Below are 60948 nucleotides of genomic sequence, written 5' to 3' on the forward strand. Positions count from 1 at the left end.
TATTATTTTTAAGATGTTGAGATGTTCTTTCGATGATGTAAGAATGATGTGAGATTTTATATTCGTATTTGAGTTTGAGTATTTGAATAATTCGAGATAATTATTTGAATGAGAACGGTGAACTCGGAAGTGAGATCTGAGTCCGTTAAGACGTTTTTGAAAAGTTTGACTTTTTGACGATGAATAGTAAAATACTGCTATTTCGTCTTTTTGTCGACTTTCAAAATCTTACGTGCACGTCGTCGAGAAATATTCTTAGTTTTTCGATACGAGTCCAATAATGAAAGTTTTTATTTTTGGACGACGAGTGAATAGTGAACTAGATTTTCTCGATAAACGAACCGAGCTCGTTTATCAGAATTTCGAGAACGAGCTTGTGTTTTCTATATTTATATAGAATTACGAGTGCAATGAAAGTGAGTAGAGGTTGAGAGGGCGAGTAACGAAGAGTATGGGTAGTTAGTCGTTAAAACGAGACGAAACGAGATATTTAACGACTAACGGGTTAATATCCTAAATATCTAACCTACCCTACCCCTAACCACCCCCCCAACTGCCCACTATCCCTCTATCTCACCTAACTCACGCTGCACACACAACACACACACTAAAACACATTAGAAACACACACACACTTCACGTTAACACCATTTCTTTGGTGTTCAAGCTTTTGACTTCCGATTTGAGCACCGAGACGAGCGCCGATCATCTTTCCGATCACGTATCTAAGTAGGTAAGATCTCTACCTACGTTTTGATGGTTTTCTTTTCGATTTTCGTCGACGTCGAAAAACGTCGATTCTCGACTTTATTTTGAAACGACGTCGGATCGTCGTGAAATTTTAGTATGTTGTTCTTGGGTAGATGTTGAGCATGTTTAATGAAGGGAGTAAGAACGGAACGGACCGTAGCTATGAAACCCATGAGGGCAGCCCCGTTTTTCACATATTAGCTTGTCTTTCGATTTTTGTTTGATCGTTTTGACTTGATATTTGTGCTTAGGGGTATGCTAGAATCGATATATATTAAATTCGTATTTTTCCAAGCACGAAAATTGTATAAATTTTTAGAGTATGATTATTTAAATTCGTGAAGTTTGAGACGTTGCATAATGAATATTATTGTGTATATGTGTTCTACGATATCACATGAGCATGCTAATTGATTTACAATTTATGGATGATAATTGTTGAACGAAATTAAAACTGGAATTCTGTCAAAATTTTACAGCAGTTTCAAGCTTATGTTTCGATGAGTTTTCATTGCTTGATGGCTCTGAAATTTTAGTATGTTTATCTATGATATGTGTATTTCGTTGCTGCAAAATTTCATATCTTTTGGATGATGTTTGCTATTTTAAAGATATTTTGAAAAATCCTTGACAGAATCTGTCAACTATTGGTAGACTTCACAAAAACGTTTATATCTATTAATCCATGAAGGATTTTGCATCACCGTTTTTTTTTAAACGAAACTAGACTTCAATACTTTTCTAAAAACATAAGATTTCGATTTTTATGACCTCTGAAACAGAGCAGTTTATTATTTCAAAAATGCCCTGTTCTGCTGTCATATTTGTCCAACAGTAAAAGTGTATGAGTTTCATTGTTTATTTGGCAGATCATATGAACGTTTTCTCTTGTGAAATTTTAACCAAATCTTCAAGGATACCTTTAGTTTTGGATGATTAAATTTGATGGAATTTTATTAAGGTTTGCCTTGGTTTCTAATGGCCTAAACAAAATTGGCAGAAACTGTCAATCTTTGACAGCCTGCACTAAAAGAGCAATATCTCCAAAAACCTTTAACCTTTTTGGTTAACTACTATTTTTAGAGTGAACTACACTTCATGAAGTTTTGAGATCAATTGGTATGAGAGTTTATGATGATTGAGTTGGTTGTTATGAATTTTTAAAGATGACACAAAAACAGCAAAACTTTCTAGAAAACAACTTGATTATATTTGTTTTGATGGATGATACGATATGACTAAATGGTGTGAGTTGTGAGAGTTATGATTAACGCACATAAATGTTGGTATCTGACACTCGAACAATTGGTGTCGAGTATAAATGATAGTTTACTGATAAAGAGTTTTGATGATTTTGAATTGTTTGGTTTGCGTTGAAAAGAAGTCAAGATGCTAAGTTTTGAGTCGAGAGACGAGTTCACGTAGTGAGATTCACGCGTTGAAATCTCGTGGCTGACATTATATATGAATAGGTCATGCCGAAATTTTTAGTGAAATTAGAATTTGAGCATAGTCAATTCTTGTTGACCCGTGACTCAAATACATGCCTAATGGAAAGTTTAACTTTCTAATCGGTTAATTAGACGAGATGAGAGCGAATAGATCTGCTAAGAAAGTGGACTTTTCGATGTGTTAAATATTTCTTTTAATTGAAGCGCTGCTAATTATAACATAAGGATGTTATAATTAATGAGTAATGACGAGAGATAATAATTGTTATATTGATTAACAATCAAGAGAGATGAACATTAGAGATACTAATGTTTCATAAAAGAGATTAGATTATTAATCGAGGTTTCTTTTATAACTTCTCACCAATTCTTCATAACGATGAAGGTCCTTTTGGGAAGTAACGACTTGAGGGAGAGAGTGACGTTACTCATTGATACAGAGACACAACGAGGTGGGCATTACTTTTACTATACGTATATAGAGATCCCCTGCTTGTCGTAGGCCTCTTATACGAATGAATGCATGAGATGATTTAACTGTTAATTTCAGTTTTATATATCTATCAAACGAGTTTAATGCTACCTTTGAGCAAGTTATTTCATGACAAAATCTTTGAGTTAAAGTTATTTCAAGTATTGTCTTGCCATAAAATGTTTAAATTTTAGTATGATATCTATCTGCTTTGGCTTTGCCAATGATGCAATCGAATTCGGGTCCTGAGCAGTTGATAGCTATCCTGCCAGGACTAGTGTACACCAGTGACCGTGAGTCATCTAGCGGGTTGGCCGGTCAAGTGACCGTGAGAGGTGGCCACCTCTCCGGCACACAGTTTCAGATATGATAGATTACAAAAGAACTTAGTCTGATCAGACGAACTTTAAGAATCACAAATGAACTTAGTAAGCTTGGGCCTTTTTAGCGAAAAACTCCCTTGCTGTACTGATTATGATGGCATGACAATTTATAGTTTTGAAGCATGTATTTTTATACCTAGGCATACGTGCCCACTGAGTGCTTTTGTACTCAGCCCTGCATATGTTTTCTAAATGTGCAGGTTGAGCTGATGTGATGATGGTGCTGCAATGAGCGGAGTCTCCAGGGTTGTTAATAAATAGTTAACCTGTCTAGAATATGTCTTCATACATATGTCTAGCTACTTTCCGCTGCAAGATGTTGTTGATGTTATAGTATGTTATGTCATACTTTGAGTCTTAAGAGAATGGTTGCATATGATGTATAACTTGATTAATGATATTAATTAACTTTTATGCAGTCTTTCATAGACTGTTTTCAATTGAGTATTAATGAATAAAAATGACGAGTTTTATTAAGATGAGTAAGTTTTACGGCTATAAATGACGCCCCTTTTCTTCCCCTTCTTCTTTAACCCCATCCCTAGTCGTGGATCACTCGGCCTAACTATCCCTAGTTAGGGCGGGCTGTGACAGAGTGGTATCAGAGCGAAGGAAAGCTCTGAATTAGAAGTCTTGAGTTTAGTCTAGAATGAGTCACTAGACTAATAGTTATTAACAACCGTGAGCTCAGCGCACCATCACACCAGGCTCAACGAGGTATGTAAAATTTCAAAGTTTATTTGACGTTAAATTTTGAAGAGCATGATGTTGAGGTTATATGATGAGTTATGATGTTACACTTTGAAGGTGCATAGTTTGAGTTTTAGGATGACAACATGATTAATAATGAGTTATTATGTTGTAAGAGCATATGTTGATGTTACATGATGAATCATGAGAGCGTTTATATCATATGATGTTATATGATTGAGGATGCATAATTATGAGTTATGATGTGATGTATTTGAGATGTTTTGTGATGAGAATTGTTTGAGCAGTTGTGATAAGTCACGATGATTTAGATGAAGGAATCTAATGTCATTGTTAAGAGAGATTTTTTTTACTAAGTAGAAGGATGAAATGAGAACTTAGAGCTAAAAGCTTGAGAGAATTAGCAATTGCTTTAAGTACTTGTTGGTTTGAGTTATGAGTTTGAGTTATGAGCTTGAGTATAATAGCATGATTAATGATGAGTTATTAGCATGCTGCAATGAGATATTGTACGATATGTTGAGTTATTTTGTGATGCGAGTTTTGCTCACGCAACCTTAATGGTACTTGAGGAGGTATCATGAGCCATAGTCTTTGGAGATGGCTTTGAGAGAGAATTGTTGAGTTGTCTTACTGATATGATTTAGATTAAGGGATCTAATATCATTGTTTAGAGAGATTCCCTACTAAGTAAAGACGGGACGAGATGAGAATTTAGATGTTTTGAGCTTGAGTTTTAAGATAACAGTACTACTTAATAGGAGTTTTGCTAAGTTATGTTTTGTTTATTTCTGTTGCTGGAGCCAAGTAGAGTTAGTTCCTAGAGTCACCTTTAAGTTCTCCTTATAGGTTGGCCAGGACTGTTGGCACTGCACAAAAGTGGACTGTTGTGAGATCGAACTCAGGAAAGATCGGATACGAGGACGAGGCGTACAGTATGTGGTACAGAGATACCCTAGCAGATTTTCAAACACATGTTCATAGACTATGAAAGGATGAAAGCCTTATGGTTGTTACTAGACTGGATGGCATCGTGCACCTAGTCCCCGTGCTACCAATCGAGTGGTAGGATTGAGCAAGAAAGAAAGCCACTCAATATGATGGGACATGTCGTCTTGAGCATTGGACCCACAAGAGATGGGATTTGTTACAGATACCCAGATTTTCTATGCGGATCTACTGACCAGATGCTTGTTTTCTACCAGGGACTCTAGAAGAGTGTAGTAGATATCGAGTTGATCCTTGAGTATCAGTTACCAAAGATGATAAAATGATAAACGATAATGAGGATGAGAAGTAGCCGAGGAGGGCTAGAGTTGATGAGGATGAGAAGAGAAGTCGATGTAGGCTAGAGCTAAGGATGATCTTGAGAGTATGCGCGGTACACCCTCGTTTTTGATTAGTTGCAATTACATTGCGATGTATATAACTTACTTAGGAGATACTGGTACTTGAGATTTTGACATGATGATAGATAAGCATGCGAATTTAGTACCCTACTGATGTTAAATAGATGGATGTTCCTAGTGTGCTAAAGTAGCAACTAGATGAGTTAACTGGTAGCAATTACCGTAGGAGGTCCAGACCGAGACATAGTACTATTAATGGTGTCGATTTAGAAGGGACATTACGATAGATACTATGGTTTTTGTAGGGTTTAAATAACCCCTTTATGTAAGCCCTCTAAAAAGAGGCATTCTACTGATGGATATATTAGGTTGACCAGAGTGGTCTTTTTGTTAGCATTTCGTGAGTGCTTATTGCCTTACAGATGAATGTTAAGGTGACCGTGAGGGTTTCCTTAAAGTTGAGTTAGTAAATTGAACTTGAGTTTTGAGGATGCTTAGAGCGTTGGTTGAGTTGAGTTTTCCTTTTGTGATTTCAAAAATGCCTCAAAGATGTCATCAAGAGTGTGATGTGAAGGATAGGCGGGATAATACTCCGCCACCACCACCGCAACATGAGAGGAGAGTCGAAAAATATTGAACTTTCGAAACAAGAGTCTAGAACATAGGACCCTGAGTTTAAGCTTTTAGCTTGCTGGTGTGAACTTAAGTTTTGTTATGTATAGTATGTTGAGGGTTTAGAAGACACAGAATTTCCAAGTTCGGGATAGTATATCCCATGTGACTGGGGAGTGATTATGTTGGACCTGGCCAGTCCGCATGATCCAAATCTCAGTAGACGTGTTTTGGGTTTATAAACCCATGTGTTTCAACTTTCGGTTGAAAAGCCAGATGGGTTCTTACTCTAGGTCATTTTTGTTCGACCTGGTAGTTACTTCATTCTACCCTCTGGTCATCCATTTGAGTCTCTTGAATAATTTGTTTTGATGTCATTCTAGGGTTGAACCCTTACAACTTTTGAGTTATCCTAGTAGATTCTTTTGATGTATAAGACTAGTGAGAGGCACGTCAGAAGACTTTAACACCCGAGCAACTGGTAAACTACACCTGAGAACAATTCAAGGCTACTCTTGAGAAATATGTACCAAGGAGTACAGTAAGCAGCAAGAGGCTGACTATCGAAGTTTGATGCAAGGAAAGAAATCGGTTGTAGAGTATAACCGAGAATTCTGTGAGCTATCACGATTTGCTCATCAGAAGATGGATACTGATGAAGAGATGTCTGAGTTTTAAGTGCCGGTTTAAGGCAGGACTTTAAGGTAGTATGGGCAAGTTATTGGATGCACCAGTTAGAATCCTGTTTAATACAGGAGCCTCGCATTCTTTAATTGGTTGAAGCATGTTACCTTCAAACTCGAACCAAAAACAAGCTAGTCCCGAGTTGAGAGTAATCACTCCTGTAGGAAGAGCTACTACAGTTTCTCACATGATTTCTAACTTAGAGCTTGAGTTAGGATCACTAAAGATGAAAGCAAGAACCTTGCACTTAATGCCTATGTGGAACGTAGACATTATTCTAAGGATGGAATGGTTAGCAGAGAACTTTGGCCCGATTGATTGTAAGAAGAGACAGATAACTTTCCAACCACCTGGGAAGGAACAGACATGTTTTCACGACATTGATAGAAAGAAGAGAATTTCAATCATTTCGGCACTTCAGGCATCGAAATTGGTAAAGAAGAAAGGAGCACAAGCTTACCTAGTTTACTTGAATGATGAAGGAGAATCAAGTAAAAAACTTTAAGGATGTAGCAGTGGTAAGGGAATATAGAGATGTATTTCCCGAGGTCTTACCAGGATTGCCACCAACAAGATAGTTGGAGTTCACTATCGACCTAGAACCTGGATCAGCACTAGTGTCGAAGGCTCCCTATAGAATGGCGCCTAAGGAGCTACAAGAGCTGAAGATTCAGCTACAAGAATTGCTCGAGTTAGGTTTTATTAGACGTAGTGTATCCCCGTGGGGAGCACCAGTCTTTTTGTCAAAAGAAGGATGACACGTTGGGAATGTGCATAGATTATCGAGAGCTGAATAAATTGACACTCAAGAACAAATATCCTTTGCCGAGGATAGATGACTTGTTTGATCAATTACGAGGAGCGAGCTTTTTCTTGAAAGTTGACTTGAGATCAGATTACCACCAGTTGAAATTTTGACAAAATGATATACCTAAGACAGCTTTTCAAATGAGGTATGAGCACTATGAGTTCATAGTTATGCCATTCGGTTTGACGAAGGCACCAGTAGTTTTCATGGATCACATGAATCGAGTGTTCCATCAATAACTGGATAAATTTATCCTAGTTTTCATAGATGATATTCTCATCTATTCGAAGAATGAGCAGCAGCGCCAAAACATTTGAGAACGATGTTGGAAACGCTAAGAGTTGAGAAGTTTTTGCCAAATTCACCAAGTGCGAGTTTTGGTTGAACGAAGTAACTTTTCTAGGACATATTATTTCATCCGAATGAATTAAAGTTGACCCTGCCAAGGTACAAGCTGTACATGAGTGGAGATCACCAACTACGCCTAACGAGATTTGCAGCTTTTTAGGCTTAGCAGGATACTATCAGAGGTTTATTGAAGGATTTTCCACGATAACAAGACCGATGACACAATTACTTAGAAAAGAAGCTAAGTACAATTGGAAAAAGGAGTGTGAAGAGAGTTTTTAAGAGCTTAAAGGAAATTGACTACAGCACCAGTGCCGCTAGTCCCGGAAATGGATAAAGAGTATACCATCTACACAGATGCGTTAGAGAATGGGCTAGGATGTGTTTTGATGCAAGAAGGAAGAGTTACAGTCTATGCATAACGATAACTTAGACCCCACGAGATAAATTATCCAACGCATGATTTAGAGCTTGCAGCCGTTGTGCATGCCCTGAAAATTTGGAGACATCATCTCTACGGAGTTAGATGTGAGATTTTCACGAACCACAAAAGTTTGAAATACTTTTTCGAGCAGAAGGATATTAACATGAGGCAAATGAGATGGCTCGAATTAGTAAATGATGTTGACTGCAACATTAATTATCACCCTGGCAAGGCCAATGTAGTAGCCGATACATTGAGCCGGAAGGTCTCGTCAAAGTTAGGATGTCTTCTCACGAGAGAGAATGAGCTTATAAAGGACTTTGACAAGATGAGGATAGAAATGATAAAACCACCAGGGACGATAGCGAGTATTGTTGCGACGATGCCTAGTTTGAGGAAAATGATGATTGAAGCACAAGGAAAGATGAGACAATGAACAAGTTACGAGAAAGGATAACAGCAGGAGATCTCAAGAGTTACCAAAAAGCATCAGACAATGCTATCTTATTTGAGGGGAGAATATGCATTCCCCGCGATGATGAACTTAAGAATACGATCATGAGTGAGACTCATGATACGCCTTACACCGCCCACCCAGGAGGCACAAAGATTTATTAGGTTGTGAAAAAGAGATTTTTGTGGGACGGAATGAAACGAGACATAGCTTCGTTTGTAGAGCGATGCTTAGTTTGTCAGCAAGTGAAAGCATTACACCAACGACCCTATGGGAAGTTAAAACTGTTGGAGATTCCCGAGTGAAAATGAGATCACATAGCGATGGAATTTGTGATAGCTTTACTGAAAAGTCAAATAGGAAATACAGCAATTTGGGTGATTGTAGATCGACTAACAAAATCTGCACATTTCATACTGATCCTAATCGCGTATGGACCAGATAAGTTAGCACAATTGTACGTTCGTGAGATTATAAGATTGCTTTGAGTACCGATGTAAGATCACCTCAGAAAGAGATCAATAAAAAAAAATTTACATCACGTTTTTGGATGAGTTACAGAAAGAGTTGGGTACAAGGATGAATTTTAGCATAGCAGACGATAGAAGATATGATAAGAACTACTATCCTTGATAGAGGAGTACATCGGGAGAATGTATTGCCACTAATTGAGTTTGCCTATAAGATGTGAGACAAAGTTTCGAGGTAGGAGACAAAGTTTTCTTGAAGGTTTCACCCTCAAAGGGGATGAATAGGTTTGGAGTTAAAGGACAGCTTAGACCCAGAGTTATAAGTCCTTATGAGATTTTGCAAAAGATAGGTCCAATAGCATATAGGTTGGCTTTGCCACCTAGCTTTGGAAATGTGCATAACGTGTTTCACGTGTCACAACTGAGAGGATATAATTTTCGACCCAAACCATGTGGGTTACTAAGAAGAAATGATCTTAGAACCAGACTTGAGTTATGAAGAGAGACCTCAGATGATGCTAAATCATAAGAATCGACTATCGAGTAATAAGTCGATTGCATTGGATAAGGTCCAATGGAGATATGATACTTAGAAAGAAGTGGAAAGAGAGCTTGAGGATAAGATGTGAGAGAAGTACCCGAAACATTTACAAGAGGTACAAATTTCGGGACGAAATTTATTTTAAGGGGGAAGGTATGTAATACCCGTGCTTTTGATGACGTGTTTAATTGCTTGAGTTTGAGTAATTAGGGTTTAGATCCCTTGTTTGATTTACTTTGTAAACAGATGAGGAGTTATATGAAGTTTTCTTATTATTTTTAAGATGTTGAGATGTTCTTTCGATGATGTAAGAATGATGTGAGATTTTATATTCGTATTTGAGTTTGAGTATTTGAATAATTCGAGATAATTATTTGAATGAGAACGGTGAACTCGGAAGTGAGATCTGAGTCCGTTAAGACGTTTTTGAAAATTTTGACTTTTTGACGATGAATAGTAAAATACTGCTATTTCGTCTTTTTGTCGACTTTCAAAATCTTACGTGCACGTCGTCGAGAAATATTCTTAGTTTTTCGATACGAGTCCAATAATGAAAGTTTTTATTTTTGGACGACGAGTGAATAGTGAACTAGATTTTCTCGATAAACGAACCGAGCTCGTTTATCAGAATTTCGAGAACGAGCTTGTGTTTTCTATATTTATATAGAATTACGAGTGCAATGAAAGTGAGTAGAGGTTGAGAGGGCGAGTAACGAAGAGTATGGGTAGTTAGTCGTTAAAACGAGACGAAACGAGATATTTAACGACTAACGGGTTAATATCCTAAATATCTAACCTACCCTACCCCTAACCACCCCCCCAACTGCCCACTATCCCTCTATCTCACCTAACTCACGCTGCACACACAACACACACACTAAAACACATTAGAAACACACACACACTTCACGTTAACACCATTTCTTTGGTGTTCAAGCTTTTGACTTCCGATTTGAGCACCGAGACGAGCGCCGATCATCTTTCCGATCACGTATCTAAGTAGGTAAGATCTCTACCTACGTTTTGATGGTTTTCTTTTCGATTTTCGTCGACGTCGAAAAACGTCGATTCTCGACTTTATTTTGAAACGACGTCGGATCGTCGTGAAATTTTAGTATGTTGTTCTTGGGTAGATGTTGAGCATGTTTAATGAAGGGAGTAAGAACGGAACGGACCGTAGCTATGAAACCCATGAGGGCAGCCCCGTTTTTCACATATTAGCTTGTCTTTCGATTTTTGTTTGATCGTTTTGACTTGATATTTGTGCTTAGGGGTATGCTAGAATCGATATATATTAAATTCGTATTTTTCCAAGCACGAAAATTGTATAAATTTTTAGAGTATGATTATTTAAATTCGTGAAGTTTGAGACGTTGCATAATGAATATTATTGTGTATATGTGTTCTACGATATCACATGAGCATGCTAATTGATTTACAATTTATGGATGATAATTGTTGAACGAAATTAAAACTGGAATTCTGTCAAAATTTTACAGCAGTTTCAAGCTTATGTTTCGATGAGTTTTCATTGCTTGATGGCTCTGAAATTTTAGTATGTTTATCTATGATATGTGTATTTCGTTGCTGCAAAATTTCATGTCTTTTGGATGATGTTTGCTATTTTAAAGATATTTTGAAAAATCCTTGACAGAATCTGTCAACTATTGGTAGACTTCACAAAAACGTTTATATCTATTAATCCATGAAGGATTTTGCATCACCGTTTTTTTTTAAACGAAACTAGACTTCAATACTTTTCTAAAAACATAAGATTTCGATTTTTATGACCTCTGAAACAGAGCAGTTTATTATTTCAAAAATGCCCTGTTCTGCTGTCATATTTGTCCAACAGTAAAAGTGTATGAGTTTCATTGTTTATTTGGCAGATCATATGAACGTTTTCTCTTGTGAAATTTTAACCAAATCTTCAAGGATACCTTTAGTTTTGGATGATTAAATTTGATGGAATTTTATTAAGGTTTGCCTTGGTTTCTAATGGCCTAAACAAAATTGGCAGAAACTGTCAATCTTTGACAGCCTGCACTAAAAGAGCAATATCTCCAAAAACCTTTAACCTTTTTGGTTAACTACTATTTTTAGAGTGAACTACACTTCATGAAGTTTTGAGATCAATTGGTATGAGAGTTTATGATGATTGAGTTGGTTGTTATGAATTTTTAAAGATGACACAAAAACAGCAAAACTTTCTAGAAAACAACTTGATTATATTTGTTTTGATGGATGATACGATATGACTAAATGGTGTGAGTTGTGAGAGTTATGATTAACGCACATAAATGTTGGTATCTGACACTCGAACAATTGGTGTCGAGTATAAATGATAGTTTACTGATAAAGAGTTTTGATGATTTTGAATTGTTTGGTTTGCGTTGAAAAGAAGTCAAGATGCTAAGTTTTGAGTCGAGAGACGAGTTCACGTAGTGAGATTCACGCGTTGAAATCTCGTGGCTGACATTATATATGAATAGGTCATGCCGAAATTTTTAGTGAAATTAGAATTTGAGCATAGTCAATTCTTGTTGACCCGTGACTCAAATACATGCCTAATGGAAAGTTTAACTTTCTAATCGGTTAATTAGACGAGATGAGAGCGAATAGATCTGCTAAGAAAGTGGACTTTTCGATGTGTTAAATATTTCTTTTAATTGAAGCGCTGCTAATTATAACATAAGGATGTTATAATTAATGAGTAATGACGAGAGATAATAATTGTTATATTGATTAACAATCAAGAGAGATGAACATTAGAGATACTAATGTTTCATAAAAGAGATTAGATTATTAATCGAGGTTTCTTTTATAACTTCTCACCAATTCTTCATAACGATGAAGGTCCTTTTGGGAAGTAACGACTTGAGGGAGAGAGTGACGTTACTCATTGATACAGAGACACAACGAGGTGGGCATTACTTTTACTATACGTATATAGAGATCCCCTGCTTGTCGTAGGCCTCTTATACGAATGAATGCATGAGATGATTTAACTGTTAATTTCAGTTTTATATATCTATCAAACGAGTTTAATGCTACCTTTGAGCAAGTTATTTCATGACAAAATCTTTGAGTTAAAGTTATTTCAAGTATTGTCTTGCCATAAAATGTTTAAATTTTAGTATGATATCTATCTGCTTTGGCTTTGCCAATGATGCAATCGAATTCGGGTCCTGAGCAGTTGATAGCTATCCTGCCAGGACTAGTGTACACCAGTGACCGTGAGTCATCTAGCGGGTTGGCCGGTCAAGTGACCGTGAGAGGTGGCCACCTCTCCGGCACACAGTTTCAGATATGATAGATTACAAAAGAACTTAGTCTGATCAGACGAACTTTAAGAATCACAAATGAACTTAGTAAGCTTGGGCCTTTTTAGCGAAAAACTCCCTTGCTGTACTGATTATGATGGCATGACAATTTATAGTTTTGAAGCATGTATTTTTATACCTAGGCATACGTGCCCACTGAGTGCTTTTGTACTCAGCCCTGCATATGTTTTCTAAATGTGCAGGTTGAGCTGATGTGATGATGGTGCTGCAATGAGCGGAGTCTCCAGGGTTGTTAATAAATAGTTAACCTGTCTAGAATATGTCTTCATACATATGTCTAGCTACTTTCCGCTGCAAGATGTTGTTGATGTTATAGTATGTTATGTCATACTTTGAGTCTTAAGAGAATGGTTGCATATGATGTATAACTTGATTAATGATATTAATTAACTTTTATGCAGTCTTTCATAGACTGTTTTCAATTGAGTATTAATGAATAAAAATGACGAGTTTTATTAAGATGAGTAAGTTTTACGGCTATAAATGACGCCCCTTTTCTTCCCCTTCTTCTTTAACCCCATCCCTAGTCGTGGATCACTCGGCCTAACTATCCCTAGTTAGGGCGGGCTGTGACATTATACCACATATTAAGAGTTATGTTGCATTTAGTGTTGTATATTTGCATCAATTGCGTGTCATCTAAATATTGTGTTATAGTTTAGTGACACATATGCGACACTCATTTTAATGTCTCAAAATTGCGACAATTTATTTGCGACACTTTAATAAAATATCGTAATTATACCACATATTAAGAGTTATGTTGCATTTAATGTTGTATATTTGCATCAATTGCGCGTCATCTAAATAATGTGTTATAGTTTAGTGACACATATGCGACATTCATTTCAAACTCTCAAAATTGAGACAATTTATTTGCGACACCTCAATAAAATGTCATAATTACATCACATATCTAGAATGGTATTGCATTCAATGTCTTATATTTGTGTCACTTGTGTGTCATGTAAGTATTATGTCACAATTATATGGCGCTGATGTGACGCTTATTTTAATATCTCAAAATTGCGACATTTTATTGGCGACACTTTAATAAAATATCATAATTATATAGCACATTTAAAATAGTGTTGTACAATTATGATATAATTTACAATATTTTATATTTATGACATAAATTTACGGCATAAACTTTCCGACATCAGTTATAACAACACCATTTTGAACTTGTAAAGCTATATTTCATTCTGAAATAAGTTATACAACATCATTTTGCATTAATTTATAAAGCTATATTTCATGCTTAAACCTTCATAGTTGAATTTTAATAAATGCAATAAAATTAATTAAGTTTTAGCAGCACGAAAATAAATTAAATAAAAAAATATTTATTTTGAAAATTGGAAATTAATTTTAAAATTGATTTCAAATGAAAAAATATCTTTTGATATATTGTAGATGTCTATATTAGTTACATTACATATACAATGAATGTAGATCGCGAGAATTACGTTACTATACTTGAAATATAATCACATATGCATAAATATATATGACCGAATGTTTGACACTTTTGAACTTTGTTTGCTAGGAAACACAAGTATCAGAATATAATCTGTAGATTATAATTTATTTCATGAATCTGTCAGATTAATTTTCAATAAGACAGACTCTTCAACAAAAATTAAATTTATTTAAAACTTAGTAATATAAAAGTTGAGGAATGTTATGCTACATATCTTAGGTGAGCACCTTATGTTAGCATTATCTTTTTTGTTTTAGACATTTATTTTTATGCTCATACTTCATAAATTGTTATTAGGATCATTAATTTTAATAACATGAAAATCAAAGTCCGATTTGTTCATATTCCCTTTAACTTCAAATAATTAATAAAAAGAACAAATTAGACTTTGATTTTTATGTTATTTATAAAATTAATGATCCTAATAACAATTTATAAAGTATTAGAATAAAAATAAATGTCTAAAACAAAAAAGATAATGCTAACGAGGGCTAAACGTGAGTGGTGCTCACATAAGGTATGTAGCATAACATTCCTCTATAAAAGTTTGCATGACTCGCAAGTCACGAAAATAAATATTTTATAGACCTAAAAAAAACCTCATAAGGAAATGAAAACGAATCAAAATCTTCATTACAAAATAAGACCAAATATTAATCAAAACTAGTACGTCCTCTCATACGATGCACAAGCCACCAAATATTTATTTATTTTTAAAATTTTAAATTATGTAAAAATATCATAATGTCATTTTTATAAATTAAATTAATTGGTAACAAAAAATTAAATTAATTTCAATATTAGTATTTAATTTAAAATAGTGCATAATATTATCAACTTAATTAGATTATATAATAATAATAATAATAATAATAATAATAATAATAATAATAATAATAATAATAATAATAATAATAATAATAATAATAATAATAATAATAATAATAATAAAATTAAAAAGGAGAAGAGAGAGAAAAAAGATGCAAAATGTAGAGGAAAAAACTCTCTTTTTATATATCACTAGTATTTGCACTCGCGCAACGCACGAAAAAATATTTTTATATTTTATCATATATAAAATTTATATTAATTTGATTATTATATAATTTTTTAAAAATATAATTAAAACATACTGTAATTTAAGATAAATATTTTAGTTTAATATAAAAAAATAAAGAATAATTCACATTAATGAAAATTGATATTGTGAAAAAAAAAATACGTTAAAAGATCAATGAAAAAAATAGGTTTATTCAAAAAAAGAGAAGAGATAATTTTCTTAAGTTTTAATGTTTAAATAAATAGAATATTTTATATTTTAAATCTAATATTTACATAACATATATCAAATTAAAGCTCTTCTCATGATCTTTAATTAGATATGCATATTAGTCGAATTTCACAATTTTAGAAAAGAAATAAAATAGAAAAATAAAAAAGTTAAAGAAAAAGAAAAAAAAAAGATGTATAGCTTTTAAATAAACCTTATAAATAAACTTTTAATTTTATTATAATCACAAATTTGCCATTCAATTTTGAAATTGATTTGAAATCAATTTGAAATTGAGAACTCCCTTTTTAATATAGTATAGATAGAGATTTAAAGAAATTAAAATAGCCAAATTTAAACGAGCCAAAATCTTAATGAAATGTTCTTTAACTTCAAATGAATAAACAAAAAAACAAACATAAATCCTTGTGTGCGACTATTCGCGTGGAAAACACATATAAAATTAATGTTTTTAGAAAAGTTTAAAAAGAAGTGTAGTGCGTTGGTTAGAGCTTGGAAACCTTTACTTGGTGATTTAGGCTTCGAAAGCCTCCAGTAGCACTTTTTTGGTGCCTCTTTTTTATATTTTTGTTAATTAATTTATATTTTTTAGTGTCTTGTTTATATTTTGTTACAATTTTCCTTTTTTATATTTTCTTATAATTTATATATTTTATGCCTTTTTAATAATCTCTTACAATTTTTATTTTTTTGTGTCTCTTTTTCTATTACTTCATTAAAAATTATTTTTTCATTCCTTTTTCATATATTTTTAAATACAAGTTATCTTTTTTACTGTATTTTTTGTATATTTTTAATATATCTTTTCATTTTATACCTAATTGATAAAGTGTTGACTAATAAATCAATAGATATTAGGTTCAATTCCTAGTTGATGTGTTTTCATTTTTTAACAAAAAATTGTGATACTTTTCATAAAATCAAATAGTACTTGTCATAACAACAAATAAAACTTCGTTCAAAGGTAAATAAGACCATTCATGAAATTAAATAAGATTTATTTGGAGCAAATAAAACTTTACGTTATTTTTTTTGTAAATGAAACTATGCTTAAACGTAAATAAGATTTTTTATAAAATCAAATGATATTTGACTTTTTATTACTAAATGAAACTTTTTTTAAATTTAAATCATATAAGGCTTTTCTTAAGGGAAAATAAGATTTTTCTTAAAAATAAATAAGACCTTACTTTTTATTCGTAAATGAGACTGCTTGAATGTAAATAATATTTTTCATAAAATCAAATAAATATTTTTTTGAAAGAAAATAAGAGTTTTCAATGAGACTTTAAGACTTTTAGTTTATTAGTGAATGTGAGTTTTGTTTGACTGTAAATAAAAATTTTCATCAAATAAAATAAAACTTTTCTTAATAATTAATAAGACTTTTCATGAAAGTGCATAAGCTAGACTTTTAAATTCAAAAAGAAAAAGTGCATAAGACTTTCTTAATATCAAAATAATTAAGATTTTAAGACTTTTTGTTTGTTAATAGAACTTTTGCTTGAATGTAAATATATTTGTCATATAAACAAATAAAATATCTCCTAAGAGCAAATAAGATTTTTCTTAATAACAAATAAGACATTAGCACTTTTTATTTGTAAATGAGACTTTTGCTTGAATATAAATGTTATTTTCATAAAATCAAATAAGATTTTTTTTTCTTAAGAGAAAACAAGATTTTTCTTAATAGTAAATAAGACTTTGCTTGAATGTAATAATTATTTGTTATAAAATCAAGTAAGGCTTTTCTTTAATAGTAAATAAAACTTTAAAACTTTTTATTCGTAAATGAGAATTTTGGTGGAATGTAAATAATATTTTTCAAAAAATTAAATAAGACTTTTTTAGAATCACATAAGACTATTCTTTATAACAAATAAGACTTTTATTTGTAAACATAACTTTGGTTTGAATATTAGTTTTCTTAAAATGAAATAAGATTTTTCATTAGAGTAAATAAGACATTTTTTTTTAAGAGTAAATAAGACTTTATGTGGAAATGAAACATATATGTAAATAATATATTTCTTAAAATCAAATAAGACTTTTTATAATAACTTTTCTCAAAAGCGAATAAGACTTTTTATTCGTCAGCGAGACTTTTATTAAAATGTGAATCAAACTTTTCATAAAATCAAATAAATTTTTTCTTAAGACTAAATAATTTTATTTCTTAAGAATATATCTGACATTTGTTTCGTAACGAATAAGATTTTATTCGAAAAATAAAACTTTTTATATAATCAAATAAGATTTTATAAATAAAATCTATAATCATAGTAAAAAATGCTTTGTGGTACAGTCTTCTAAATTAGAGGTCTTAGGTTCAATACGATCGGTTCGATCAAAAAATCCAAAAAATCTAAACCAAATTTTATATTTTAATTTGGTTCAAATCGAATAATCAAATTTTGAATACTTTGCTTACCTCTAAATGGAAATAAACGCGGACAATCAAATCAAATATAATATATAAAAGTGGAGTTTTCTCCCTTCATGTTTTCTCTCTCTTGTCTCATTAATTTTTTCACTATTTTTTTTCTCTCTTTTCTCTCATTAATTTTTTCACTATTTTTTTCCTCACTTTTTCTTAATAATTTTAGTTCTTTTCTGAATATCATCAAATTTGATTTATTAAGAAATATGCAGTACACATCTTATGTTTAAATTCGTAACAAGAACTTTAATATGGTATAAAACTCATCAAATGAATTTAAAACAAATAGGTTATTAAAATTTTGAAAATTTTTATTTTATTTCTCTTTGTTAGAATTTTACAACTTTTTTTCATTTATGTCTTTGTACGAAAATATTTATTTATTTATTATTATGTGGATTACTTTATAATGATAATGTGTATGTTAATTTTCATTATCCAATAATTTAAATTATTCAACAATTATAATTATCGTTCCACTTTATAGATAGTTGAAAATTACGTTTTTAAATTCAATTTTTTTATTAAATAATAGATACTTCATTTGTAAATCATATTTTGTATTTATTTATACTTTGATTATATTTAATATTTATATTTATTTATTCATTTAAAATATCGATTAGTTTTAATTTTCTAGTAAAAATTTAATCATCGGCGGCACAAACGTTCCGAGGGAAAAAGTAAAAAAGAATTGGCGGCACAATCCAATTTTCAATATTTTTGTTTCCTATTTTTTATTTTTGTTTCCTATTTTTTAGGAGAAGATATCTCATGCACAAATTATTTCTGAATATGTAGTTAATTCCTTATATAATACCACTAGAAAAAAGAGAGGAAAAACCCTTCTCATTTTTTCACTTATGATAATTCCGATTTTCTACTGCCGCTCTCTCTCTACCGCCTCCGCTGAACACTGTTTCAGCCTCTGCAGCCTGCAGGAACAACTTTAAGGTTAGAATAAGCCTTTTTCTTGCTGTGAAATTTGATGTTAAATTATTGCTTAAAATTGTTATATTTAAATATCGAATTCGAATATATTTTTGGTCATTTTTAATATGTGAATATACTTATTGGTGCTGGATATTTCATAAGAGTATTGATTTCTTGGACTCTGTGGTTATGTGAATTTTTTTAGAAATATCGAAGAAAATGATATTGCTAGAGTATCAAATAATGTTAATCTTAGTTGGTGCCCTCCACTTGTTTGAGAAAATGCTTAATAGATGAGTTAACTAAGAATTAAGCCCTTTTATTGAATCTCTCGGATTTGCTTAAAAAATGTGTCGTTAAAGAAGCAAGGATGCCAAGGAGAAAAAACTTATAACTAATTAACAATGTTTGCACACTCTTAACAATGGAATTTAGCTAGAGTACATTTTCGATTATTTATCATTGAATTAGCAATGATTGATGAATGTTTATTCATTTTACGAAAATTCCTTTTTATTACAGTTTGCCAGAAATCAAACATAACATTGTTTATTGTGTTACAAGAGCAACAATGCTCGTCTACCTTTAATTTTGTTCTATTATAACATTATATTTTACATTTTTGACAAAGTTAATCCAGAAGATGAAATTAGGGGGGTTTTAGAAGAGCAAATGATAATTTTGAGGTAAATGGTCAAAATTTTAACAGTATTTTAAAGTATATTAAATTTTAACATTTCTATAATATTAGTAGTATTTGTGACCAATTTACTAGATGAGAGAAGAGATGATTAACTCGGATGAGAATAATATCAATATTTGTTTAGATAGTGCACGGTGCACTTCTTCATGTATAGTTATCGATTATACTTTTTAATTAATTTACTTAATATATGTATGTAATATAATCTTTTTTGTTGAATTTATATAGGAACAAAGGAGAATTGCAACAAGGAAAAGCAAGAGGAAGTCAAATGAATGTCACATTATCTCTTATAGGATTCACAGTTTTGTATAGCTAGATAAATTTAGACTTTGATATTTAGTGTTAGATTTTTTTTTAACAATATAGTATTATTTTACATTTTTTTCATTTACATATATATTTATTTCAATATTTTAAATAATTGATATGCTTCTTTCATTCAAGTGATAAATATTCTATTGTTTCAAAAAATTACTCAATTAAATATCGCATAAATGATAAGAAAATTAATGCAGATGGTGTTCTATAATTTATGACATTAATCAATTTTTGCGATAGGTGTTTTATGTTGCAATATTAGGCGACATTTTTAGCATGACGTCACATGTGTAACAAAAAATTACGTCACATTGATAATAGTGTTGTAAATTAGGACATGTCATTTCAATTAATGTCGGATAAGTGATGCCAATTTATGACATAGTAAAAGTGTGTTGCAAAAACTAAAGTATATTTTACGACATTTATAAAAAAAATTGCAACAATTGTTATACGTCGTAATACTATGCGACACTTTAAATATGATACTATAAGCGTCGTGAAATTCAAAGTCACACTACTTGTAATGTCATAAATTAGTGTCGCAAATTATGATGCATTGTTTCAATTAGTGATGCACAAAATGTCGTATGAATGCTACGTCACATTTATTTAGTGTCACAAACTAGTGTCGCAAATTAAGATGCGTCATTTCAATCAATGTCGTGTAATGTGACGCAAACTAACATACGTCATTATGACTAGTGACACATAGTATGTCGCAAATTTTATATAACAATTATTTAATTGAAGCACAATGTGTCGTATATGTTGCGTCATTATTGAAAAAGAATGTCATAAATTAACCACATCACTTTTTGCGACACAATCTTACGTGACGCAGACAATGTCGCAAATTAGCTTTTGCGACATAAAAACTAAAGTTTACGACACATTTTACATGTCGCAAAAGGTCGTCTTTCTTGTAGTGGATGACCGAGTGGTTGGAAATCGTCCCCAACGCGTACAGCTGTAGCGCGTGCAATGCACGCGCCCGCTGTGCGCCTGGGATTGAATTCTCCGCGTAACCCCACCTCTTTCCTCCCCCACTTTTTTGTTTTGTCCGTTTCCTTTTTCTTTTTTCATTTTCTTTTTCCTTTCCTATTTGTTTCCTTTATTTTCTTTTTTCTTTTTTACGCTTTTCTTCATATTATATACACAATAAAACAAAAAAAGTAACGCATATATATTGTGATTATTGATATTTCAAAACTAATTAGATTTATCTCATAAATTTTTTTGAATCTATATATGTTTGTATTTTGTTGTTTGTTACTATTTGAAATCTATATATAAATATTAAATTTAAAATTTACTATTATTAATTAGAAAGTGTTTCATATATATTGTACTCCCTCTGTCCATGATCTTTTTGCCATTTTCGTTCGTGTACAATAAGTGCGGTCTCTCTATTTTAGGTCATATACATTTATATTTTTACCACATTCATACACAATATTTACAAAATACTCATCTTACAAACCATTACTCTCTCTATCCATCATATTTATGCATACCTTTTCTTTTTGGTATGTCCCGAAAATTTATGCATACTCTATTTTTGGACATTACCCCCCCTCCCCCCCCTTAATTTTCATAATTTTACCCTTATAATTAATAACTTACACTAATTAGTAATTACCGACAATCTACTTAATAATATCTTCAACGCGTGGAATGCTTTCTCCACTATCGATACTCAAAACAACTTTTAATGAGGAGCGAAGGGAGTATTAATTACAGTAGTCAATGTGGGACACTTTCTCCATTAAAACTCGTGTCGTGGTCAACTATGCATATTTATGAGGGACATAAGGAGTATTAGTTACCTAACAAATCAACTTTGATGGAACCATTTCTCCACTTTATATACATCTCCTAATATTTTCTTAAAACTTATGCCATTCCATCCACACCATACTTATCGTGGACGGAGGGAGTATAAAAATAAATGACAGTACATTACAAACAATACTTTTTTTTTTTTTAGGAAAAAGGGGATATTTTATTAAGCACAAGAACATGGTACATGGAGATGATCCACCACACACACAGGGGGTTCATTCCAAACATGATGCGACGAAATATCCCTCGCGGCCTTCGCTAAACAGTGGGCGATGGCATTTTGTTCTCTTCTAATATGGCGAAGACGGACATCCGGAAGAAGCAATGATGGAGGTAGAGGGGGGGGGGGCAGTGGGGGCACTGGGCCCCACTGGAAATTTAAAAAAAAACTAGGGGTATTTTGGTAATTTCACATTTAATATTAATTAAATAAATAAATAATACTACCTCCGTCCATGAAAGAACTTCCTAAAAGGGAGTGACACGGGTTTTAAGAAAAAATATTGTTGAGTGTATTGAGAGTGGATAAAAGGTAGTTGAGTGTATTGGGAGTAGTGAAAAAGTGTTATAATTAATATTGGGAGTTGTGAAAAGTGAAAAGTAAGAGGATTATAAGTGGTGGGGTATAGTCCAAAAATAGGTAGGAAGTTCTTTTGTGGACGTCCCAAAAAGGAAAGATAGGAAGTTCTTTTGTGGACGGAGGGAGTATTATTTTAGTTGCAATCCTAGATTCCCTTTCATTGAGTCGGTTCACTGAAATTTTGCTCTCTCTCTCTCTCTCTTCGCAATTAGCAACACCAACGCCGTCTCTTGCTGGCTCAACTCCAACGACGACCGGCGACGCGGCGACGATCCTCACCACCTCGGCACCACCGCTGCTCCATCAACACTACAGATTTTACATAATACTAATTCAGAGTAAGAACATCCCCAAATTAGAAGCCCTAATTCTATTTATTGATTTTTTTCCCTTTAGAAAGCAGGGTATACAAATTGCGTATGAATAATCTAATCAATTATCAACGAAAATTATCACAAAAATAAGAATCATGAATAGCATAAAATGATTACATACATTCCGCTGCGCCGTTGCAATTTGAACTGGAGAGCGAAGACTAATGGGAAAAAAGCAAAAGAAATACAAATACTCCACATTTAGGATTTGGCTTTGAAGTTTGAACACGTGTAAAGCAAAAAACAACAATCTTAAAGCCATTGAAATTTCCTTATTTGTTTATTCAGAATGGTGTTCCCTAGTTTCATTTCCTTTGAAATGTGTAAAGCCAAAAAATGAGTTAATTGTTTATTCATTTGTTTCATCTTTATTTATTTGTTCATTTATTATTTATTCATTGTTTAATTTTGTTTATTATATTTTAGATAAATGAAGCGCTATTATTCAAAAGCATCCCCCACGGTAGATGTTCCTTCTTCATCAGTGAATGAACATCCTCAAATATTACCGAATGAAGTGAACATTGGAGTTGATTCCCCACCTCAAGCATCAACAAAGGGAATGGATATTGAAATCGATTTAGAAAATCTTCCAAGTGGTCCAGGACTACGACCTGATATAATGAGTTATCCACCAAATTTAATTGAGCAGGTTCGTGGAGCCTATTTATTGAAAGGTCCATGTCAGCCACGGAATCATGACTTTTCTCAAAAAATGGAAGCAAATCGAAAACGCAAATTTGTTCCATTTTGGTTTGATGAATTCAAGACTTGGCTAGAATATAACATTGTAAAAAATGCAGTTTTTTGTTTAAATTGTTATCTCTTTTCATCGGGGCGTAGTGAAAGGGGACATGATGCTTTTGTATCAGGAGGATTTAATTGTTGGCGCAAAACAGAAAGATTGAGATATCATGTTGAAGACCATACTAGTGAGCATAATAGATGTAGATTGGCATGCGAAGATTTGATGAATCAAGCCCAACACATTGAAGTGACTCTTTCTAGAGTATCAAAACAATCGAAGATTGATTATCGTTGTAGATTGAATGCTTCGATTGTTTGTCTTCGCTATCTTATTAGGCAAGGTTTAGCTTTTCGAGGAAATGATGAGTCGGAAAGATCCTTAAATCAAGGAAATTTTATTTAGCTTTTGAAAGTTGTTGCTTCTTGCAATGAAGATATATCTAATGTTGTATTGAAAAATGCTCCTGACATCCAAAGTGATATCATAAATGCAGTTGCAGTTGAGACAACAAAAGCTATCATTATGGATATTGAAAATGACTTTTTCTCTATTTTAGTTGATGAGTGTCGGGATGTATCTGTGAAGGAGCAAATGGGTGTTGTCATACGCTATGTGGATAAGAATGGATGTGCTATTGAACGTTTTCTTGGTCTTGTGCATGTTAGTGACACAGCTGCAACCTCACTTGAGATGGGTATTGATTCTTTATTCTCTACTCATGGCTTAAGTGTTTCCAGTTTGAGAGGTCAGGGATATGATGGTGCAAGTAACATGAGAGGTGAGTTCAATGGGTTGAAAAGTTTGATACTTAAGAGGAGTCCTAGTGATTATTATGTTCATTGTTTTGCTCATCAACTTCAACTCACAATTGTTGTTGTTGCTAAAAAACATACAAGTATTGGGTCATTTTTTAATACTGTCACACGATTATGCAATGTTGTTGGTGGTTCTTGTAAGCGCAGAGATATGCTTTGCGAGAATCAAAGAGAAAAAATCATTGAAGGTATTGCAAATGGTGAAATTAAGAAAAAGATGATTAAATCAAGAGATGGAATTGAAGCGGCCCGGGGATACTCGTTGGAGTTCTCATTATGGTACTCTTATCAACCTAATGCATTTGTTTTCTTCTATTATTGATGTTCTTGAGTATGTTGGGAATAATGGAAATGATGATGCACAGAGGGCTGAAGCCATTGATTTGTTAGAAGTTATGAATCACTTTGAGTTTGTCTTTGTGTTACATATTATGAGGCAAATCTTGGGAATCACACATGAACTATCTCAAGTGCTACAAAGAAAGGATCAAGATATTGTTAATGCTATGAATCTTGTTAAGGTGGAAAAAACATGTTTGCAAGCAATGAGAGATGATGGTTGGGAGATTTTGTTGAAAAAATGACCAATCTCCATCATTATCGAGTTGAGTTATTTTATTCTGTGATCGACATGCAAGTTCTAGAGTTAAATCAACATTTTGATGAAGTCAACACAGAGTTACTTTTATGCATGGCATGCTTGGATTCTAGAGATTCATTTTCTGCATTTGATGTCAAGAAGCTGGTTCGCCTTGCAAAGCTTTACCCATCTGAATTTTCTGAAGTAACTTTGCATGAACTTGAAAGTCAGCTAGATAACTTTATTTTTGATGTGCGCTTAGATGAAAAGTTCTCAGAATTATCAGGGATTGGAGGTCTGGCTCAAAAGATAGTTTCTACAAGAAAGCATGTATGAAGTTTTTCCGTTAGTTTATCTGTTAATCAAGTTGTCATTGGTTCTACCAGCTGCTACTGCTACAGTAGAAAGAGCTTTTTCAGCTATGAAGTTCATAAAGAGTGCTCTACGCAATCGTATGGGAGATAAGTTGTTGAATGATTGTCTGATATCTTACATCGAAAAGGATGTATTTGTAAATGTTACCAATGAAGCGATTATGCAGCGGTTTCAAAACATGAAAAATAGAAGGGAAATGCTATAATGGTAGGAAATTTATTTTTACTTTTGTAATATTATGGTGCAACTAAAGCACGATTGTGATTTTATTGAAATTTTGTTATTTGTTCGGAGTCTTCTATATTATTTTTATGATCTTATTATATTATGATTATTATTTGGCCCTCCCAGACTATAAAGTCTGGCTACGTCACTGGGAAGAAGCATGAGATTATCCCGGCAATGAGAAGCTAAGACACCCAACTCCAAAATATTTCTCTTGCCTAAACTAACAGCATCACATGCTCGCTTGCTATCCGACTCCACGAAACCACGTGTAAATCCCAGCGCTTTGAGCCAAGAGAGCACCCCCTTGATGCTGATGAGTTCTCATTCTTCCACGCTGCGGGCACCAGGCATCTTCATGCTTTTACCGAGCATAAATCCTCCCTCATGATTACGTATAACAAGCCCAATGCCCATAGAGTGATCCTCCTTGAAAAAGGCGGTGTCAACGTCACATTTAACAGCCCCCACAGGTAAAGCATGCCAGCCTTTGCAAACCACAGCAACCTCCGTAGGAGAACTCCGACAACCACGTTTGGACCATGCCAACAGCCACTCGGACCGAGCGTTCGCTGCCTGGACAGTAGAATTAGCCGGAGCAGGGGAAGCATTCTTCCAGACAATCGAGTTTTGGTCCCTCCAAATTTGTCACAACTGCATGCAGACACGAACTTTGAGCTCATTCACCGGACCATCAATAATTTTGACAAAAGCTTGCTCAAAAGAGTCACAGTCCATAACAATGGTATCAATGTACTGCTTGAAGGAATATTAAACTGAATTAACGTTCCGCTTCGCCCGATGATCGTTTCTTGGATTATTATTAATTTATCATACAACGATTAATCCTAACATGCTCCTATGAATTTAACAGCTGCACGTTGGAGTTCAGAAATACCTGAAGAATTCCTAAGAATTCGTCAATCTGTCGCTGAACAGGTCAGCCAACTTCAACGCTCCGTTTGACCCCTCAAACGAGCTCCAATCGTATTTTGTGTAGAAATACGACTTCTTCGTCTTCGAGAGAGCTTTCCGTGTCCACCTGATTCGTCTAAATCGGAGTTCTGTGGAGGACGTTATGGCCGTTTTACGGAGACTGCCAGAACTTGGTTTCCTGCGAAAATCTGACTCCAGCTCTGATCTTCTCGACTGTATCCCGCTCAATTCCCAACGTTGGATGGACAACGAGCTATGGAAATTCCCAAGACAGAAATCACCTCACGTTTTTCCTGCGCCTCTCTCTGCTCTCAAAAACCCTAATTTTATCAGTATGTTTTCCTGAGAGCTGACAGCTGTATTTAATAATACAGAAACTGAGAGGGGGCGCCAGTTTTAGTGTGAGGGCCGAAAATCTGCCCTACTTGGGCTAGGAGACATTGGGCCAGCCCAAGGACCAGATACAAGGAATAAAGATGGGCCTCAAATAAATTAATTTATCTATGGTCAGCCCAGACCATAATTAATTTATAAATATCAGTTCATTCCACTAGAGAACCGATACTGACTTACCCCTTTATTGCCGGTGATGAGTCGGGGCTTGTATTTAGACTTATTAAATCTCCGTATTTAAAATATCCGACATCCATTAATTAATTAGAGCTCTGACAGCTTAAATTAATTAATCTCTTAATAATTCCTTAAGCAGTACCACTCAAACTTTATTATTACGCCTGAACTTAATCAACCTGCAGGGTTTAGCGTAATAAACCTTATTGAGCTCCTTAAGGGGATGTCATTATCCTATACCGGATACGGGTACTAATACAGATAATCAAATATCATATATTAACTGCTATCACCCAAGATACAGAGTACTCGAGTTAGTATATAACTTTCACCCATAGTAAGTCAAAGTGATATACGAATTAATATATATATCTGAATACTTATTAGTATTAAGATTTATAAGTCACCGAGATCTTGATTCTTCACTTAAGTCAGATAGAAGAATACATCTCAAACTGTGGTCCTATCAATACGTAATGACGTACCAGTATAGATAAGTAGCCAAGACAAACTACTTCCATCTATACTGCAGCCTAAACCAATAACTTGTCCTAGAGTTATTTCGGCTGTGATCATATTATATCTCTTAAGGTTATTCCAATTATATGGTCTTCTGTGATCTACAACACACCATATAATCTACTTATATAGAGATAAAGAACATACATATGCAATCATGAACACAATCAGATAGGAGATTAGATAGTGAACTTAGGAAACATTGTATACAAGCATAAAACGTTCTTGCTTTCAGTATACAAATCCAACAATCTCCCACTTATACTAAAGCAAACTTTTAGTATACAATGCGTCTATTTACCAATCACCTAACACTTCTCCCACTTATACTTAAAGTTTCCTAAGTGGGTGGCATCAATCTGACATCAATCGCATTCCCATCTTTCAATGACCATTTGCGATAAGCCTTTTGTGAAAGATCAGTAGGTTTCTCCAATATGTGAGAATTTATTCTTTGAGCACAAAAACCTCGATTTACGAATAATCGTATAACTTGGTACTTACTCTCCATGTGTTTGACCCCTTGTGGTTCTAGGATTCCTTAGAGTTTGCAACTGCACTTGAGGTATCACGAAGGTGATGCTCTCACGCAAACTAGGAATCACCCTTAGATCCTGGAGGTAGTGGTCAAACCAAAAGGTTATACCTCCCAAGGAAAACACATAGCTCGAGGTAATAATTCTTTGTTCCGGTCAGCCTGGAAATCCGAAATCGTATAATCCAAAAAGGAACTAAACTGTCTAACTGGTAAACTATCCTTATTCTCTAGTCAGGGACTTGAAAATATAATTTACCACAGTTCAGTATCCTTAACTAGGACTATACATATATCTTACAACCATGCTAACTGCATAGCAAATATAAGATCTCGTACATAGTAATCCATACATGAAGCTATCTACTGCGGAAACGTAGAATACGGCCTTCATTTCCTCAACCTTAATAGGCATCTTAAGACATAGTCTTTAGATAAAGGAACGCCATATCTAAAAGGTAGCAATCCTTTCTTGGCGGTATTTATACTAAAACGAGCATTCATAGTATCAATGTAAGACACTCGAGATAAGCCCAACATCCTTTTCTAGTGATCCCTTATAACCTTGATCACAAAGATGTATACCGTATCTCCTTAGTCTTTCATCTGAGACTGTTCGGATAACCATTACTTTATGTCTTGACAATAGCTCCATATTGTCGCCAATTAGGAGGATATTATCTACATAAAATGCAAGATAAACCACATCACCGATGACACGAGAGCGATTGACACGAGATGCTTCTCTCCCTTCCTCACGTAACCTCGATGGTTTAAGTGAGCTGCTATGGGTAAAATGATCCGAATGTTCTGAGCATGGCACTGGCGAAAATATCATCATAACCTATACCCTTACACTGGGCATAACCTTTCGCCACCAGTCTAGCTTCGGAAGCTACGACCTTGCTCATTCGGGCCTGTCATTATCTTGTATACTCACTTACAACCTAAGGCATGACTGCCTCCTGGTAGCAAGATTTTCTAGTATACACCCATATTATTAATGGATTGCTCCATTGAGGTGTGCCAAGAATCTACATTCTCGTCTTCCACTAATTCCAAGTAGATATCTGGGTCGATTCTCTTATATTCACCACCAGGGACTGAATCCAAAGATTCTCCCAAGAACATAAATCAATTGGGTTGTCCCCAACCCTCCCACTACAATGGATCTGTGGTGGCACATGTGTGTCAACAGTGCGTGCAGTGTCTTGTGGTACAAAAACTCTTGCACACTTGGCTTGGGTGATGAAATCGCCTGTCTAATGTCTTCATTTTCTTGAAGCACACTACCTGACTTGGATTAGTAATTATTCCCATAGTCCACTTCTAAGAATCGTGTGTCATTGCTAATAACCACATTCTGATTCTTTAGGACTAATTGCAAAGATGCATGATTCATCATCGGACATACTTTTTTTTTTTTTTAAGAGTGACCTATTTCTTCTCTCCACCACACCATCTTATATAGGGATTACATGGTGTAGTAAACTGGGTTGGAATCCCAAACACTGACAATGAATCAGAAGAGATCATTCCTAACACATTATTGGCCCTTTATCCCCTTCGCCATGAATGACCTGGTCTCCATCTTTTCCTCTATACAGGATTCGTAGGTTCGAAATAGTACAACCTGGATTGAATCCAATGTACTTATTCAGACACGAGCCTTTGGATCCTGTTAAGATAGATGTGACCTATTTCTAGGGTATCAATATATGTGTAAGATCCTCATGAGAGATTAGCCTTAACTTTTCTCTTTCTTTTGTTCGATGATGTAAATGCAATATAAAGGTATTTTGTAGACAAGTTATAGTATGAAGAGAGATGTTCAAAATACCAGAATAGACAACTTTGTCATTTCTTATGATAGAAACACCACTATCAAAAATGACATAAGATCCATCTATTCAAAATTTTGGAACATGATAAGGAACTCTCAAAAACTAAACTATGTCGTTAGAACTTAAAGACAAGGCTTCAATTGCAACAACTGCGACTCTAGTCACGTTGCCTATGAAGACAATCATCTCATCACTTCTCAGCTTCCTTGTCAGCTTAAAAAAGCCATGCAAGGTGTAACAATCATTATCAGTTTCTCTCGTTATCCACTACTCACAACTGAGTAGAAAATGAGCTGATATGTCTCAGTTACTATAGCAAGTGAAGTACCTTAACCCTTTGCCTTGAGTATTGAAAGAAAAAATCTTCAATACTCAATCTTATCACACCACTACTCCCACTATTTCCCTTGTCTTTCTTGCCTCTTGGACCCTTCTTCTTCCCGTCATTCGACGAAGAAGATGGCTCTCCTTTGGCAATAACAAGTGCTTGCACATCTCTTTCCCACAACTTCCTTAGCCGTAACTAGAGTAACTCAAAAGAAGTATCTTTCTTGCTCATAACAGCATTGAGGCGGAAGTTCTTAATTAAAAGACTTGGGAAGAGAGTTCAGGATAATATCGACTTTTGCCTCACCGTCGATACTCCCACTGAGCAAGTCAAGTACGTCAAAAATTGCATGACATGCTCGTGCACTGAGCTGTACTTACTCATAAAAATAACAAGATTACTCTCATTAAATTTAAATGAGCAGCTCAGTCCGACTCTCCGAACACTTTCTTAAGATTCAGCATGATGCTAATAGCATCTTCCATGCCCTGATGTTGGAGCTACAAAGTTTGTGACATTATACTCATAATATAGCATATAGCCACATTATTCGTCACATGCCACCTTTTATGCAGTTCCTCTTTCCCATCAGTTGTCTCATTGTTCGGACCATAAGAACGTGGAGTAGTAAGCAACACAAAAAATTGTGTTAGTTTGTGATAAAGATAAAAATCCAAAACTGCGTTTCCATTTTATATATGTGGACCGGTTAAAAGACATTGTGCAAGAATAAAGAAAACAGGAGACATAGACATATCTGAAAGTAACGAACATAAAGCACATAATTCGTAACAATAATATTGTAACCTCTTGATAAAACAATATTAATGAAACCTCCAACCGCTCAAGGAATCCCATGTGCAAGCCACGCTGTGTGGACGTTTACACACGAACTCCTCAACCAGACTATTCACCTAGTCATTTAATTTCCATCCATGTCAACTTAACCTTTTGACAAAGGAAATTAATAGTTGGCACCTTAACTAGACCATATCATCATCAAGAAGGGACTCCTCGGGGAGTTGTACATTGTACTTGATATGATATCTAAGCAATGACCACAATTTAACCTTGAAAATTAAATTCTCGAAATTAGCATACTCACGAGGACCATACCGCTTTCAATTTAATTTTCTTGGTTATCTTATTTAATTCCATTCTCCAAAGTACTTGTGAAAAATTACACAAGTAAGCCACGCTGTGTGGACGTTTACTGCATAACTCTCACTACTTCAATGGATTTAAATATTTTTATTAGAAATCTCATCTGACAAACTTATGAAAGAACAAATATGAAGTAAGCCACGCTGTGTGGACGTTTACTCACATCGCCAATCATTTTGTCTAGAGACCGCATGTGGAGGTCTACATAATTTTAAGAATAAAAATTATTAAGTAATAACCACAATCTAACTTTGAAATTAAATTCTCGAATCTTGACATACTCACTAGGACCATGCCGCATTCAATTTAATTTCTTAGTTATCTTATTTAAAATCCATCATCTAAAGTACTTATGAAAATCATACCAGTAAGCCACGCTGTGTGGACGTTTACCGCATAACTTCCACTACTTAAATGGATTTAAATATTTTTAATAGAAGTCTCAACTTAACAAACTTGTGAAATCAAATATGAAGTAAGCCACGCTGTGTGGACGTTTACTTATATTCTCAATCACTTTGTCTTGAGACCGTTTGTGGAAATCCAAATAATTTTTAATCATCTATAAAATTATTAATACAGCTTAGTCTTTTTCTTTCAAAAGGTTTGTTCATGCTCAACACATAATCCTAAACATGCTCATCTAGAACGCAACATGTAAAACATGCTTGCAGAATTCTAAAACATGCTTAAGAAAACGATAAACCTACTATCATGCTCGTCTAAGCGCAATTAATAAACAAATATTAACAAGCAAAGACGTGCAAAAGCAGGTAAAGAGCATAAGGGATTAACAACCACGACATGCAAAGAACAGTAATTAAAGAATTAAAATTCTTCGTGAAAATAAATAAAAATGGACAATAAAATGCCCAAAACCGCCTAAACAGGCTGAAAAACTGATCCAGCCCTTGTTTGGGCCCAAAACGTGTGGCCCAGCCGCCCAGGCCCGTCCAGCAGCTGCCAAAAAACGAGATTGGGCCAAAAAACACCCAGCACCCAGGCCCAGCCCAGGTAAACGGCCCAAACTCGCGGTCAAAGGCCCAGAACCCGGAGTCAACAGACCCTACCCGCGAACTGTACCCGAATCCGCGCCTCGGATCCGGGTCTTCACCCCTCTGACCCGCGAACTGCTAGGGCTTGCGAGAAACAGGCGCCGCCTAGGGTTTCGCCGCTTAGCGCGGCGCCGCCACCTTCCAACACAGCCGCCGCACAGCAACCCTCGGCGCCGCACAGCAGCACGCCGGTGCTGCAGCAGCCAAGGCGCGCGCAGCGTCCCGGCGCTGGCAGCAGCCCGGCGCTGCATCAGCACGGTCCGACATCTCCAGCAGCGGCAACGGTCGGCAGCAGCTCTCGCCTGACTCGGCCTTGGCGTCCCCGGCAGCAGCAACGAACGGCGACAGCAGCGGCTCCAGCGTGCGGCAACAGCAGCGGCAGCGTGCCGCCCGCCGGGCGCGCAGCGCGCAGAGCGCGCAGGCGCAGCCCCGGGCGCGCACCGCCCCTGCCCGCTGCTTCCAGCCCTCGCCCAGCCTCGCCACGCCTCGCCAGCAGCCCTCGGTGACTGCAGCACGCAGCAGCGCGGCCGCCTGACCAGGCGCGCGCAGCGCACGGTGCCGAAGCGCCCGTGCGCGCGCGGCCCTCGGCGCCGCGGCTGCCCGTGCCACACCGTGTCCGTGGCAACCTCCTTACACCTTCCTCGTCGTTGATTCGTCGTCATCCTCGTTTCGTTCCTCGATTTTACAGATATACAACGGAAAAACAAATACAATTGAAATCCTAATCTAACCACGGATTTTCTCGTGGTGAAAAACGATTACAACGTCAAACGACGTATTCCACGAATCAACGAACCACGAAGAACAACAGCAGTAAAAACAACGCACATTATTAATCGTACATAAATTAATAATAGAGCCAAGAAATTAATCCTGGGCTCTGATACCAATTGAAGGAATATTAAACTGAATTAACGTTCTGCTTCGCCCGATGATCGTTTCTTGGATTATTATTAATTTATCATACAACGATTAATCCTAACATGCTCCTATGAATTTAACAGCTGCACGTTGGAGTTCAGAAATACCTGAAGAATTCCTAAGAATTCGTCAATCTGTCGCTGAACAGGTCAGCCAACTTCAACGCTCCGTTTGACCCCTCAAACGACCTCCAATCGTATTTTGTGCAGAAATACGACTTCTTCGTCTTCGAGAGAGCTTTCCGTGCCCGCCTGATTCGTCTAAATCGGAGTTCTGTGGAGGAAGTTATGGCCGTTTTACGGAGACTGCCAGAACTTGGTTTCCTGCGAAAATCTGACTCCAGCTCTGATATTCTCGACTGTATCCCGCTCAATTCCCAACGTTGGATGGACAACGAGCTATGGAAATTCCCAAGACAGAAATCACCTCACGTTTTTCCTGCGCCTCTCTCTGCTCTCAAAAACCCTAATTTTATCAATATGTTTTCCTGAGAGCTGACAGCTGTATTTAATAATACAGAAACTGAGAGGGGGCGCCAGTTTTAGTGTGAGGGCCGAAAATCTGCCCTACTTGGGCTAGGAGACATTGGGCCAGCCCAGGGACCATATACAAGGAATAAAGATGGGCCTCAAATAAATTAATTTATCTATGGTCAGCCCAGACCATAATTAATTTATAAATATCAGTTCATTCCACTAGAGAACCGATACTGACTTACCCCTTTATTGCCGGTGATGAGTCGGGGCTTGTATTTAGACTTATTAAATCTCCGTATTTAAAATATCCGACATCCATTAATTAATTAGAGCTCTGACAGCTTAAATTAATTAATCTCTTAATAATTCCTTAAGCAGTACCACTCAAACTTTATTATTACGCCTGAACTTAATCAACCTGCAGGGTTTAGCGTAATAAACCTTATTGAGCTCCTTAAGGGGATGTCATTATCCTATACCGGATACGGGTACTAATACAGATAATCAAATATCATATATTAACCGCTATCACCCAAGATACAGAGTACTCGAGTTAGTATATAACTTTCACCCATAGTAAGTCAAAGTGATATACGAATTAATATATATATCTGAATACTTATTAGTATTAAGATTTATAAGTCACCGAGATCTTGATTCTTCACTTAAGTCAGATAGAAGAATACATCTCAAACTGTGGTCCTATCAATACGTAATGACGTACCAGTATAGATAAGTAGCCAAGACAAACTACTTCCATCTATACTGCAGCCTAAACCAATAACTTGTCCTAGAGTTATTTCGGCTGTGATCATATTATATCTCTTAAGGTTATTCCAATTATATGGTCTTCTGTGATCTACAACACACCATATAATCTACTTATATAGAGATAAAGAACATACATATGCAATCATGAACACAATCAGATAGGAGATTAGATAGTGAACTTAGGAAACATTGTATACAAGCATAAAACGTTCTTGCTTTCAGTATACAAATCCAACACTGCTGCAGGTCGCTTATCCTCCAACACTCTTCCGCATAGGGACAATGGAAGAAAATATGCCACTGGGTTTTGATTCCACTTCGGCACAAGGCACACTCACTCTCCACCATGACCCCACGAGAAAAAAGTCTCTCTTTCGTAGGCAAATTATTTCTGGCAGCTCTCCATAGAAAATGTCTGACCTTGGAGAGAATGGCCAACTTCCAAAGATTCCCCCAGTGACTAGCCACGCGATGAGTTTCATCTAGAGTAAGAGAGCTAGCGAGTTTGTACGCCATTTTGACTTAATACCTGCCATTATCATAAAAGTGCCGAATAAGCTTGTCCGGGCGAGGGTTAGGTAGTATAGGGATGCTAGCGATATGCCGAGCCTCGTCCACACTGAAGAGAAAGTGCAGGAGGTCCGAATTCCAGCTGCATGTATCGAGGTCCATAAGCTCAAGCACTCTCATATCGGCAAGCTCAGGAGGACAAGTGCTGGACACGCGGGAAGAGTCACTCTTGCGGAGCCACGGATCTTTGAAAACTCAGACTTGATGGCCATCCCCAATACGCCAACGAGTGCCTCTTCGGACAAGGTCTTGCATCGAAAAAATACTACGCCAAGCGAAGCTTGGGCTGTGTCCCACTTTGGCGGTTAGGAAGTCTCCACGGGGAAAATATTTAGACTTAAGAACCTTACAAACTAGCGCATCCGGTTCGTCAATGAGTCTTGACGCGTCTTCGATTTTTGGGCCATTTGGCCCTATTTTTCTCTTTTGTTTGTGTCAGTTCAGGCTTTTTCGGGAGGAAACCATGTCGTAATGGGGAAGCAGTCCAATAGAGCAGAAACGGAGAAAATGTGATCGGAATGGGCATTACCAGCCCAGATTGCAATGTCATGTTTACCAGCATGGAGCCTAGGCGCAGTACCTCTCAAGTTTTACTTTTGATTAGTTTAGTACTTTTGAATCCTGTCGATTGTGGCATCAAAACAATTTATATTTCCAGTACTTTATTGCTTTCATTTCAATTCACGCAAGGAACAAGATTAAGGCTCGTGGCCTTAGGTACTTTTTCATTAATCCAAGTATTTCCCTTTTGTTATATGTTTTGTTTATTTCATTTTGCATTCATGTTCACTACTATGTGTGAGTAGTCCCCTTGGTGAGGTTTAAGGGGTGAAAATAATTGTTGTCATTATGTAAACATTCGTAAGGCATTTGTTCTTTCGGTTGAGTCCCGTGGTTCCAAACGGATCTGTGCCAAACCATGGACAGTAGGGGCCTAACGGGTGATCTTCGTTCGGTAAAAAGTTATCCATGTTAAGCAAAGGCCAAGGCATACTAGGGCGTGACAATCGGTATACCCGCGACCAAGTAGCTGAGCAACGTCAACAAAAGGCGTTGTAGATCCGGAAGGTGAGGAAATGATTGACGGGATACACTATCCTTCCTCAGTCTTTGGCTTATCTGGAAAATACCCATCAACTGTGACGAGGCATAAAGCCATGGTTATCAAACGAGAAAGGTAACTACTGTGCCGTAGCATGTCTATGACTAGTCGGCTGACAAGCCGGAAATGGTTGTGTCCAGGAGACATGTGTCACTCAAAGTGCAGAGTTGGGGACCTCGGGAGAGAAGGTTGGTGAGGGTCATACTTGGTGAGTAACGAGTATGACTACTATCTAAGAAGGAGTGAAGCACTGCCTTGTGACCGGGGATTGTATGACCTTCGGACCAAGTGATCGCAATGGACTCGACCATCCTAAGTGTGAAGTATAGCCTCTTGAAACGCCCCAATATCTTTAGGTGGTGGACGTCGTATTCCACCAAATAATTCCTGCAATCTTACCAAGAATTAAATTAGTATAGTAACAAGCAGGGTCGAACCACAGAGAACGGGTAATTGCAATCAAATTCCTAAAGATCTAATTTTTGGTGTAGCCACCACGCCTTAAAGTGATAGAAAAATTAATTTACTAAGAAAATAAATAAATCAACGAAAATCACACTAGAAATAAATCAAAGAAAAGGTGACTCGGCTCGAATAAATCCATATTAATTTAATGACTCTGATCATCGACGCAATGATTAATTAATCCCTATCAACCAACCAGTTATAGGATACCGTGAAACGCAATGGACGTACCCCAATTCCTACTTACTGTATCGATAAACAGCTGGAGACGCCAGACCTGCTTATTTCCCTTATTAAAATATAACCTAGCTGGAGACGCCAGACCTAGATTTAATATTCTAATAGCATTAAGATGAAGGAACCCAATTTAGATAAATTATCCTAGATACGCTAGTAATACTTAATCCACCAATTTATTCCTACTACGAACATGGTAGCTTTATCACTAATTAGCCCTATTCCAACAATTACGGATTGGGGGAACCAATTGATTGTAATCCAATTTAACCTAAGTTGATCAGGCTTAAATTAAATCAGAACTATCTTTAAACACAAGGAACAAATCGAAATCAACAGGGATCAATTATATGAACAATTAGGTCTCACAGGTTATTAAATTAATATTTCATTATTCTTGCCGAATTAAAAAATTAGCTATTCATAATTAAAACTAGAAACAATAAAATAAATAAAATCAAACATAAAACAAGAATAATAAATAAATTGGAAGAAATAATAAAAAGTCACCACTATGAAAAAATCAAACAACCGTCTGCCACAATTCCTCCAAAGTAGTCGCCAAGTTCAAAAGCTATAGCAAAAGTAAAACAAAACAATTCTTAAACTAGGGAATAATGTGTAGTGCTTAAGAGAGAGATTAAATAAATCCTAACCTCTAACTAATCTATGCGGCTGTCTTTTCTAAGCAAATATATGTAAGGGAATCAATCCCTAAAATACCAATCACCCTTAAACAATGGGCTTTTCGGCCTTACTCAAAATAAAATTCAAAATAATTAAAAACATGAGTTTTGGACATAATTAAAATTAGAACAGTTGTCTTCAAGCCCATTCTCAAATCTTCACTTCAAAATCCACCAACTTAATCAAATCCATGCAAATTCTCGGACTTTCTTCATCATTCGGCATCCACGAGCTTCCACTCTCCATCCATGCAATTCCTACGCCAAATTACCACAAACTTGGGTAATATCAAATAAAAACACACGATAATAAACACAAATCTGGACAACTAATTCACACACATCATTAGGCCACACCTTGAGTCTATACGGATCATGGACGGATCATCAGTATGCCTATGACCGAAATAAATATTGACAATAGTTATGACCTAACCGTAAACCTTACCCCTTTGTTATTATTGATCTTTGTTTAGTTTCTTGTGCAGAGTATACAGATTGAGACATGTGACACCTCAGTTTGTCGTTGGAGAACAAAGTGGTTCCTCACTCCCTGTGGGATTCGACCCTATACTTGCTACTAAAACTTATTTCTAGTTGCGAGAAGTAGGAGCGTGTACTGTCCGTCTAGGGCATACACAAGTATTTTGATCGTACCGCACGACAGGTGGGTGTCAAAATTGGCGCTGTTGCCGGGGAGTGATGCGTAATAATTTTGTTCTATCCTCATTCCATTTTCCGCTACTAGTGTATGCGTGGAACTCATCGAGCAGCAAGAGCATTGGTGTTTGACCCTGATATTGATCGAACTGAACATCGACTACGTACAGGAGCACGGGTAGCGAAACGTGAAGCTATGGTAGAAGCCGAGCAGCCGCAGACCCTCAAACAGTTGGCATACCCAACTAATCTTAACCTGAGGCCTAATGGGATTACCCTACCAGACAACCCGTTTGCACCTCGTCGGTATGACCTAAAGCCCTCACTGCTTCAGATCTTACCGAAGTTCAATGGTTACCCAGGAGATGATCTACAAACTCATCTCCAAGATTTTGAGATGACGATCATGCACCAGTCAAGTGATGATCAACAAGAGTATGTTAAATTGATACTCTTCCCTTTTACCTTGGTGGACAATGCGAGAAGATGGCTGTATGACTTACCCGCGGGTAGTGTCACCACATGGGCACAACTGCAGCAGGTTTTCTTGGAAGAATTCTTCCTAGCATCAAGAGTGGAGCGGATGAGATGGGATATCTGCAGTATAAGGCAAGATGGGCTAGAATCCTTCTATGAGTACTGGACACGATTTAAGAGGATGTGGACGGTTGGCATCTTGCACTCCAAAGAGCCTTATGGTACACGTGGACTGCCCTTGCGACAATACTTGGCAACCACATCGACAGATGGCACCTTTGAGACCCACACAGTGCGCGCGTACTACCTTTGCTCGGCCATCGGGCCATATTTTGTGCGGCACGTTTAATACTCATGTTTCATTTTGTAACCTTCATGTATCTTGTAATGGCACCGCCCAAATGCAAAGGGTGTGTCAAGTATGTACTTTGCTATCTTTCTTAGGATTAGCATTCTCGTTTTCTTGGTCCCTTGTTCTCACTTGAGACTTGGCGACTTGTACCACCTTGGGTATGCCCAAGTTTACTTTGTAACTTTTCTTTTTTTTCCTTTATTTATATATATGAGAAAATTTCATCAAAAAAAAAAAAAATTCTCCAAAAGATCAAGTGGAAAGCTTCGTAAAGGGCATGCGGATGAATGATCGTAGTTTGGTCCTAGCAGCCTGTAATGGATCGTTGATGAGTAAAACTCTAATGGAAATCTTTCAACTGTTGGGCACCATGGCAGAAGAATCACGCGATGAAGGGCATGAAAGAAATCTGGAAATACCGAGAAAAAGTGAAGAGAAAGAGGAGATGTCCAAACTGGAGAAAAGTATGAATGAACTCAAAGAACTTCTTTCGGGTCTAACTATACCGAAGAAGGTTCGTCAGTGTGGCCTTTGCGACGCTACAGGGCACCAATCAGAAAACTGTCCTAACTTCGGTGAGGACATTGTTGATGTTAATGCTATTGGTGGACATGATGGGAATCCACGCAAGTATGATCCCTTCTCAAACACTTACAATCCGGGATGGAGGGATCATCCTAATTTCAGGTGGAAGTAAGATGGTCAACCCCAGCAGCAGAACAACATGGGAGCACTGATGCAGTGCCCGCAGTATAATCAGAACCAACATCAACAACCGTATCAGGCAGGACCACCACAACAACACCACAATCAGAATCAACAACGACTTCCTTACCAACCACCACATAGGAGAGCACCATGGGAGGAAGCTATAGAGAACATGGCCAAGGAGAACGAGAAATTTCGCAATGAGATTCGCGCTGGTATGAACCAGACCAATCAGCAGATTAGTCATTTGAATAAAGCAGTGGCTAAGCTGGAGGAGAATGCCGGTAAACTCCCAGCCATGGGGATCAATCTTAGAGAACATGCTCAGGTCGTCCTAACCAAGTTTGCAGAAGGAGAGTTGTTAGCGGAGGCTGAACTGATCCAAGGAAACCTGAACAAAGATGGTGACGGTCCAACCACGGAACAGGCTGGAGGTAGCAATCTAACCGATACACCTTATCCAGGGCACATGAGACAGAAGGCCAAGGAAAAAGAAGCAAGTGAAATGATGAAGATGTTCCAGAAAGTGGAGTTAAGCATACCCCTACTTGATGCCATCAGACAAATCCTAAAGTATGCTAAATTCTTGAAGGACCTTTGTTCAAGAAAGGTAAAAATGGAGGAAAAAGTTTGATATGTGATGGGCGAAAGTGTTTCGGCTATGATCCAATGGAAGTTACCCAAAAAGCGGAAGGATCCGGGAATGTTTACCATTTCGTGCAACATTGGTGGAACAAACATGGATAAAGCGATGATGGACTTGGGAGCTTCCATAAATGTGATGCCATTGGCCGTTTATAAGAGGTTGAACATTGGGAAAATGAGAAATACCCGTGTGGTCATACAGTTGGCCGATAGATCTAAAGCATATCCTGAAGGAATGGTAGAGGACGTACTGATTAAAGTTGGTGATTTGATCTTCCCAGCCGACTTTTATGTTCTGGACACCGGTCCAGAAACTGGAGAGAATGTTATATTATTGGGACGACCGTTTATGATGACCGCTGGGACCAAAATTGATATGAAGACCGGAATCTTAACATGTAAGTTTGATGGAGTCCAGGAAGAATTCAACATCTATGAAACCATGAAGAGAAAGCAAGAAATGGAAACGGTGGACATGATCGATTGTTCGAGCCACTAGTGCAAGAACAGGGAATTAGTTTTGGTTCGGGGGATACGACAGAGAAAGTAATTCAGTATGGCCTAACCGATCGAGATGCAGAGCATATGGAAGATGAGGATATGAAAGAAGTTATTATGGAGCTTTACTCTCTCCGAGAAAGCACTTTGGAAGCTGAGATGGAAGTAGATCAGAAAATCAAGGATATGATCCAGGAAGTCTATTCAGTTGGAGGAACAGGCGCAGGCAGACCAGAGTTATTGGTTCAGTATGGGCAGAACGAGAAGCTTCTACCTTCTATAGTAAAGGCACCCGTACTGGAACTCAAGAAGTTGCCCAAGCATTTGCAGTATGCTTACTTGGGTCCTGACGAAACACTTCCAGTCATCATCAGTGCAGATCTAACTCTTGTGCAGGAAGAACGTCTCTGGTCAGAGTCTTACGGGAGAACAGGGAAGCCATTGGTTGGACCTTGGCTGATATCAAGGAGATCAGTCCAACGGAGTGCATGCACCATATCTATTTGGAGGAAAGGACCAAACCTGTCCGAGATTCACAAAGAAAGATGAACCCAGTTATGAAAGAGGTGGTACTTAAAGAAATCCTGAAGCTCTTGGAATTGGAAATTATTTATCCCATCTCCGATAGCCAATGGGTGAGCCCCGTCCATGTCGTACCGAAGAAGTCAGGAATACAGGTCATTGAGAATGACCTAGGCGAGATGGTACCCACCCGTTTGCAAACTGGATGGAGGGTTTGCATTGACTATAGGAAGCTGAACAAGGCGACAAGGAAGGACCACTTCCCATTGCCCTTTATTGACCAGATGCTCGAGAGACTAGCTGATAATGCTTATTACTGTTTTTTGGATGGATATTCTGGGTACACGCAAATCTTTGTGGCACATGAAGACCAAGAGAAAACCACTTTCACTTGTGTATTTGGAACATTCGCATATCGGAGAATGCCATTTGGGCTATGCAATGCACCGAGAACTTTTCAAAGGTGTATGATGAGCATCTTCTCCGACTTACTTGAAAATTGTATTGAAGTTTTCATGGATGACTTCACCGTATATGGAGACTCGTTTGACACTTGTCTCAATCATCTAGAGCTCGTGTTGAAGAGATGTGTGGAGAAAAGCCTGGTTCTTAACTATGAAAAGTGTCATTTTATGGTAAAAGAAGGAATAGTGCTGGGGCACGTGATCTCGGAGAGGGAAATCGAAGTGGATAAGGTGAAAATTGACTCTATTGCCAAATTGCCCTATCCGACAACGGTAAAGCACATACGGACATTCCTTGGTCATGCAGGGGTCTACCGGCGATTCATCAAAGATTTTGCCAAGATTGCTCAGCCCATGACCAGACTTTTGCAACAAGATGTGCTATTCAAGTTTGATGATGATTGCAAGGAGGCATTCACAGTCTTGAGAAGCAAGTTAGTGTCAGCCCCAATTATCCAACCTCTGGTCTGGGACTTACCGTTCGAAATTATGTGTGATGCCAGCAACTATGCAGTTGGGGCAGTACTGGGGCAAAAGAAAGGAAAAGAGAGTTGTGTAATCTACTACGCTTCCAAGACTTTGAACCCAGCACAGTGCAGTTATACCACTACCGAGAAGGAACTTTTGGCAGTTGTGTTCGCCATAGAAAAGTTTCATTCCTATCTTTTGGGAACGAAAGCAATTATCTACACGGACCATGCAGCTTTGAAATATTTAATGGCCAAGAAGGAGTCAAAACCTCGACTTATCAGGTGGATCTTACTGTTACAAGAGTTTAACATTGAGATAAGAGATAAGAAGGGGGCAGCTAATCTAGTGGCAGATCACTTGAGCCGACTGCAGCTGGAGGAGGATGACGGTATACCTATTACCGATACCTTTTCAGACGAGAAGCTATACTCTGTATACATCCATCCAGAGGAAGAAAATCTGTATATTCTAACCAATTAGGAGCCCTGGTATGCGGATATAGCTAATTACCTGATCACGAAGGAGTTACCATCAGGATTGTCAAGGTTCGAGCAGAGGAAGCTATTGGTGCAAGCCCGATTTTACTATTGGGAAGATCCGTATCTATGGAGGATTGGAGCAGACCAGGTCATACGGAGATGCATACCAGAGGACGAGCATGCCCAAATTTTGGATATGTGTCATGGAACAGCTTGCAGTGGACATTTTGGAGGGAAGCGCACGGCCCACAGGATTTTAGAAAGTGGATTTTACTGGCCAACTATATTTGCAGATGCAAGGAAGTGGGTACAAAGCTGCCCGAAGTGCCAGACGACTGGAGGTATTACCGCGAGGGACGAAATGCCGCAAATTCCAATCATGTCAGTTGAAGTTTTTGACATGTGGGGAATTGACTTTATGGGACCCTTCCCAAAGTCAAAGAACTACGAATACATCCTGGTAGCAGTGGACTATGTGTCAAAGTGGGTTGAGGCCAAAGCAACTATAAGCAATGATGCTCACACCGTGGCAGAATTTTTGAAGGAACAAGTGTTCGAGAGTTTTGGTGTACCCAAGATCCTGATCAGTGATCAAGGATCTCACTTCTGTAATGTCACCATCAGAGCATTGACCAAAAAGACGGGGATGACACACAAGGTTACTACAGCATACCACCCCCAAGCAAATGGCCAAGCTGAGATTTCCAATAGAGAGATAAAGAGCATTTTGGAGAAAGTGGTGCACCTAAACCGGAAGGACTGGAGTAACCACTTGGGAGATGCGTTATGGGCATACCGAACTGCTTTTAAAATACCTATAGGTATGTCCCCTTTCAGGCTACTCTATGGAAAAAGATGTCATCTACTGGTGGAGATTGAACATAAGGCGTACTGGGCAATCAAGCAAATAAACCTCAGTATGAGCCTACCTGGAGAAACACGGAAGCTACAGATGAGTGAGTTAGAAGAGCTTCGGTTGGAGGCTTACGACAATGCTGTGGTCTATAAAGAGCGAACTAGGAGAATCCATGATGCTAAGATCAGGATAAATGAATTTTGGGTTGGACAAAAAGTTTTACTTTTCAACTCTCATTTCAAAATGATGGTCGGGAAGCTTCGTTTAAAATGGTCTGGACCGTTTGTGATCAAAGAAATCTTTTCAAATGGAAGCATAGAGGTGTACGATCACAATGGAGTTGATACATTTGTGGTGAATGGATATCGCTTGAAGCCCTACCATGAACTTGCTAAAGTAGAGAAAGAGAAGGAGGAATGCCACCTTCTTGACCCTGTGTACGAATGAAGGATGAAGAAAGAGTCAAGCTCAAGATGGAAAACAAGAGCGCTTGCTGGGAGGCAACCCAGCGTTGTTATTCGGTATGGTCTTTACCGAAGTTTCTTTTCTTTAAGTTTATTTTGTTTAGTTTCGATGCACTAACCTTGCTAGAAGTCGGGCTGAGAAAGTTTCAGTTGGAGGCCCAGTGGAGAATCCGAGCCCACTTTGCGTTGCAAAGTGTGTAGGTGGAGGATTGGGGATTTGAATTTTCTGGCTGAGAGCTTACAAAGGAAGCTGATGTAGGAGTGTCAGCAGCAGGCGACGATTTGGTAGGAACCCTTCGGTTTCCGCAACAAAATTTGAAATTCAAAATTTGCCATGATTTCTTTCCTTAGAAACCAAAATACTGTCATAACCGTCATTCTTACCTTCTTTAAACCCCTCAACCCACGATTCTCACCCACAAACCCTAACCTTCAAAACCGCTACACCACGATCTCCACTCTCTCCAAACCCTAAATTTCCATAACTGCCGATCATCTATTAAAGCAAACCTTGTTCCCCTATTTCCCCACAAATCCAAACTTCCCCACAAAAAAAAAATAGATCTTTAGTCTCTGCAAATCACCATGGCAAAAACTAAATGAGGAACGGCGTCCGGAAGCACTCAACCACCGAAAGGAAGGAACACCAAACCACCGCCTCCGAAGAGAACTACGAGGCGAACCACCTTTGAAGAGACCTCCACCAAGGTCACTGAAGACCCCTTGTTGACCATTCAGCCCGAGGACAGAGGACGGGCTGACGTTTTACGGCAGAAGGAGCAGGAGACCGCAAGAGCAGCCGTTGAGTTAAAACAACCGGAGGAGCCGGAAGAAGAGGAGCCTGAGTCTACTCCCCCTGTGAAGAAGTCGAAGAAAGCCCCAACGGGCAAGGCAACGAAGGCAACTCCAGCACGGTCCGTTGCAGCGCCACCACCACCAGTTCAAGCTCAACCACCATCGCAAATTCCTGAAACTTCCATGCAACAAGGGAAAACCGCCTCCGAAGATACAGAGGAAAAATGAGAGGAAGAAGAAAAAGCGGAAGAGGAAGAAGCTGGAGAGGAGGCTGAAGCCATTCCAGAGGAGGAAATAGAGATTCCGACACCACAAAGCAAGAGGCCGGGAGTTAAGAGGAAACTTGATGTTACGAAGCCTCCACTGCCCGTCAAAACCAAACCAGCACCGGCAGGCAGTAAGACTAAAATCAAGGGCGAACAGAGCAGGAAGAAGAAGAAGCCTATTGCAGCCGAGAAAGGAAAGGCCAAGGAGGTGGAGATACCAATGGAGGCACAATCGGAGAAGACTGAGACTGTGGAGAGCTCTAACTCCGAAGATGTTGTTGCCCCTGCTAAGCCGGTGACAAGCACAATCATCTCGAAGCCGAAGGTTGTGAAGTGCAAAGGCTTGGTGCGTCCTAGCACCACAGAGGTGGTCATACCAAAAGATAGTTAAAGATATGCTAGTCTGCTGAACTGAGAAATAACTCCATGGTATTTTCTTATTACTGAGGTGTTGGATGATTTTGGGATAAGAGAACGCGTAGAAGGTTATTTTAAGAATATTGGTTGGGAGAAGGTGTTAGGTTGGAGTGTGTTGGCGTTTAAGCAAATGTTAGAGGAGTTTATGAGCACGATGGAGTTCAAACCGAAGGGGAACTACACAGTCGAAACCCCAGGTACCCTGTGTTTTCAGCTGCGGGGAAGGATGTTCCCACTTTCCATTAATGATTTGAACATCCACCTAGTGGTGATTGAGGATAAGGATGTGTTTGATGATGAGTACAAGCAGGCTGAGACCATAGCGCCACCCGAGTGGCGAAGTCAAATTGACCATTACTGGTCTCAAATTTCGACATGAGCCAAGTATGTGAAAAACAGCAGCAAGTCCAACGAAATCCGCAACCCTGCCCTATAGATATGCCATCGTTGGTTGGCCTACAACATCTACGGCCGACTCGAGGGCTCTAATGTGGTCACGCAGCTAGAGCTTTTCCTGCTCTGGTGCATGGTGGAGAAGAAGAGGGTGAATTTCGGGTTCACCGCGACAATGCAATTTCAGTATGGGGTAACCCATACCAACAAATACCTCTCTATGTCCACTGGTGACCATTCTGGCGAACAAACTCACAGATTTCAATGCTGAAGCCCCAGATGAAGCAGCTGTAGCGGAGACCCGCTTCCTTGACATTGGACGCCTCGTGCGTTGGAGAATCATCGAAGCAGATGAAAGAGGTGGCCACCGCCTAGTCTACCCGGAGGGCAGTTCAGTTAGGCCAGAACAAAAAGCAGTGAAGGAGCACGGAGCATCTCGTTTGGTCAGTAGCGAGATCGCCGCGTTGATGGTCGAGCTGAAGGAGATCATGGATGAGCTGTTGATGTTGGGTGGAGAAGTAGCAACTTTGAGGGACACCGTAGAAACAGGATTCAAGGCGATGGAGGCTGGTTTTAAGTCAATCAAGGAGAAGCTAGATGCGGAGGGCGAGCCCTCCGACCAAAATGACTAGGTTCTTTCCCCCTGAACTTTTTAGATTAGGTTTTGGTTTCTTCTTTTGTTTTCTTTTATGTTTTAGTGTCTTGTGAGTCTGTGTTTGGGTCGAGTCTTACTTGCACTGGTTGATGGTGATGAAAGTACGATGCTGATTTTGGGTATGTGGTATGAATTGGTGGAAAAGTGTGGTATACATGATAGTAGCAGTGAGCTTACAGAGCGAAACCCACCAGTAAGATCCTAGCCAAATAATAATAAAAAAATTGCATATTTTCTGGTGAGGCTGTGCTGTGCTAGGGATTCTCAATTTTGTTTGTAAACTTCTACTGCTAGTAGTGACTCGCATGATTAGGGCAAATCTCTTTGATTAGGGCCCCATAATTATTATTTGATGCTCAACGTGATGAACACCCTTGCTAAGCCAATTTGAGCCAAACATTTCTTTCTTGAGCCTTTGAATGATCTACTTTTGTTGAGAAGAAAGAATTGTTATGTGCATAAAATGATAAGCAGGGAATTTTGAAGGAAAAGAAAATCTGGGCACAAAAAATTGATGATAAGAATTTTGCCAAAAATCAAAGAAAAAGAAATTGGTCCCTACTGAAAGCAGGGGAATTAAATGTTGGTTGTGGTCTTACTGAGTAAAAATTGCTGGGTTTGGGTAATACTGATTTAACCTACTCGAACTATACATATCTCACCTCTGCTCCGTATACCCCATTACAACCAAATTTAAGTCCCTTTGATGAGTCGTGCTAGTCTGATTTACTTGTAGTTTACAATCAAACTCATAGAAGAACTAGTACAGCATGTCACGAGTGTATACACTGAGCTATATACTTGACTGAGAGAGAAGCTACTATCATACTTTATGCATATTCATTACTCTCTGGTTTGTGGTTTTGACTAAGCTGAATGATGCATGTTAGTATGATCTTAACCAGATATTTGTGCAAGTTTCGTGTCTTGAAGTTTTTGTTTCTTTTCTTTCATCTCTCTTCGTCCGTGTCCTCTGTGAATCCACCTGCATACTTGAGGGCAAGTATGGTTTAAGTGTGTAGGAGTGATGCGTCTTCAACTTTTGGGTCATTTGGCCCTATTTTTCTCCTTTGTTTGTGTCAGTTCAGGTCTTTTCGGGAGGAAACCAGGTCGTAATGGAGAAGCAGTCCAGTTGAGCAGAAACAGAGGAAATGTGGTCGGAATGGGCATTACCAGCCCAGATTGCAATGTCATGTTTACCAGCATGGAGCCTAGGCGCAGTACCTTTCAAGTTTAACTTGGGGTATGGGAACCCGAAGCAACCCACCTGGTATGGATCAAACCGAAAGAAGCAATCTGTCTGACCACTACCAGCAGAAGAAGCCAGTCGTTGCCAGATTGTGCAGTGAATTCTAAGGACGAGAAGGATGAGCGTGGAAATAAGAAAGAAGGAGGTAGAAGGATCCAGAAGGCGGAGGAGTTGACCTAATCTACTACGGAAGGAAAGAATCAGCCGAATCTCCAATCAAATCATTCAAGATGAAGCCAAAAAAGGAAAGAAGATCGTGCTGAAGATTTGAAAATATGCGCAGCTAGGGTTAGCCCTCCACCAGATGGCAGTATATAAGGAGTAGCAGTCGCAGCTTTTAGAGCTCTTAGCCCATTGAACTTTTGCTTAGTTTAGTACTTTTGAATCGTGCCGATTGTGGCATCAAAACAATTTATATTTCCAGCACTTTATTGCTTTCATTTAAATTCACTCAAGGAACAAGATTAAGGCTCGTGGCCTTAGGTACTTTTTCATTAATCCAAGTATTTCCCTTTTGTTATATGTTTTGTTTATTTTATTTTGCATTCATGTTCACTACAATGTGTGAGTAGTCCCCTTGGTGAGGTTTAAGGGGTGAAAATAATTGTTGTCAATATGTAAATATTCGTGAGGCATTTATTCTTTCGGTTGAGTCCCATAGTTCCAGACGGATCTGTGCCAAACCATGGACAGTAGGGGCCTAACGGGTGATCTCTGTTCGATAAAAAGTTGTCCATGTTAAGCAAAGGTCAAGGCATACTAGGGCGTGACAACTGGTATACCCGCGACCAAGTAGCTGAGCAGCGTCAACAAAAGGCGCTGTAGATCCGGAAGGTGAGGAAAGGATTGACGGGATACACTGTCCTTCCTCAGTCTTTGGCTTCTCTAGAAAATACCCATCAACTGTGACGAGGCATAAAGCCATGGTTATCAAACGAGGAAGGTAACTACTGCGCCGTAGCATGTCTATGACTAGTCGGCTGACAAGCCGAAAATGGTTGTGTCCAGGAGACATGTGTTACTCAAAGTGCAGAGTTGGGGACCTCGGGAGAGAAGGTTGGTGAGGGTCATACTTGGTGAGTAACGGGTATGCTACTATCTAAGGAAGAGTGAAGTCTGCCTTGTGACCGGGGATTGTGTGACCTTCGGACCAAGTGATCGCAATGGACTCGACCATCCTAAGTGTGAAGTATAGCCTCTTGAAACGCCCCAATATCTTTGGGCCACGCCTTGAGTCTATACGGATCATGGACGGATCATCAGTATGCCTATGACCGAAATAAATATTGACAACAGTTATGACCTAACCGTAAACCTTACCCCTTTGTTATTATTGATCTTTGTTTAATTTCTTGTGCAGAGTATACAGATTGAGACCTGTGACACCTCAGTTTGTCGTTTGAGAACAAAGTGGTTCCTCACTCCCTGTGGGATTCGATCCTATACTTGCTACTAAGACTTATTTCTAGTTACGAGAAGTAGGAGCGTGTACTGTCCGTCTAGGGCATACACAAGTATTTTGATCGTATCGTACGACGGGTGCATGTCAAGTCTCTATCCCGTTTTGCCTAGCATGGCTAGATTGAGCAGCTGGAGACTTCGGAAGCCCAAACCACCCAGTTTTTTATCGATGCAAAGCCGTTCCCATTTCATCCACTTGATGCCCTTGCCGACGCCTCCATTGTTACCCCACCAAAAGGAGTTCAATATCCTCTCCAGTTCGTCAGTTAAGCCTGTTGGAAGTAAGAAAATCCTTATGCAAAAGGATGGAATGGCTTGAGCAACTCCTTTAATTAAAATCTCTTTACCAGCCTTGGACAACTTCTTTCCGTTCCACCCCTGAATACGACCCCACAACCTATCTCTGAGATACTGATAAATCTCCTTCTTTTTCCGCCTCACAAGAGAGGGAAGGCCCAAGTACCTGCCCGTGTTCAACGGCGAGAAAATACCCAAGGAAGTGGAGATCGTTGCCCGAACATCCACATTTGAACTGAAGAAAACTCCAGATTTCTGGAGATTTATAGCTTGCCCAGAGGCTGACTCATAAACCACAAGAACTCTCTTAAGAGCAGAACACTCATCTAGGGAGGCCCGACAAAATAACATACAATCGTCGGTGAATAAAAGGTGGGAGATAGCCGGGCCCCCTTGGCCAAGTTGGAGCCCATGAAGAGTACCTCTGGCAGTTTCATGTCGGACCATGGCTGAGAGACCCTCAGCACAAAGAATGAAGAGGTAGGGGGAGAGATGTGACACCCAAATCCAATTTAAATTTTAAATGAAAACGCACGTAGAAAATCATGACTATAAATAAATATTTAACGAGAAAATCATGAAAGAAATCTCTATTCAAAATAATTCACTCAAAATAACATCTTTAAGGATTTTAAACTAAATTTAAAATATTTGATTTGCCATTCGACCTTCCACGCGCCTCCGGCCTTTAAAACCTGAAAATGTTAAATGTGGGATGAGCATACAGAGTACACTCAGTGTGGGAACATGCAATAATTGTCCACGTTAATAAAATGGTAACACATATGATCATAACATTTCATAACATTTGCTCGCACGGTGGCATACCAAGGACCTTTCCGTCCTGGACCCATTCAATGGGCCCCTGGCGATAATTAAATGGTTGCAACCTTAACTTTTACATTTACATCGCATTGTGGCATACCAAGGATCTTTCCATCCTGGACCCATTCAACGGGCCCCTAGCGATATCCTCAAAATATACATCATAACACATATGGTAAACACATAATATTAAAATTAAAATGGATAATAATTAACCACGACATGTATTTAAATAAATCTCACACCTGAAACTTGAGCTTTGAAAATTAACTTGAATAATTCAAATCAAAATCAACGTCTTAGTCGCGCCACACCTAGTTACAATTAATTTAAACAATAATTAATAAAAGAATACAAAAACTTAATTATTATAAAATATATATACATACTTGTATGTGTGTGCGTGTGATCTATATTTATATGAGTGAATAAATCTTGAATTACTAACCTCTGTAAGTAATCGATTTATTTGTCTGCCGATTTTCATGGTTGTGTGAATTAGCCTCCATTCTATTTATATCATTAGTTATAGGTTTGATTAGTCATCTACTAGATTTATTTTATAGATTTATAGGTATGGTTATGCAACTTTAGAAATCCTACACGTATACAAACATATACACTAGTTTAATATTTTAAATTCTTTATTTAATCATTTTAAAAAGGGATAACCATACACATATATTTCGTATATATATATATAGAGTAAAATTTTGAAGTAGCCAAAATGAAGCATAAAACACAATTTATGGCCACATTGAAAAAACACAAATTTTGGTCATTTTTATAGCTTTGGGACGTTTTTGCCCTTAATTGGGCGGACTGGGTAGGGTCAGGAGCGCGGGTCGCGTGCCGGGTAGGATCAGGCACGCGGGTCGGGTTAGGCACTATATGTGCCATAAGTGCCAACGAAATTTTTTTTTTACTCCCCCTGCCCTGTCTACCCCCCAGACCCCCGACCCCACCCACCCCACCCACCCCCAAGCCAAAAAAATTTACTTTATTATTTTATTTTATGGCACTTATGGCACTAATAGTGCCATAAGTGCCAACGAAATTTTTTTTTACTCCCCCTGCCCTGTCTACCCCCCAGACCCCCGACCCCAGGGGAAGTGTTTAAAAAGTTCCTTTTGGCTTGGGGGTGGGGGGGTAGGGTCGGGGGTCAGGGGGTAGGCAGGGCAGTGGGAGTAAAAAAAAAATTATTGGCTTGGGGTGGGTGGGTGGGGTTAGTGGTCTGGGGGGTAGACAAGGCAGGGGAAGTAAAAAAAAAAAATTTGCTTGGGGGTGGGTGGGGTCCGGGGGTCTGGGGGGTAGACAAGGCAGGGGAAGTAAAAAAAAAATTTGGCTTGGGGGTGGGTGGTGGGGGGGTGGGTGGGTGGGTGGGTGGGTGGGGGGTGGGTGGGGTCGGGGGTCTGAGGGGGTAGACAAGGCGGGGAAGTAAAAAAAAAAATTTTTTTTGGCTTGGGGGTGGGTGGGTGGGGGGGTGGGTGGGGTCGGGGGTCTGGGGTCTGGGGGTAGACAATGCAGGGGAAGTAAAAAAAAAAAAATTTTTTTTGGCTTGGGGGTGGGTGGTGGGGGGGGTGGGTGGGGTCGGGGGTCTGGGGGTAGACAAGGCAGGGGAAGTAAAAAAAAAAATTTTTTTTGGCTTGGGGGTGGGTGGTGGGGGGGTGGGTGGGGTCGGGGGTCTGGGGGGTAGACAAGCAGGGGAAGTAAATTTTTTTTTTTTTGGCTTGGGGGGGTGGGTGGGTGGGGGGGTGGGTGGGGTCGGGGGTCTGGGGGTAGACAAGGCATGGGTTAATCCCTAAATCTGGATCCGGGTCAAATGAAGTTGTTGGATCTATTGGGTTAAAGGGTAAATTAGGTAGAGCACATAAAAGATGGCCAAATATTGATATTTTAAATTTTGTGGACAAAATTTAAGATTCAATCACCAATAGGGCCATCCGGCCCTATTGTTTATATATATATATATATATGTGTATAAAAAAATTTATATACTTCTTATATGTATATATAGGCACTATACGTGTGTATATATATATACAATTATTCAATTCTTTAAGAAATTCAAGCTTCAATTATTTATTTATAAATATATAATTATATTTGTGAAAATAAATTTTATTTTAAAGCATAATTATAATATCAAAGTTATTATTATACTTTTTTTAGGGGCGCGACTAGACTAACAAAAATTAAATAAATAAAATAATTTCAAGCACTTTATGAATTAAAAGTTCAATAATTTTCAAATAAAATTTGTAAAGAAAATAAATGGTTTTGGGCTGTGACAAGAGCGGATCTCCTTGGCGAAGCCCTCTCCCCGGGACTAGGGTTGAGCATAAACCGAACCGGACCGAAAAAACCGACCGAACTGATCATTTTTGGTTCGGTTTGGTTTTAGAATTTCTGGTTCGGTTTTCATACTTAAAAACCGATCATGATCGGTTCGGTTTTCGGTTTTGAGATTTTGGTTCGGTTATGAACCGAACCGAATCGATCATGATATATATATTATTTATTTTATATTTTATATTGCAAGTGGTAAAAGTAAACCCTAGTCTCAATTTCTCATCCCCATTTTAAAACTGCTGCGCGGCGCCTCCCTTATCCATTTCGAAACCCTAGTCTCCTCCCTCTCTCCCAGCCGCGTGTCACAGCCCGCCCTAACTATGGATAGTTAGGCCGAGTGATCCACGACTAGGGATGGGGTTAAAGAAGAAGGGGAAGAAAAGGGGTGTCATTTATAGCCGTAAAACTTACTCATCTTAATAAAACTCGTCATTTTTATTCATTAATACTCAATTGAAAACAGTCTATGAAAGACAGCATAAAACTTAATTAATATCATTAATCAAGTTATACATCGTATGAAACCATTCTCTTAAGACTCAAAGTATGACATAACATACTATAACATCAACAACATCTTGCAGCGGAAAGTAGCTAGACATATGTATGAAGACATATTCTAGACAGGTTAACTATTTATTAACAACCCTGGAGACTCCGCTCATTGCAGCACCATCATCACATCAGCTCAACCTGCACATTTAGAAAACATATGCAGGGCTGAGTACAAAAGCACTCAGTGGGCACGTATGCCTAGGTATAAAAATACATGCTTCAAAATTGTAAATTGTCATGCCATCATAAACAGTACAGCAAGGGAGTTTTTCGCTAAAAAGGCCCAAGCTTACTAAGTTCATTTGTGATTCTTAAAGTTCGTCTGATCAGACTAAGTTCTTTTGTAATCTATCATATCTGAAACTGTGTGCCGGAGAGGTGGCCACCTCTCACGGTCACTTGACCGGCCAACCCGCTAGATGACTCACGGTCACTGGTGTACACTAGTCCTGGCAGGATAGCTATCAACTGCTCAGGACCCGAATTCGATTGCATCATTGGCAAAGCCAAAGCAGATAGATATCATACTAAAATTGAAACATTTTATGGCAAGACAATAGTTGAAATAACTTTAACTCAAAGATTTTGTCATGAAATAACTTGCTTGAATGTAACATTTAAACTCATTTGATATATATGAAACTGAAATTAACAGTTAGATCATCTCATGCATTCATTCGTATAAGAGGCCTACGACACGCAGGGGATCTCTATATACGTATAGTAAAAGTAATGCCCACCTCGTTGTGTCTCTGTATCAATGAGTAACGTCACTCTCTCCCTCAAGTCGTTACTTCCCAAAAGGACCTTCATCGTTATGAAGAATTGGTGAGAAGTTATAAAAGAAACCTCGATTAATAATCTAATTTCTTTTATGAAACATTAGTATCTCTAATGTTCATCTCTCTTGATTGTTAATCAATATAACAATTATTATCTCTCGTCATTACTCATTAATTATAACATCCTTATGTTATAATTAGCAGCGCTTCAATTAAAAGAAATATTTAACACATCGAAAAGTCCACTTTCTTAGCAGATCTATTCGCTCTCATCTCGTCTAATTAACCAATTAGAAAGTTAAACTTTCCATTAGGCATGTATTTGAGTCACGGGTCAACAAGAATCGACTATGCTCAAATTCTAATTTCACTAAAAATTTCGACATGACCTATTCATATATAATGTCAGCCACGAGATTTCAACGCGTGAATCTCACTACGTGAACTCGTCTCTCGACTCAAAACTTAACATCTTGACATCTTTTCAACGCAAACCAAACAATTCAAAATCATCAAAACTCTTTATCAGTAAACTATCATTTATACTCGACACCAATTGTTCGAGTGTCAGATACCAACATTTATGCGCGTTAATCATAACTCTCACAACTCACACCATTTAGTCATATCGTATCATCCATCAAAACAAATATAATCAAGTTGTTTTCTAGAAAGTTTTGCTGTTTTTGTGTCATCTTTAAAAATTCATAACAACCAACTCAATCATCATAAACTCTCATACCAATTGATCTCAAAAACTTCATGAAGTGTAGTTCACTCTAAAAATGGTAGTTAACCAAAAAGGTTAAAGATTTTTGGAGAGATTGCTCTTTTAGTGCAGGCTGTCAAAGATTGACAGTTTCTGCCAATTTTGTTTAGGCCATTAGAAACCAAGGCAAACCTTAATAAAATTCCATCAAATTTAATCATCCAAAACTAAAGGTATCCTTGAAGATTTGGTTAAAATTTCACAAGAGAAAACGTTCATATGATCTGCCAAATAAACAATGAAACTCATACACTTTTACTGTTGGACAAATATGACAGCAGAACAGGGCATTTTTGAAATAATAAACTGCTCTGTTTCAGAGGTCATAAAAATCGAAATCTTATGTTTTTAGAAAAGTATTGAAGTCCAGTTTCGTTTAAAAAAAACGGTGATGCAAAATCCTTCATGGATTAATAGATATAAACGTTTTTGTGAAGTCTACCAACAGTTGACAGATTCTGTCAAGGATTTTTTCAAAATATCTTTAAAATACCAAACATCATCCAAAAGACATGAAATTTTGCAGCGACGAAATACACATATCATAGATAAACATACTAAAATTTCAGAGCCATCAAGCAATGAAAACTCATCGAAACATAAGCTTGAAACTGCTGTAAAATTTTTACAGAATTCCAGTTTTAATTTCGTTCAACAATTATCATCCATAAATTGTAAATCAATTAGCATGCTCATGTGATATCGTAGAACACATATACGCAATAATATTCATTATGCAACGTCCCAAACTTCACGAATTTAAATAATCATACTCTAAAAACTTATACTAGTTTCGTGCTTGGAAAAATACGAATTTAATATATATCGATTCTAGCATACCCTTAAGCACAAATATCAAGTCAAAACGATCAAACAAAAATCGAAAGACAAGCTAATATGTGAAAAACGGGGCTGCCCTGATGGGTTTCATAGCTACGGTTCGTTCCGTTCTTACTCCCTTCATTAAACATGCTCAACATTTACCCAAGAACAACATACTAAAATTTCACGACGATCCGACGTCGTTTCAAAATAAAGTCGAGAATCGACGTTTTTCGACATCGACGAAAATCGAAAATAAAACCATCAAAACGTAGGTAAAGATCTTACCTACTTAGATACGTGATCGAAAAGATGATCGGCGCTCGTCTCGGTGCTCAAATCGGAGGTCAAAAGCTCCGTCCAAGCTTAAATGGAAAATGGCGTGTGTAGTGTGTGTTTTAGGTGTTGTGTGTGTGAATATGTGAGTTGTGTGTGTGGTGTGGGCTGATATAGCGTGAGTTAGTGAGGGGAAAGGGGTTTTGGGAGGTTTGGGGGTGGTTAGGGGTAGGGTAGGTTAGATATTTAGTCGTTAAATATCTCGTTTCGTCTCGTCTCGTCTCGTCTTAACGACTAACTACCCATACTCTTCGTTACTCGCCCTCTCAACTCCTACTCACTTTCATTACACTCGTAATTCTATATAAATATAGAAAACGCATGCCCGTTCTTGAAATTCTGATAAACGAGCTCGGTTCGTTTATCGAGAAATCCCGATTTACTATTCACTCGTCGTCCAAAAATAAAAACTTTCATTATTGGACTTGTATCGAAAAACTAAGAATATTTCTCGACGACGTGCACGTAAGATTTTGAAAGTCGACAAAAAGACGAAATAGCAGTATTTTACTATTCATCATCAAAAAGTCAAAATTTTCAAAAACGTCTTAACGGACTCAGATCTCACTTCCGAGTTCACCGTTCTCATTCAAATAATTATCTCGAATTATTCAAATACTCAAACTCAATTACGGATATAAAATCACACATCATCCTCACATCATCAAAAGAACATCTCAACATCTTAAAAAAAATAACAAGAAAACTTCATATAACTCCTCATCTATTTACAAAGTAAATCAAACAAGGGATCTAAACCCTAATTACTCAAACTCAAGCAATTAAACACGTCATCAAAAGCCCGGGTATTACACCGCGCCTCCATTCTCCACACTGCCCAGCCGGCAGCCGGCGCCTCTCTAACCGGCGACCACCCCCACCGCCTCCATTCTCTGCACCTCCATTCCGATTTCCGCCGTTTCTCCTCTAGGACGAGCAGACCAGGATGGCAGCACGAGCAGACCCGCCGGCCGCCCCCCGCTTCTGACGTCTCCAGCATGAGCCAGACGCCGTCCATACCAGCTTCTCCTCCGCCGGACCGCCGCTGAAGCCTGACGCGGACCTCCCCCCGCCACCTTTCTCCCCTCCTTCGAAAGGTAAACCAATTTCTTATGCTTTGGTTGGTCTATTTTAGTGACTTCTTTAGTGAATTTGAGCAATTTTGTATATTTTTTTTTGAATATTACATGCTGTTTTTTACAGAATTATGCAGATTTGCTGTTTTTTTGAAAGAAAAAAAAATTCGTTCGGTTCGAAAACTGACCGAAACCGATCGATTTTGGCCGGTTCGGTTGTGGTCGGTTTTCAGGCCTCAGGCGGTTCGGTTCGGTCCGTCTACAACCAAGGTCGGTTCGGTTTTGGTTTTCCCAAATTGGTTCGGTTCGGTTCGGTTTTGAACCGATGCTCAGCCCTACCCGGGATAATAGGACCAACAGCCATGCCATTAACAAGCACGTTGTAAGAGATCGTTCGAACACATAAATTCATCCAAGATCTCCATTTAGCACTAAAATCGAGCCAGTTAAGGATAGCATCAAGATAATTCCAGTCAACCCGATCATATGCTTTACTGATATCAATTTTGAGTGCAAAGAGGCCATGTTTACCTCTAGTTTTCTTCTTCATGGATTGTATGGCTTCAAAGGCAATCAAAATGTTGTCTTGAATCAACCTCCCCTCCACGAACACGGACTGTGCACGGTCGATAAGATTGGGCAGAACCTTCTTCAACCTATTGCATAAAACCTTGGAGAGGATCTTGTAAATAACATTGCAAAGAGCAATCGGCCTGGGATGAGCGAAACCATGGTGTGGTTGAGGCCCGGAGGAAAATTCTCGTTGTCAAGCAAAGAGCAGCAGCTTTTGAAGACATCAGCGCCAATCACTTCCCAAAAGGTTTGATAGAATTTGGGGTTAAAACCGTCTGACCCCGGCGACTTATCCGGGTGCATCTGAAAAGTAGCAACTTTAAACTCCTCCAAGAGGAACGGTTTGGTGAGTTCCTCGTTCATGGCGTCATTGATACCTGGGTTAAGATGATCAAGCACACGATGAAAATCGGTGACATGATTAGACTTGTCAAAAAGACTTTCAAAATAATTTCGGGCCACAATTCTGATATCCTCCACGCTTTCGGTCTAAGTTCTATCATCCCGTTGGGGCCGTACAATGGTATTCTTCTTTTGCCTAGCCGAGGCCATGGAATGGAAGAATTTTGTATTACAGTCCCCCTCCTGCAACCAGTGTTGTTTAGCACGCTGACGCCAATGGGTTTCCTCCTGCAAAAGTAAGGACGCAAGATCTCTCCTGGCCTTCTTGAACTTGTTGATAGAGTAAGAATCAGTCCTCCCTTGAAGGCCCGAGATCTGATTCTGGAGTCTTGTCTTGGCCAGCCTATCATTCCGATGTAAGTGTGTTGCCCAAATAGATATGGACTCCGAAACAGCGGTGAGTCTTTCCATAACATTGATCCCATGGAGGTTTGTCCAACAATCACGGACAATATTGGGAAAGTCCGGTTGAAGGCACCACTTGTTCTCGAAGCGAAATTTTTGTTTGATTAAGGACGGGGGTACACCATTACACTTCAAGAGAATCGGGACATGATCGAAAATAGAGACCGTGAGGGGAGTAAGATGATAGCCGGTGAGGGAAATGTCTGAGAGCCCGTACTCCAGGACCGCATATCTAAACTCAGATAAGAGCCAGTTGGGATGATCCACGTGGCCACGATTTTCTCCAGGATCGAGGAGGTCGTTGAAGTCTCCCACTACAACCCAGGGGAGAGAGTTGAGCGCTGCTAGGCGAAGTAAAAGGTTCCACGATTCGCGACGTCGACCTCTGTCCGAAAATCCATAATACCCCGTAAGCCGCCAATCACCATTAACATCATAGATATGCATGTCAATGTGATTTTGAGAGTAGCCGATGAGTTTGCAGCTAGCCGAAGATCTCCAGATCATACATATGCCTCTACTCCTACCAACACAATCCATGCTAAAGCACCCTTCAAATTAAGTCTAACTTTGATCTCTTCAATACGTTGTTTATGAGTAATTGTTTCGCATAAGGGTGTGTTTACTTTGATAGAAAAAAGGTTGGAAAATTTATTCGGGCAGCCCCTTTTCACTCATTTTCTCACAAATGTTGGATAATATTATCCTATTGAGAGGGTGTGAAAATATTTTCCAACATTTCAATTTTTTTAACTTTCCAATTTTACCCTCTGAAGATGTTTAATCTTGGTAATTAATCATGAGTTATAACTGAGGGCAATTTGGTAAAATTACTAATTTATCTATTCATTTTCAACAAAGTAAACAAGTGTATAGGATAAGTGTAATATAATTTATCCATCTATTTCTAACAAAGTAAACACGTGATAAAAAAAAAAAAAAGATAATATTATCTCACCTTTTCTTATCCATCATTTTCAAATGAAAATTTTACTAACAAAGTAAACACACCCTAAGAAAATAAAATCGGGCCTGTGAACTTGCACAAGTTCACGAAGGGTAGGAATTGCGAGAGGGTGGCCCAACCCCCTGCAATTCCAACTTATGATATTCATTGGGCCCGGCCGACCCTGAAGCCGGAGTCCGCCGATCAAATAAGGTGCGCATTGGAGACATCCTCGGAAAATCCAGTAGGAAGAATCTCAGATGCAATGGAGGGATTGTAACCGTTGCGGCAAATCCAGGTCGCCGTTTCCTCTCTTCCGCATGGAGCGCGGACGACTCATCAATGACCATAGATTCTTGTGCGTCAATTGCGTTGCTAATATCTCTCAAAATCTGCCGTTGGGGATTATGGGGGATTATATCACGTGGAATAATTGCATGGATTGGCAGATGGGACTAAATCCCGGGTATCACGCAATTTCCTTTTTGGGTCAGAAAATAACGGCTCCTTCTGAACCCTAGTTACCGCCGCCTCTGAGCTAGGGTTCGCTTCCTCTCCTTCGGATCTAAGCCATTTCTCTCCGGCGAGGGACATCCCCCGTCGGTCAGCCGCCTTCAACTAGACACCCCACTTTCGTTCCATGTCCTTAGAAGCAAGGTCGAACATTAACTCACAGTAGCTTTCCGAATGTCCCAGTTTTCCACAGAGAAAGCAAAAGATGTTGAGACGTTCATATTTAAAATTGACAATGAACAATGTCCCATCTTTCTGCTTGAGTTTCTTGAATCGTTTCAAAGGTTCAGTGACCTGGATGCCAACACGCACCCGCATATACTGGCGCCAAACTCCAGTAGAGTTTGAGCTATCATACTCCATGAATTTGCCGATGAAGTTGCCAAGGAGCCGACTTACTCCTTCTGTCAGAAAACCCATCGGGAGGTCTTGTATTTGAACCCAAAACGGGAGGTAGTCAAATGGGACACTCAAAGAAAACTCCCCTTTCTTGAGCCTGTGTAGTATCAACGGGAACTTGCCAAACGCCCACGGGCCGCCATCAAAGACCCTAAGAAGGTCGATTTCATGGAAGAACTGGAAGATGAATCTCCCTTGTCCAATATCTTTCATAAACACTCCCTTGCCTGGTCTCCAGGTGCTGGCCAAACGACTGCGCATAAGGCTAAAGTTGATGGGTTGATTGGTGAGAAATCACCCCACCAAACATAGATCGACGTGAACGGTAGAATCATCGAGAACAAGTTCATCATCCTCGTCGGATA

At 38.1% G+C, this 60948-nt stretch overlaps 5 protein-coding genes and 3 long non-coding RNA genes across 8 annotated transcripts; 7 read left to right on the forward strand and 1 right to left on the reverse strand.

The window, feature by feature from the left end:
• Window positions 1–196: 196 nt before the first annotated feature.
• On the forward strand, window positions 197–4004 carry LOC131012925 (uncharacterized). The gene is made up of 3 exons (XR_009097525.1): window positions 197–733; window positions 2587–2653; window positions 3257–4004. It is a non-coding gene; the product is annotated as an uncharacterized LOC131012925 (long non-coding RNA).
• A 5665-nt stretch (window positions 4005–9669) lies between these two features.
• LOC131012926 (uncharacterized) lies at window positions 9670–13257 on the forward strand. Its single transcript, XR_009097526.1, has 3 exons — window positions 9670–10460; window positions 12314–12380; window positions 12984–13257. It is a non-coding gene; the product is annotated as an uncharacterized LOC131012926 (long non-coding RNA).
• Window positions 13258–22550: 9293 nt separating this feature from the next.
• On the forward strand, window positions 22551–23705 carry LOC131012927 (uncharacterized). The gene is made up of 2 exons (XR_009097527.1): window positions 22551–22741; window positions 23204–23705. It is a non-coding gene; the product is annotated as an uncharacterized LOC131012927 (long non-coding RNA).
• Window positions 23706–23747: 42 nt separating this feature from the next.
• LOC131007949 (uncharacterized) lies at window positions 23748–24924 on the forward strand. Its single transcript, XM_057934858.1, has 3 exons — window positions 23748–23865; window positions 23959–24303; window positions 24572–24924. The coding sequence occupies exons 1-3, from the start codon at window positions 23748–23750 to the stop codon at window positions 24922–24924; spliced, it is 816 nt and encodes a 271-aa protein (XP_057790841.1).
• A 107-nt stretch (window positions 24925–25031) lies between these two features.
• Window positions 25032–25709, forward strand: LOC131007950 (uncharacterized). The gene is made up of 3 exons (XM_057934860.1): window positions 25032–25215; window positions 25307–25431; window positions 25647–25709. The coding sequence occupies exons 1-3, from the start codon at window positions 25032–25034 to the stop codon at window positions 25707–25709; spliced, it is 372 nt and encodes a 123-aa protein (XP_057790843.1).
• A 14827-nt stretch (window positions 25710–40536) lies between these two features.
• Window positions 40537–41040, forward strand: LOC131007951 (uncharacterized). The gene has a single exon (XM_057934861.1). It carries the CDS (start codon window positions 40537–40539, stop codon window positions 41038–41040), a length of 504 nt encoding a protein of 167 aa, XP_057790844.1.
• A 3234-nt stretch (window positions 41041–44274) lies between these two features.
• Window positions 44275–45318, forward strand: LOC131007952 (uncharacterized). The gene is made up of 2 exons (XM_057934862.1): window positions 44275–44352; window positions 45034–45318. Exons 1-2 carry the CDS (start codon window positions 44275–44277, stop codon window positions 45316–45318), a joined length of 363 nt encoding a protein of 120 aa, XP_057790845.1.
• A 4306-nt stretch (window positions 45319–49624) lies between these two features.
• LOC131007953 (uncharacterized) lies at window positions 49625–59265 on the reverse strand. Its single transcript, XM_057934863.1, has 5 exons — window positions 58494–59265; window positions 58199–58295; window positions 57685–58001; window positions 49879–50109; window positions 49625–49803 (listed from the first exon to the last, which is right to left on the reverse strand). Exons 1-5 carry the CDS (start codon window positions 59263–59265, stop codon window positions 49625–49627), a joined length of 1596 nt encoding a protein of 531 aa, XP_057790846.1.
• Between the last annotated feature and the right edge of the window lie 1683 nt (window positions 59266–60948).

The sequence above is a fragment of the Salvia miltiorrhiza genome, chromosome 2, assembly GCF_028751815.1.
Source record: "Salvia miltiorrhiza cultivar Shanhuang (shh) chromosome 2, IMPLAD_Smil_shh, whole genome shotgun sequence".
In the NCBI taxonomy this organism is placed as follows: domain Eukaryota; kingdom Viridiplantae; phylum Streptophyta; class Magnoliopsida; order Lamiales; family Lamiaceae; genus Salvia; species Salvia miltiorrhiza.

What these genes read in the sequence shown, in the direction of transcription:
- LOC131007949 (XM_057934858.1), top strand. Translation starts at nt 23,748, where the DNA reads ATGAATCAAGCCCAACACATTGAAGTGACTCTTTCTAGAGTATCAAAA. An exon ending in TCGCTATCTTATTAGGCAAG is followed by an intron (nt 23,866 to 23,958) that starts GTTTAGCTTTTC and finishes CTTGCAATGAAG; the next exon opens with ATATATCTAATGTTGTATTG. An exon ending in TGGTGCAAGTAACATGAGAG is followed by an intron (nt 24,304 to 24,571) that starts GTGAGTTCAATG and finishes GATTAAATCAAG; the next exon opens with AGATGGAATTGAAGCGGCCC.
- LOC131007950 (XM_057934860.1), top strand. Translation starts at nt 25,032, where the DNA reads ATGGCATGCTTGGATTCTAGAGATTCATTTTCTGCATTTGATGTCAAG. An exon ending in AGAATTATCAGGGATTGGAG is followed by an intron (nt 25,216 to 25,306) that starts GTCTGGCTCAAA and finishes TGGTTCTACCAG; the next exon opens with CTGCTACTGCTACAGTAGAA. An exon ending in ACATCGAAAAGGATGTATTT is followed by an intron (nt 25,432 to 25,646) that starts GTAAATGTTACC and finishes TGGCCCTCCCAG; the next exon opens with ACTATAAAGTCTGGCTACGT.
- LOC131007951 (XM_057934861.1), top strand. Translation starts at nt 40,537, where the DNA reads ATGGGCGAAAGTGTTTCGGCTATGATCCAATGGAAGTTACCCAAAAAG.
- LOC131007952 (XM_057934862.1), top strand. Translation starts at nt 44,275, where the DNA reads ATGAAGGATGAAGAAAGAGTCAAGCTCAAGATGGAAAACAAGAGCGCT. An exon ending in CAACCCAGCGTTGTTATTCG is followed by an intron (nt 44,353 to 45,033) that starts GTATGGTCTTTA and finishes TTGACCATTCAG; the next exon opens with CCCGAGGACAGAGGACGGGC.
- LOC131007953 (XM_057934863.1), bottom strand. Translation starts at nt 59,265, where the DNA reads ATGGATTGTGTTGGTAGGAGTAGAGGCATATGTATGATCTGGAGATCT. An exon ending in CTGGTTGCAGGAGGGGGACT is followed by an intron (nt 58,296 to 58,493) that starts GTAATACAAAAT and finishes ATCTTAACCCAG; the next exon opens with GTATCAATGACGCCATGAAC. An exon ending in CACCCGGATAAGTCGCCGGG is followed by an intron (nt 58,002 to 58,198) that starts GTCAGACGGTTT and finishes TTTATGCAATAG; the next exon opens with GTTGAAGAAGGTTCTGCCCA.